Source organism: Pelobates fuscus, chromosome 5, assembly GCF_036172605.1.
Source record: "Pelobates fuscus isolate aPelFus1 chromosome 5, aPelFus1.pri, whole genome shotgun sequence".
NCBI classification, from domain to species: Eukaryota; Metazoa; Chordata; class Amphibia; order Anura; family Pelobatidae; genus Pelobates; species Pelobates fuscus.
Window position 1 is genome coordinate 352,480,895 of NC_086321.1, and position 72,089 is coordinate 352,552,983.

Below are 72,089 nucleotides of genomic sequence, written 5' to 3' on the forward strand. Positions count from 1 at the left end.
CTGACAGCACAGACAGCCCCCCTCTGCAAAAAAGGACCCCAAAGGCAATGTGATCGCTCTGAAAGAGCGATCACATGGCTGCAATAGGCGTCCATAGTGCTGCTAGCAGGGGAACTGCCTGAACTTACAGGCAGTCTCCCTGCTGGTGAAAAAAAGTAATACAAAAGTTGTAAAATAAAGAAATAAAGTTACATTTAAAAAAAAAAAAAAAAATATGTATAATATGATATATAATAAAATCCAAATAGGTTATGGTGGGTAAAAATTGTGATTGAAAACCCCTTCCACCTGAAGTATGTGGATAGTTAATACAATGCTAAACAAACATCTGCACACCAGTCAAGCCATAAGACTTGCTTTTCCCACAGAAATCCCAAATCTGCAGTGATGTTACAACCTCAAAGGATTCTGGGTGGGCATATGCAAATTAGTTTAACAAAGAATCACATTTTTGCCTCATTCCATTTTAAACATGGATTCCTTTTAATTTGTGTTTGCAGTATACAACTGCTTGGAACACAATTTAGGAAAAGATGCAAAACCAGTGAACCACTCATGGACAGCTGTTTCGTTGTTAATGCAACTCTTCAGCATGAGGTTTGTTACTGGTTTGCTTATTGAGGCTTGGTAGTGCTTGGGAAGAGCAAGTCTTATGGATTGACTGTTGTGCAGATTTTTGTTTAGCATTGTCTTAACTATCCGGATACATAATATGTATATATATATATTATATCTACTGTATATATAATATGTATATACCGTATATACTCGAGTATAAGCCGAGTTTTTCAGCACATTTTTTGTGCTGAAAAACCCCAACTCGGCTTATACTCGAGTCAATAGTCTGTATTATGGCAATTTGCATTGCCATAATACAGACTGGGGCTGCAGAGATGTTACTTACCTCTCCTGCAGCTCCTGTCAGCTCCCTTCTCCTCTGCGCCGTCCGTTCAGCACCTCGGTCAGCTCCCAGTGTAAATCTCGCGGGAGCCGCGGCTCTCGCGAGACTTACAGTGTGAGCTCACAGAAGAGCTGACCGGACGGCGCGGAGGAGGAGAGAGCTGACAGGAGCTGCAGTACAGGTAAGTAACATCTCTGCAGCCCCCACAGCCCCCACTGAACTACCAGGGAAGGAGAGCCCCCTCCCTGGCCAGCTAGCAAGCAGGGAGGGGGGACGAAAATAATTATAAATAATAATACAATATACATAATAAAGTAATATTAAAAATAATAAAATAAAAAATAATAATAAAAATATTAATAAAACAAAAACATTATTAAAATAATTAAAAAACAAATTATAATAAAAATGCCCACCCCCCACCAAGGCTCTGCAACACACACACACTGCATCACACACACTCACACTGCACTCATACACACACAATGCATTCACACACACACACTGCATTCACACACACACACACTGCATTCATACACACACACACTGCACTCATACACACACTGCACTCATACACACACTGCACTTATACACTGCACTCATACACACACTGCATTCATACACACTGCATTCATACACACACTGCACTCATACACACACTGCACTCATACACACACTGCACTCATACACACACTGCATTCATACACACACTGCACTCATACACACACACTGCATTCATACACACACACTGCACTCATACACACATACTGCATTCAGTATATACACACACACTGTAAATAAATGTTCAATATAATTTTTTTAGGATCTAATTTTATTTAGAAATTTACCAGTAGCTGCTGCATTTCCCACCCTAGTCTTATACTCGAGTCAATAAGTTTTCCCAGTTTTTTGGGGTAAAATTAGGGGCCTTGGCTTATATTCGGGTCGGCTTATACTCGAGTATATACGGTATATATATATCTTATGTAGAATGTCATAGTAAGTGTATTTTTTTATTAATATATACATATATATATATATATAATAAAAAATAAATAAGAATTTAAAAAAATGTAAAAATAAGAATTTAAAAAATATATATATTTAATTTTATTCTAACTGTATTTTGATATAAATATATATATATATATATATTTATATCAAAATACACTTAGAAGGAAATTATATATATATCTATCTATCTATGTATATATAAATAAATATAAATAATACAAAATATGTATTTGTCCATATACATAATTACATAACTAATTTCCTAAATATACACGTAGACTTCAAATATATAAATATGTATATATACAGTTGCAAGAAAAAGTATGTAAACCCTTTGGAATGATATGGATTTCTGCACAAATTGGTCATAAAATGTGATCTGATCATCATCTAAGTCACAACAATAGACAATCACAGTCTGCTTAAACTAATAACACACAAATAATGAAATGTTGCCATGTTTTTATTGAACACACCATGTAAACATTCACAGTGCAGGTGGAAAAAGTATGTGAACCCCTAGACTAATGACATCTCCAAGAGCTAATTGGAGTGAGATGTCAGCCAACTGGAGTCCAATCAATGAGATGTGATTGGAGGTGTTGGTTACAGCTGCCCTGCCCTATAAAAAACACACACCAGTTCTGGGTTTGCTTTTCACAAGAAGCATTGCCTGATGTGAATGATGCCTCGCACAAAAGAGCTCTCAGAAGACCTACGATTAAGAATTGTTGACTTATATAAAGCTGGAAAGGGTTATAAAAGTATCTCCAAAAGCCTTGCTGTTTATCAGTCAATGGTAAGACAAATTGTCTATAAATGGAGAAAGTTCAGCACTGCTGCTACTCTCCCTAGGACATGAGACTGAACAATGCAGAAGAGCTGAAGGCAGCTATTGAAGCATCCTGGTCTTCCATAACACCTAAGCAGTGCCACAGGCTGATAGCTTCCATGCCACGCCGCATTGAGGCAGTAATTGCTGCAAAAGGGGCCCAACCAATTACTGAGTCCATATGCATGCTTATACTTTTCAGAGGTCCGATATTGTTCTATGTAGACTCCTTGTTTTATTGATTGCATGTAATATTCTAATTTACTGAGATTGGTGATTTGGGGTTTTCACGAGCTGTAAGCCATAATCATCGCACTTATGACAAATCACGGCTTGAACTATCTTGCTTTGCATGTAATGCGTCTATCTCATAAATCAGTTTCCCCTTTTACGTTGCATTACTGAAATAAATGAACTTTTGCACAATATTCTAATTTTTCGAGTATCACCTGTATATAGCGCAAACATAATTTGAAGTGTATTATAGTCCTAAAATGGGGTTATCAAAGACTAAATATGGTTGTATAAGAGAATAAATAACTTGCAACTAAATTAATATAAACAAAAATTACAGGTACATTGAACTGTGCTTAAACTTAAACTGTACTTATAATTTGGATGAAAGTTGGTTCTAAAAACACAAGAGGAAGTTAAATGTGTCAGGAGGAAGAAGAGGTATGACACGTGTATCTGGTTATACTTGTAAAACCAAAAGGAAGTTTGTGGGAAAGCTGTTGAGTTTAAAGGTGTTCATGTGAAATATATTATGGAATCTTTAATAATAGTTCATCTTTAACATGTAGACGTTTTCCCAGGCTTATAGTTGGATATGTGTAATGTCTTGTCCGAGTGTCATTGAAAATGGGGTGACTCACAGAGCATCGGATCAGCAGCAGCAATTAATTTGGTCTGCTCCATGCCCTCCATCACCAACATTCACTTGGACTCCATCGAACCACCAGGAAACTTTTGTCCCCATCTTGCCCAGAAGGAAAGGGGAAGGGGAAGGGGGCAAATTCTAAATACAGTTGCAAGAAAAAGTATGTGAACCCTTTGGAATGTATGGATTTCTGCACAAATTGGTCATAAAATGTGATCTGATCATCATCTAAGTCACAACAATAGACAATCACAGTCTGCTTAAACTAATAACACACAAAGAATGAAATGTTGCCATGTTTTTATTGAACACACCATGTAAACATTCACAGTGCAGGTGGAAAAAGTATGTGAACCCCTAGACTAATGACATCTCCAAGAGCAAATTGGAGTGAGATGTCAGCCAACTGGAGTCCAATCAATGAGATCAGATTGGAGGTGTTGGTTACAGCTGCCCTGCCCTATAAAAAACACACACCAGTTCTGGGTTTGCTTTTGACAAGGAGCATTTCCTGATGTGAATGATGCCTCGCACAAAAGAGCTCTCAGAAGACCTACGATTAAGAATTGTTGACTTGCATAAAGCTGGAAAGGGTTAAAAAAGTATCTCCAAAAGCCTTGCTGTTCATCAGTCCACTGTAAGACAAATTGTCTATAAATGGAGAAAGTTCAGCACTGCTGCTACTCTCCCTAGGAGTGGCCGTCCTGTAAAGATGACTGCAAGAGCACAGCGCAGACTGCTCAATGAGGTGAAGAAGAATCCTAGAGTGTCAGCTAAAGACTTACAAAAGTCACTGGCAAATGCTAACATCCCTGTTAGCGAATCTACAATACGTAAAACACTAAACAAGAATGGATTTCATGGGAGGATACCACAGAGGAAGCCACTGCTGTCCAAACAAAACATTGCTGCACATTTACAGTTTGCACAAGAGCACCTGGATGTTCCACAGCAGTGCTGGCAAAATATTCTGTGGATAGATGAAACCAAAGTTAAGTTGTTTGGAAGAAACACACAACACTATGTGTGGCGAAAAAGAGGCACAGCACACCAAAATCAAAACCGCATCCCAACTGTAAAGTATGGTGGTGGGGGCATCATGGTTTAGGGCTGTTTTGCTGCGTCAGGGCCTGGACGGATTGCTATCATTGAAGGAAAAATGAATTCCCAAGTTTATCAAGACATTTTGCAGGAGAACTTAAGGCCATCTGTCTACCAGCTGAAGCTGAACAGAAGATGGGTGTTGCAACAGGACAATGACCCAAAGCATAGAAGTAAATCAACAACAGAATGGCTTAAACAGAAGAAAATACGCCTTCTGAAGTGGCCCAGTCAGAGTCCTGACCTCAACCTGATTGAGATGCTGTGGCATGACCTCAAGAAAGTGATTCACACCAGACATCCCAAGAATATTGCTGAACTGAAACAGTTCTGTAAAGAGGAATGGTCAAGAATTACTCCTGACCGTTGTGCACGTCTGATCTGCAACTATAGGAAACGTTTGGTTGAAGTTATTGCTGCCAAAGGAGGTTCAACCAGTTATTAAATCCAAGGGTTCACATACTTTTTCCACCTGCACTGTGAATGTTTACATGGTGTGTTCAATAAAAACACGGCAACATTTCATTCTTTGTGTGTTATTAGTTTAAGCAGACTGTGATTGTCTATTGTTGTGACTTAGATGATGATCAGATCACATTTTATGACCAATTTGTGCAGAAATCCATATCATTCCAAAGGGTTCACATACTTTTTCTTGCAACTGTATATTTAAATGTTACATGCATATTTATGTAATATTTTACATAATTAAGTAATTTTATTGATTGCAATTTGAGGGACCTGCCTGACATCCCAGGCCAAAAGTCCAGAGAATTTAATTTGCTAGCACTGTATTTAACCCTGTAACTTTCCATAACATCCTAAAACCTGTACATGGGGGGTACTGTTTTACTCGGTAGACTTCGCTGAACACAAAAATTTGTGTTTCAAAACAGTAAAACAAATTACAGAGCTGATATTCTCAGTGAAAGTGAAGTTTTTTGCATTTTTCACACACAAACGGCACTTTCACTGATGATATTATTGTTGTAGTACGTTTTACTGTTTTGAAACTCTAATATTTGTGTTTAGCGAAGTCTCCCGAGTATGTGTATAACAACATTCGTTATGTTGCCTTTGAGAGCGTATGGTAGCCCAGGAATGAGAATTACCCCCATGATTGCATACCATTTGCAAAAGAAGACAACCCAAGCTATTGCAAATGGGTTATGTTCAGTCTTTTGTAGTAGCCACTTAGTCACAAACACTGGCCAAAGTTAGCGTTCATATTTGTTTTTGCATTTTTAACACACAAACAAATATAAATGCGAACTTTGGCCAGTGTTTGCGACTAGGTGGCTACTAAAAATAATTAATATATAATACAGAACGCACACTATAACAACATAGAGACGTACAATAAGACTTAAGTAGAAAAAAATCACAATATTAGACAAAAAACAAGAGTAAACAAAGTAACAGAAATAGAGGCAAACTAAATACAATAGTACTATACCAAAAACTCTTACATGCCCCAAGATAGAAACACAAGTCACCAACTCCCCCAACGTTTCAGCCCCAACTGGTTGCCTTTCTCAAGGGTACCTGTATCCTTGTTCCCATGGGTGATGGTGAGAGAGGGGTGATGGTGAGAGGGAGGGTGATTGTGTGAGGGAGGAGGGTGATGTGAAAGGGAGGGGGTGATGGTATGAGGGGGGTTATGTGAGAGAGAGGGAGCGATGGTGACTGGGAGCGGGTGATGGTGAGAGGGAGGGGGGGTGATGTGAGAGGGGGTGTGATGGGGGGGACTTAATACCTTTTTAAATTCCCTGGTGGTCCGGTGGCCATTATATCCGGTCTGCAGCTCCGCAGAGCTGCAGACCATGTATCTCGTGAGACCTGTCAGAGCGTTGCTGTGGTAACTCGCGGCAATGCTCTGATTGGCCAGTTCACGCGAGACACATGGTCTGCAGCTCTGCACATTGCGTAGCTGCAGACCAGTGTCTGTGATGGCTGGCTGGGCAGACTGGAGGTGCCTCGCACCCGGCGGCATACTGAGCAAGCCGCCAGGCCCCCTACTGATGTCGGATCCTCGGTTAGTGACCGAGGACGCAACACAGTCTGTCCTAAAGCAGTTTAGGCGGCCGTGAGGCCCCAGCCAGAGCGAGGCTTTAGGCGGCTGCCTAAACCATCTAACTAGAGAGCCGCCTCTGTTGGTTGTTTTTGTTTACTTATTGTTTGGTGTACAGAGGGCACACTGTTTTAAGTGTGGGTATTTACGTTGCATTGATAGTAGTTATATATATTTATTTTGTGTTTATCTCTATAAATGCTGATTAAAAAACCTCTTCAGGCAGAAAATTCTACATCCTTATTCTTTCTGTAAAAAAAAAACATTTCCTTTGCCTTGGACTAAATCTCCTTTCTTCCAGTCTAAATGCGTGCCCTTGAGTCCTTTGTATAGTCCTGTTCTTGAATTGTTCTATAGGACAGGAACATTTACTTTAAAGTAACATTCTTAACACATAAAGCGCTTCAGTGTATACTCTTTTATTTCCATTTAATAATAGCAATTAGCACTTTTACAAATTAACCCTTGTAACACCTCCCCAGCTGCCCTTCAGACATCAGGTTCTGTTACTTCCTGGTAGTTAAGTTCACTGGAGCCAAACTGGGGAAGCAGGTAACTGCCCAGAGCACCTGCCTTGCAAACCTACCAGTCTAGTCATTGAGAAGTTTGGGATTTGACAGTCACAGAACGGCTGGTCAGGGGAAAAAGGGGAGTGCTTGCAGTAGCTGCAGATACCAGGTCTGCAGATATTGCAAACTACTATTTCAAGCTGAGAGTTCTGCATGTTCTTTTTCCTGTAGCTTCCAAAACAATTTTTAAAGATTAGATTTTCTTGGGTCATAATAAAAAGGACTTGCCATTTCTCAATTATTTATTTAGATTGAATTGTTGTGAAAAAAGCAGCCAATATAGTATTACAATTTACCCTTATGCCTTTTCCACTGAGTGGTTTGTGAGTGCAATATAAGAAATTAAGAAATATAAGCAATTCCTTTTGGCCCATATTGCCTAAGCAGTGCTATACTATGTCGTTTTAGTTCGATCCTCTATAAATTGGCTGCATATATTGCATATAGTATTCTGTGCATCAGGAGTGAGGATCTCTGTAAGAAGCCAGCCTTTAATTGTGCTAAGTATCAAATTTAACATTCGTTTGGGTGTTAGGTGTGTTGAGGTGTGTATAATGTATATACTTTAATTTTTCCCCATTTCTAAAGCGATTACTCACTAAGGAAACAAAAGATGGTGGGAGATTTTGTTTATGGAGAATTTTTTTTTTTTTTAAAGTCTTCTGCTACGTGATTTAAGGATAGATAAAACACCAGCTTTTGGGTGGGATAATTAGAATTCTCTGCAAATGTGGGACAATATTTTGCATAATTGTTCCCAGGAATGAATGCAATTAATAGGGAATTTTGAATCTGTTTGGGCCCACACGCACGGAACTTATGTTCTGCAATTAATTAAAAATGTAATAAAATTGAAGACGTCTTTAGCAATTAGGCAACACAAAAAGAAAGTTACCATTCGCAATAATGTCTGTATTCTTTTTCTAGATTTGACAAATGGCAGATCTGCTATTTTCCATTTGTGATCATATGTCTCGTTGTTTCCTATTCAAGGGTGCTATATGTAGTTGACATTACATGCACTGTTTTGTGATGCTAGCCACATGGCACCATCAGGAGGGTATCATTTTCTGTCACTTAATTTGCATGTGTTGCAACATTGTATGTATGGTCATTTGACTTTCCAAAATAAAGAATGAAAAAAAAAAAGGTGGATTTTAAGAGAGAGGAGAGAGCACAATTAGAAGAGGAGAATAAAAACGTGGAAATGGATACAGATGTAATCAAGGATTTAGAATGTTATAAAGCAGGCTTCCCCAAACTCCGGCCCTCCGGATGTTGCTGAACTACAACTCCCATGATTCTATGAATGAAATAGATAGGCTGAGAATCATGGGAGTTGTAGTCCAGCAACATCTGGAGGGCCGGAGTTTGGGGAAGCCTGTTATAAAGCAATAAAACCTTTTTTTTTTTTTTTTTTTTTTTTAAATATCAGAAAATTGGATGATGAAATTGCAAGTACAAAAAAATAAGAATTACAAAAGAGATAAGAAGGATAATGAGATGAATACATTCTCTACAACTAATAAAATTAAAAAGATCTACCGTAATATGAAGAAACCATATCAAACGCATAGAAAAACATGGAAATCCCCAAAAAGGCTTACTAATGGAAGACATTTTGAAGTCAATAATAACAATGAATAAATGGAGGGACCTTTCTCAGGAATCAATAACAGTAGATCTCAAAGTAGGGATACGATTAAAGAGAGGTATATTTCTTTCACATTGAATAAATGTTCTCAGGTAAATAGAAATATAACTACATCCAGAAAAGGCTCTCTCTTTAAGAAAAGTTCTACTCCAGTTGGAGACAAAATAAATGCCAAGGTCACTCAAGGACATTACAAAAGAAGGTAAATATCAGAGGAACATTTTTTTAGGTAGGGGGCCAAACCAAAGATATCCAAAATTTACCAGATTCTTTCCTCCAAAGAATATTTCCTGGGAACACTTAAATTGTTATACCCATTTACAAACAGACTCCAGCCAAAAGGGTGGAGGATCGAGGTACTCTCGAGAAATACATGGAAAGTATCAAATCATAAAAACGCATGATGAGAGCGGAGTAGGGATTTTCAATATATCGCGTATCCCATTAGCTCAAGGAGAAATAGATATACTTCATAAAGGAGTAGAATTTGCCCCAACATGTTTGGTTAATGACTTTGATGTGTTTGTGGATTTAAATAAATTTGTGAGAAAATTAACTAAAAGATAATTTCTAAAAGCAGGAGAGTCGCGTGAATAATTAATTTGATAACAACCCATCCAAAGGGAAATTTCGAACCTTTAAAATAAAATGTAAATATTACCCTTTCCAAGATAAAGATCCTTTTGTAGAAACGTATTCGGCCATGATAACTAAAGAATTAGAGAATAAAAATAACGGTAGAATGAATTCAAATGTAACCAAGGAAGAAGAAAATAAAAATAGTATTACAAGATTAAAAAATAGAGAAGACATTGTAATAATAAAAGATAAATTAAGGGGGGAGGCATTGTTATTATGTTCACAGAATATTATAAACAGGAAGCAAATAATATATTAAAGGATAGAAAAACCTACTGTACATTGGAGAAGAACCACAAGAGGAATAGTTGAGACCTTTATTAGGGCAAGCAGTTGAAAAAAATACAGTCACTTTGAATAATTTAACATTTTTGTATAATGAATTTACTATTTTACCAATCTTTTACTTTCTACTGAAAGTATACAAGAATGCCACTGGCTGATCACTGTTGTAAAAAAGAACCTCCAAAATCCAATAAAGGGGACCTTACACAGGTCCCCCACGCTCAAATGGTGGGGCACCTATTAAAATACCAAGGAGGACATAGTTTCCCCGTACAGCCCCCAGCTGTGCCCTTCAAGTGGGGGCTATTAAACTAAACGGATGACCTAGTGTCCCCCCTGCCCCTCCCATTAGCGGCAGGTGGGAGCCATAAGTTATAATGGGGAAACATATTGCCCTCCCCACAGCCATCACCCTTTAACGGCGGATGGGATCTAATTGGAACCCCCCCAAGTGACTAGGAAAAATTAAATTCCCTAGCCCTTAGTCACCCCTCCATAACAAGGGGTCCCTTTGTCACCCCCTCCCCCCTGCCCCCCAATAAACATATATCCTACCTACCCTCCTCACCCTAATAATAGTGAGGGGGGCAATAAACTACCTGGAAAATAAGAAAAATACTTACCATCAGATGTCTTTTTTTTTTTTTTTTTACCTTCTTTCTTCAGCTCCAAAAAAGGGCAAAAAAAAATCCATAAAGTTGAGTTGAACTATTAAAATAAAAAAGAGGCCAGATCACAAAACAACAACAACCAAAGGAAGGTCAGTATTGTCGGAAACCTTTCTTTGACCACAGGAAATGGAGCTGTTAAGTCCCAACTTTGTCTTATGTTTTAAATAATACTAGATTAGATAGTAAGAAAAAAAGAACAGATTCTGAGAGAGAAAGAGAATAGGAAGCGATTGGGAAAAAGTAAGTTCGGCGTGATAGTGCCGCTTTAATCATTGTTATAAGTTCTGTCCTTGTACCTGCCAATCAGCATTGTTAAACCAACCAGGGAAGAAGAGGAACGAAACAATGTTTCTATTTCTTTTCTTCTTTTGCACTGTTTGCCGTGACTCTGCTTTGTCTGAATTGGTTAATGGCGTAATTTGCAAAATAATATAAATTGAAACAAAAACTGAGCATTTCATGAAAAAGTTCAACAGGAACCTATAGTTTCCCTGTTATCGCTGTCAGCACAGCCCAACCCCCTTTGCATTGTAAAATGAAAGTAAACATTACTCATCTCGTTTTCAGCACCGGTATTCCTCCAGCTCCGCCTCCAGCTCCGCCTTTGGTGATGTCAGCAAGAATACTGACATCACCCGCAATCTCGTCCAATCTAATGAGAAGCATTGAATAGACCATGCACTGTTAACGCAGTGCTCCTCCAATCAAAAGTTGCTGTCAGTTTAAAAAAAGGCAATGGTTTTTCATTAAATGGTTAAAAGTACAGGACTTTTGCATCCAGACCACTTCATTGAGATAAAGTGGTCTGGTGACCTTTTTTCACCTTCAATACAAGTTATAGATAATTATCAATGTTTTATTCAAATGTTTATATAACAGAGAGGTGTCAGCATTATAGTCACCTGAACAACTTTAGCTTAATGAAACAGTTTTGCTGTATAGAACATGCCCCTGCAGCCTCACTGCTCAATCCTCTGTCATTTAGGAGTTAAATCCCTTTGTTTATGAACACTAGTCACACCTCCCTGCATGTGAATTGCACAGCCTTCCATAAACACTTCCTGTAAAGAGAGCCCTATTTAGGCTTTCTTTATTGCAAGTTCTGTTTAATTAAGATTTTCTTATCCCCTGCTATGTTAATAGCTTGCTAGACCCTGCAAGAGCCTCCTGTATGTGATTAAAGTTCAATTTAGAGATTGAGATACAATTATTTAAGGTAAATTACATCTGTTTGAAAGTGAAACCATTTTTTTTTCATGCAGGCTCTGTCAATCATAGCCAGGGGAGGTGTGGCTAGGGCTGCATAAACAGAAACAAAGTGATCTAACTCCTAAATGACAGTGAATTGAGCAGTGAAATTGCAGGGGAATGATCTATACACTAAAACTGCTTTATTTAGCTAAAGTAATTTAGGTGACTATAGTGTTCCTTTAATCATACTTTTTTTTTTTTTAAACTACCCCAATAACTATTTTATAGATACTGTAGATTTATTCTATGAACTCAACGCAGGCTACATTGTAGCAGTTAATACAATTTGACATTGTTTGAATTTACAAAGTAAGAGGATGCTCTTCTGTATTATCAATGTATATCTATAATTGGCCGTACTCGTTGGCTTCTGCCACTGTGCAAAGATAAACTAATTTCTTGGCAAACATTTTGTGATCGGATTATTTACTAAGTTACAAGTTGCTACCAGTCAATGATTCATCGTACGTTGCAAAAAAATGTTCGGTACATGATATGGCACGTTGACATTATGTCCTCATTTAGGAACAGCTGTCATTCACACTAAAGAATGACCAGTCTCCGGCACATTCTTTATTCTGCTTGTGACTTCAGAAACCAAGTGTTACTTGATTAGAATGACACATTAAAGTGAGAGTGAATTCAAACACTAAATATGGACACTAAATTCAAGCTAAGTTTCAAATTTAAGACCAAAACAGTCAATCTAAAGACAGCTGCCATGACGAATTTCTCTAATTTACCCTACATTTTGAAATTCATTTTGAATTCTTAGTAATTCTCACTTTTGTATGTTAGAATAAACTGGTATGATAAGCAGTAGTGATGTTGCGAACATGAAATTTTACATTCGCAAACGGCGAACACGAACTTCCGCAAATGTTCGCGAATGGGCGAACCCGGCGAACCGCCATAGACTTCAATAGCAGGCGAATTTTAAAACCCACAGGGACTCTTTCTGGCCACAATAGTGATGGGCCCCCACCCACCTAAGTGGTGGGTGGGGGCCCTAAACCAGAATAAGGGGGGGGGACCTAATGTCCTCCCCCCTGGCCCCCACCCCTGAGCGGTGGGTGGGGGCCCTAAACACAAATTGGGGGGGGGAACCTAATGTCCTCCCCCCTGGCCCCCACCCCTGAGCGGCGGATGGGGGCCCTAAATACCAATAGGGGGGACCTATTGTCCTCCCCCCGGCCCCCACCCCTGAGCGGCGGGTGGGGGCCCTAAATACCAGTGGGGGGGGACCTATTGTCCTCCCCCCTGGCCCCCACCCCTAAGCGGAGGGTGGGGGCCCTAAATACCAATAGGGGGGGGACCTAATGTCCTCCCCCCCGGCCCCCACCCCTGAGCGGCGGGTGGGGGCCCTAAATACCAATAGGGGGGGGACCTATTGTCCTCCCCCCATGGCCCCCATCCCTAAGCGGAGGGTGGGGGCCCTAAATACCAATAGGGGGGGGACCTATTGTCCTCCCCCCGGCCCCCACCCCAGAGCGGCGGGTGGGGGCCCTAAATACCAATAGGGGGGGACCTATTGTCCTCCCCCCTGGCCCCCACCCGCCTCTCAGGGGTGGGGGCCCTAAATACCAATAGGGGGGGGGACCTATTGTCCTCCCCCCCTGCCCCCACCCCTGAGCGACGGGTGGAGGCCCTAAAAAAAATGTACCCCCCCAGGCGACTAGGGGTCCCCAAACCCCTAGTCACCCCCTCCCCCCCCCCAAAAAAAATGATCCCCCTACCTACCCCCCTCACCCTAAAAATAATGAGGGGGGGACATTTAACTAAGAACCTGTAAAAAAAATATAACTTACCATTCAATGTTTTCTTTCTTCTAAAATCTTCTTTTTACAGCCCCAAACAAGGCCAAATAAATATTCATAATAACCGACGCAATAAAAAAAAATTAAAAAAACGAGCGCAAAAAAATCTTAACCCGGCGGGACATCACTAATAAGCAGTCCAGCTACAGCCACAAAAGCTATAATAGTCAAATATTCAGATTCAACTTTATTATTACTGCACAGACAATGAAACACAGTTGGCCTCTGATCAGAAATACAGTAGAGATTAATAAAATATACTGTAGATAAAACTGTACTCTCAGTGTTAGCTTTAGCAGTCCTTACCTAATGCCATAATACATCTGATACCTAAGAAATATAATCCCTCCCTCATCAATACAATACTTTACCAGCCTAATACGTAAAGACATTACACAATATTATACAATCCAACTCTATAGCGTAAAGTTCCCAGTCCAAACTAAAAATATCTATCCAATATAAACCAACCATACCTTGTGCAGATAAAGTGTATCAAACTACAAATACAATGAAGACAATCTAGTGCAAATAAAATGCGCAATCTCAGCAGTATACCTTTATCACGTGAAAATAAGCCCATAACACAATTCAGCTAATCGCATCCATCAAACTCACAGAATGCAAACGGCAAACACATGGACCAATAACATAAAGTGCTAGTTGTGAGCACATAGGCCATGTACATAAAGTGCCAAATATGAGCACATACCATGTGTGTAAAGCAGGGCCGGCCTGGCCTACTGGGATACCGGGAAATTTCCCGGTGGGCCGCAGCACCTGGGGCCGGGCAGACAGCTGGTGTGGTCGCAATTAGGCTGGTGGCGGCCGGAGGGAGACCTGTGCTGTCTCTGCTCTGCTCCCCCACCCTCGTGAGCTACTCAATGAGATCGGGGCCAGAAAATGACGTAATATTCCTTCCCCAGTCTCATTAAGCTGTGCGCTGGGGAGCAGAGCAGAAACAGCACAGCTCCCTATTTGCGCAGCTAGCCGCCCGCCCTGCACAACCACGCAGCATGCCGCCCGCTTGCACAATGCCCTGGCCGGTCGCCCACTGGACCCCACAGGTAGCAATAATGTGTGAGTCCTTCAGTCAATGTGAGTGTATGGGTCTGCCATGGTGTGTGTGTCTGTCGTGGTGTGTCTATGTGTGTGTGTCTGTCATGGTGTGTGTGTGTGTGTGTCATGGTGTGTGTGTGTCTGTCATGGTGTGTGTGAGTGTGTGTCATGGTATGTGTGTGTGTCATGGTGTGTCTGTCATGGTATATATGTGTGTCATGGTATATGTGTGAGTCATGGTGTGTGTGTGTGTGTCATGGTGTCTGTGTTTAGATTCCCAGACCCCTTCCATTGGCAAGGGAATAGTGTTTTTACTCACCTTCCCCAGCCCCCCCCCCCCCCCCCCCACACTGTGCTGGTCTCCCCTCGACTGGCCCTGACTCTATGGCTGAGATCATCAAGCTTGATATTATATATTATATTATTATGGGTAAGGATATTATAATATTGTAAAGCGCTACGGAATCTGTTGGCGCGATATAAATGGCAATAATCATAATAATAATAATTTAAATAATGCATCATGGGGCCTTGGGACTACATTTTAGCCATTTTTGTATTTATAAAAACCTGGATTTTAGAAACACCCTCACAATCTATACTTTGTAGAAAACTCACTCTACAACTAAGCGCACCTCGCCCAGGATTGCATGGGCTAATAACTGTGTAACATTAATCTCGGGCTTATAGCCCAATATTTTCTGCAGGTAGCACATGCTTGTACTCCGCTTGTACCCTAACAGTCACAGACCTGCACATGTTTAAAATTTGACTGAGTAATAACTATACTGTTCCACTTGACATGTTAATTTTTTTTTACACATGATACAAAAATGAAAAAAGAGACAAATGACTCGGCATTGTATCTAACTCATGTGTCACTGCCATAGCCCTGCGTGCTATTCTTCACTTTGCTTTTTCCTCTCTGTAAAGCACTTCACCTTGCCTCAATAAAAGAAAGAATTAAAATAAAAACCCTGGATTTTGGTTATAGTGCCATCTTCTGGAAATTTGTGCACTCCACGTATGCCCCTTGGAATCTAGTTCCTAAAATATATACAGTATCTCACAAAAATGAGTACACCCCTCACATTTTTGTAAATATTTTATTATATTATTATTGAGGACCACCTCAATCAGGAAACTGAAGAAACCGGGCAAGTTAGTTCCCAATTTTTAGGTTCAAGGCGCCCTAAATATTTCAATATTTTACCAAGGCACCCCAAGTCAAAATTTCTAGGTTGAATATCCGAACAGCGCTGCGACATTTACTGGCGCTGTAGTGTAATGTACAGTGTTGGCGTCTGAAGGGGTGCTTGTATATAGATTTAGTGTTTTAATACAGGGGTGTGTGTGTATGTAATTTTTGCATTTAATTGCAGGGGTGTGTGTGAATGTAATTTTCACTTTTAAATGTACTTTTGTGAGAAGTATTTTCTTTTGTGTGAAGTGATTTGTTCATATATCTGTTTTGAGTTTAAATGAAGGGGTTGGTTTGTATGTAATATTTGTGTTAGATTGCAGCAGTGTGTTTGTATGTTGTGCTGGTGTTTGACTGCTTGGATGCATGCACACAGCGGCGTACATACCGACATAAAAACACACACCCTGACACATTGATGCACACCCTGACACACAGATGCACATCCTGACAAACAGATGTATGCGCGCACACAGACACACACACTGACACAGATACACACAGAAGCACACTGACATATATACACACATACAGATGCACACCCTGACACACACACACACTAACATACAATCTAACAAACACATACAAGTGATATTTTTTTATATCTCCAGCCACCCTCCTGTTAGCTTATCTTGTGTGTCCAGGAGGGTGGCTTGGAGTCCTGGTCCTGTTGGCTGGTGGGAGGGAGAGGTATGGAGCAGTTTTTTGTGCTCCTCTCTCCTCTCATGTTGCGGCTGCCTCCTCTCCCTCCAGTGCTGTCTCCCTGCACAAAGCTGGGAGAAAGTGACAGGCTGTTACACTACAGGGGCCCGGTCGCGGTCTTAAAGGGTGGTGGTACCTGACCAGGCCTCTGTTCAGCAGAAATGTTTCCTGGGACTATAATCATAGCACCGGGGAAACATTTTGCGGCGACCCTGTCTGCCCGTTAGTTTGGGAACCGCTGAGTTAACCTATTCAATGTCCGGAAGTGACTGCAATAATTCGGATCCCATGAATGTATTGCTGCCAACAATATAAACAAAATTGTGTTTCTACTTTTATGCTGAAATTTCAAGGGACGTTTGTAATGAATTAAGAAAACATATACTATATAAACCTAAATTTCACAAGCGCTGTAAATAGCCGTTCTGTTGCTGCGACTAGAATGATTTATCCTCAAAAGTGAGATTAAAGGTCCATAATATTCATCGTAGCTCGAAGGCAGGTTCCTGACTGCAACTAAACTCAGAATACAGATCTGTCTGTGTACAGAAGTCTGTATAACTATAGCTGCGTATACCTTACACTAATTCGCATCGCAGCAAAGTTTGAACAGGGTCATGCTCTACTGAATTTACGTTATTCTTTTGAAAGCCTTTAATTGCTTCTAATATTTCTTGTATAATATAAATGAAGACATGTGAAATTAAACATAAACAAAACTGGCAAAATAATGTATACACAGAATCCATGTTCTTTCTTAAGGTTATGTGATCGATGTTTGATGCGCCAAATAAAGTTTTGTGTTTTTTTTTAATTAAAATTATTAAAATTATTTCAGATTTTTTTTTTTAAACCAAACCCAGTAGCGAAAGAGTTAATTGTATTTTCACTTCTTTACTAGCTAATTGCCCTCTGCAACAAATGTTCTTAAAATATTATGCACATTAGTGAGTTATCTGTCCTGTCCAGCCTAACCAGCTGTTTCATTATATTTATAGAGCTCTACCTCTAAATTAGCAGAATCAATAACACTCATCTTGACATTCAGTTAACGTTACATAGTGTACCTTGTGTCTATTCTTAAATCTGCTCGCCCTGTTTTACCTTGGCACTCTTACCTTCCATCTCCACCTTGTGCCTTATTAGACCTAAAGGCTAACCGAGCATCATGACAGTTGTAGCTTATAAAAAACTAAAAAACTAAAAATGAATAAAAATGGTCTGTTCTTGACCGAGCATCACGACAGTTGTAACTCATAAAATAATGGGGTGCCAAGCAAGGTAATTAGGGATATAAAGTAATTCTTAAATACTGTACAACTGAGGAAAGAAGAAAGAGAACTATATAGTGTATAACAATTTAATATTAACGTATGATACCGCACTCTAAAGGTAATGCAACATTTTTTTTAATATTTATTACACAGTTTATGGATATTAGCCTGTTACTTTACAGTCTATATTTCAATACAAGTATAATTGTATCCACACAAACACACAAATTCTAAATCAATACAAATGTCCACAAATAGATACAACAATGTAATACTGCTGGTGATATCTAGAGAACAGTAGAATAAAATATCCATAATTAATATGCTTCCTCTGGTATATAATAGGTCAATTAGATATTCCTGCTGTTATAGAGATGAACACTGCATCTATGGTATCAAAAACTCTCTGCAAATAAAGGTCAAAAAAGAAAAAAAGAAAAGAAACAATGAAAACAATGAAAAAGTGGTAATAGAAATACAGTCCCAGTGTGTACACACGCAAAAAAACTCAAAAAGCAAAACAATTTTTATCCATGGTTAGGTCTCACCCTATGTAGTTGGGAAAGTCCTCTCATTGATGTAGTTTTCATGGTGGTTTAGTCAAGCAGATGTCAAAGTGTTTATGCAGGTTAGGGCTGTAGTGAAGAGCCTCTGGATTGTGTGTCAGGATTACACACTGATACAAAAAGGACACAGATACACACACATACTTAAAGATACACACATACTGACACACACGCATACATGCTAACAGACACACATACCGAAACAGACACACACACACAGGCATACATACTGACACGCACATACGGAAACAGACACACAGATATACATAGCGACACACAGACACATACTAATACACATACAGACAAACACACGCATAAGGACATACATTCACACACACACACACACATACTGACAGACACACATACATACTGACAGACATACATGCATACATACGGACATACTAACATACATACATACTGAAATACTTACACATACATAAAGATACATACATACATACATACATACACATACATAGTGACATACATACATAGTGACATACATACATATATACTGACATACATGATACATACACATACATACATACTGAAATCCACACACACATAGCAAATTTTTCTTACCCTTTCATTGCAGGAGGGTGACTCTCCCGTCCTCGTGGCCTGTCTCTCTCTCCTCCCGGGTGGAGTAAGCTGGGAGGAAGTGATCGGCCATCACTTCCTCCCAGCAGTACTTGCGGCTGAATTTTTTTTAAAGGGGCCCGGCCACACTATTACACGGCTGCAGCGCTGACCGGGACCCTGATGATATAGAGCCCATCTGGCTCTTAATTATTATTATTATATTTATATAACACCAACAAATTCTGTAGCGCTTTACAATGGGTGGACTAACAAACATGTAATTGTAACCAGACAAGTTTGACGCACAGGAACAGAGGGGTTGAGGGTCCTGCTCAATGAGCGTACATGCTAGAGGGAGTAGAGTAAAGTGACACAAAAGGTAAGGGAAGTATTAGGAAAGTAGATTGGTAGAATAGTATTCAATGAAGACTTAGTGTGGGGTTTTGGAGCCATTAACAGTTTAATTAATACGCTTTTGTGAAAAAAGTGAGTTTTTAATGATTTTTTGAAGGAGTGGAGACTAGGTGAGCATCTAACGGAAAAGGGAAGCGAGTTCCACAGGAACATTGCAGTCCTAGAGAAGTCTTGAAGGTGAGCATCAGAGGTGGGAGTACGAACAGAGGATAGACGCAGGTCTTCGGCAGAGCGTATGGGCCTAGATGGGATATACCAGTGTATTAGGGAGGATAGATAGGTGGGAGCAGCATTATGTAGAGATTAATGCTTGGGCCACCTGGTGGGCCCTATCAGCGTGCGGGCCCGGTGCAGCTGCACCGGCGGCAGTTCCGCCGCTAGATCAGGGCCGGCCCCCAGGGCCGCCGGGCTCGTGACAACCGTCATGGTTGTCACCCCCTGATAACGGCCCTGGGTCCAAGGATGTTTGCTCAGGAGAAAACAGAGAAAGAAGCAGCAGCTCCTAGTATAATATGTTATACACAATATATAGACTTTGTAACATATTCATGCTCACCTTGCAGTCAGCGGCCGTGCATCTGCATGACTGACACTTGCGGCATGTTAATGGACACCGGCCGCTGCAGATCCATGGCTAATTATACCCCCACATCCGCTCGCATGATTAACAACGTCGGCGTGCGTGTGATGTCACTCATGCGCCGCGCGCTCACATTTTGGGGTCAAAGAGCAATCTCGGCCAATCAGAAAGGTAACGCATGTATAAAAACCTAAAATTACCTTTCCTCATTGCCCTGTCGTGGTTTCCCTAGTGGTTGTCTGAGAGCGCGTTCCTGATTCAAGTTTCTTCTGTTTTTTAACTTTGGCTTTGATTTTTACTTCCCTGGTATCCCTGACCTCTGGCTTTCCTTTATTGTTGTGTCCCTTTCTGTGTCCCTTGACCTCGGCTAGTATCCTGACTATTCTTTGGTATGTTAGTCCGGCCATTGTAAGGCCCGGTAATACGTTACCTATTACTCATCTGTGTGACACAATACTACATGCTGGATCATAAAGTAATCCTGACAGACTTATATTCTATAAGTTAACTCCTCACCTTGACCAGAGCCCAAGGAACCTGACTTTGGGTATAATAGCTTATGTTCCTATTGTGTATGACATATTACACTGGGAGCACCCCATCAAACTTACATGTACAGCCACTCCGAAGTCAATGTCGCCAAGTAGTTACAGGCCCTGTAGTAACCCACCTCAGGTGGCGCAGACCGCACCGGCAAACGGTGGAAAATGACAGGCACACGCTTAAGCTGGGCATTTTTAACACCAGGACAACGGTCACCCAGATGGGTTGAAGCACAGATTGGAATGTTGAATGCTGAACGACACCTGACCTACCATCAGGAGTATTTGGCCTCCCACCTGGGCCTGCAGATCAGCAATACCAGATGGGAATGACTTCTCCGGGCAAACATTTCAAACATGGCGACGGTTCTTCCACTCGCTGACTAAGCTACTGAGAGGTTAAGACATCTCCTCCAAATGGGGACCCCAGTGGCTGGTGGTGGAACGGAACGGCAAGACCTATACCATCTCATCTATGGCTGATGCTCAAACTTTTCTGCAAACGATGTGACTCTCTGGAGACTCACTGCCACTAAAGAAGCACCACCACTGGAATGCTGGCACTAGTATGCCTTTTGTGCTGGCACCCAGCACGCCTGTGACGGAGAGACTCCTTCCATGATGTAGTTCAGCAGCACTCCTTTATATTTACACTCAGAAATGTTAAGCTGGCTCTGTACGCTTCTGGCCTGCCTTAGTTCTACAAACTCACCCCCTCTATCTATCTCTCCTGTTTTGACATAAGACATGAACCCTCATACGAACATCATGCTAACCATAACTTATTCTATTGAGTTTTACTATCTTTACACCCTCAATTTCACTAACAGTCCATTGCTACTTCTGTCTTTTATATCAGAAATGTTACGCAGCCATTTGCTCTAACAAAAAATGAAAGTGTGGTAATTTTGGCTATTTGTGCCTTTCTGTGTTGACAAAAAAATGATTACACTAGGAGCAACTGCTTCTTTCTCTTCTTCTTTCTGGTTGTTTTTCATCCCTAAGATTTCTTTATTTTGCATGTTTTCAGAGGTGGGCGAGAGAGATACCCACTAGAGCAGCGATTGGCAACCTTTGGCACTCCAGATGTTTTGGACTACATCGCCCATAATGCCCTTACAGCCATTATGCTAGCAAAGCACCATGGGAGTTGTAGTCCACAACATCTTGATTGACAAAGGTTGTATACCCCTGCACTAGAGTGTAGTAGTGGCAGTTATAAATATACTGTTTACAGACTTTGTTAAACGCCTATTTTACGTACTTTTTGGATAAAATCAGGGTTAATTCATGAAATGAAATGTCAAAGTGAATTTATAATTTATGGTTAAGTAGATGAACTGATTGCATATATAGCTTGGAGAATTTTTCCAGGTTGGCTATTTTGACATTATATTTGACCTTGAATTCTCACTTGTGTGAATAAGGCTGTACATGTTTAGGTGTTACAAATGATAAGGGGTTACTTAGAAAAAAATACCTGGGGGGGTGAGAACATGCATTTTTGTAGAAGTGACACTATGCTGGGGGAATTAAATGAACTTAACTCTTAAATGGATAATAACAGTTAATACATTTCATTATGTATGGGAATTGGCGTAAACACATATTCATTACATTAATCCCCTTTTACGACAAGTAGGTTAGTCAATTCTATTATATCACGATCGCCCGTTCACATCAAATGTCATGAAGTATTTAAGGGTCTAGATATTTTAAAGCTCTCGCACTAATCATGAAAATGGTCATGGATCTCTCTTTCAACACTAAAAACCTACAATCCCACAGAGCCGAACCTGGGTGGGTGCAGACCGCCCAAGGTGCTCTGTAGATAGGCGGGGTGTGCAGTGCTAGGCTCCACCCCCTCATGTAGGTCCCAACCCCTCACCACCAGCATCGTGCTGCAGAGAGGCTGGGGCCTAACAAATGGGGCAGGACCTATCCAAGGGGGTGGAGGCTAGCACCGCACACTCCGCCTACCCGGATAGCACCTAGGTGGTCTGCACCCACACACTATCGGCTCAGTGTCAGTGGATTGTAGCTTTTTAGATGATTAGTGTGGGAGCTTAAAAGGACCACTAAGGTCACCAAGATCAATTCCTCCGTGAATACATTCAAGATACATACATTTTGCAAGTTTACAGCTGTTCATTTAACATCACAAAACAACACATTGAATCCCATGTAAATATTTTTTGGGTTTATTTAATTTTTTTTGTATTTGCATCATATTTTAATATATATTTTATAATCAAAATGATTTTTGTAAAAACAACTTACTTTAACTTGAATTCCCAAGATACAATAGTTTTCGAGGTGCAGTTAGTACAAGCATGTTTAAGATCATTTGATTGCTGCAGATTCAACCATTGGGCAATGGCTTAAAATAAATTAAACAAGGTGAAACAGAGGTCCTTAGGATGCCCCAATAACCAGAAACTTCCATGTGAGGGTTAGCTTATGGTTATTCCTGTTTTCCATCCATCCAATTAAAAATAATTCTAAGATCTTGTAGACCACCAATCAACCAATGAGCATCTTTAAATGTCCACCAGTTCCTAACTAAAAACTATGTTGTCAAAGTGCATTATTACGGTTTTAGTCAGTCCCAAAGGCTCATACTTAAGAGTTTTACTGAACTGTTTCTTTTTTTTTTTTTTAAACTGTCTCGCAGCCAGTGGCAATTTATGCACATTTCTAATATTTCCCATGCAAAAAACAGGGAAACAGAAGTCTTTGAATCTGCCATATAATAATCAAACTTGAATTTAATTATATCTTGGAAAAATGTCCGAATTCCTACACCTTGTATGGAATTTGGATACATTCTATCAACATATTAGCAGACACCAGACTGTTCTAAATCATAACTGTACGTTTAGACCCAATCCATACCTCTCAATAGCTGATCACGGTCGTAATTTTGGAGTTCAGTCCTTGTGTTGTAGGTTTATTCCCTGTGTCCCCAAAAACGGCAGCATTGACGCATCAATCGATGCTATGCAGAATATTCTTAGTGCATTGACCCCATAGCAGCTTCAGGAGCACTCTGCACAGAAAGACTGTCAGCTATTTAGCTATTTGCATGTCTCTCTTCACCTACTCTTCTCGAATGACAAACTTGTTTGGTTATAATTAATTGTTTATCTTGTTTGCCTATGCTACAGTGCTGCTCAGAGCTGATCCTGGCTGAGTGCAGACCGCCCAGGTGCTCTGTAGATAGGCATTGTGTGCAGAATTAGGCTCCACCCCTCAGGTAAGCCCCACCCTTCTGCCGGTGGTGCCGCTTGTGATGAGTTAGGCCTAATGATGGGGTGGGGCCTACCTGAGGTGGAGGACCCCAGCACTGCATACTCTACCTATCAACAGAGCACCTGGGTGGCCTGCACCCACCCAGAAATGGCTCTGGTGTTGCTGAATGCATTCTCGCTATATAAACAATTGTAATTGGGTTATACGTATGGAAGATTGATATGCCCATCTCTGTATGGCACACAAACTTTCAGAGCAGGCACACCCCTCAACTCGTCTCTATCACGGACTGTCCGTCAGTCATACCTTCCACTTTCGTTGCATTTGGCCCAAGACAGACTTTAACTAATGTCCGAATTTTAGGTTAAATTAAATTTTAGGATTTTCTGTGAATTTTGTAACTGAGAAGCAACTGTGGACCTGAAAAAAAAAACTCATCAAAACTTTGCCGAACATCTTCTTCCTATTCCAAATAGAAATGATGTAACTTTCTTAATGTGAAACAATATAACTTGTGTGTCACGGCAACATTTCAATACGGTTATCAATTTATAAATGTAAATCTATTAAAAACCACACTACACATTAGTGTGTATTCTTTAAACAATTCATACCAGAGTAGCATAACTAGGAAGTATCAGACGTAGTTTTCGCTACAAGTGTGAACGCAGGTGGCCATGGTGTGGATTAGAAAGATTATCACATCATGTAAATTGGACAGCTTTTACAGTTATAAATAGATCAGATTTTAGTTACTGGTAGGAATTCAGGTGGGATACTTACTAATCCCGGGCTGGCATCTTAAAACTCATATTGTAATCGCAGGATTCATAACTGGCATGTAAGCAATTTAGCTTCCAGTTTCTTTGGTTGTTTTGCAGCAATTTAGGTCTTTTCGTGTTAACCACGAGTAATTTACCAAAGTAAAAATTCTAAGCGAATTTCAAATTTAAGGCAAAAAGGGCTAAATCGGAAAATTGCTCTAAGCCACTAGGTTTTCAGTTTAGCTACTTTGGCATAAAATGTAAAATTCACTTTGAATTCTCACGTTAGTACATAACCACGTTAGCCATTAGTTTGTAAACTGCAGCAATGCTAAGATGTTTTATGTTTTACCATAAACAGAATGTTTGTCCTATATCAACTTGTATCAGTTATTGATAGAGTAGTCACAATTGTGTTTCAATTATCCTCATATTATCCCCGAAGCAAAATATACACATTTTAATTTTCAAAAATGTCCAGTCTCCTCTTCTGTGCAACATCAAAACTCGTAACGTAGTTTAAGCTTCTTTTAAAGGTTCCCCGACAGGACAACTTGTCAAAGACGAGCTCAAAGGACAAATACTAAAACTGTTAGAGGCAGAGTTATTCTATTGTGCAGATTTTGTCAATTGAGAAACAAGTATTGTTGGAGCAACGGCTATCTGTTACCACATTCTGCAGGAAACAATAACTACTACAATGATATCATCTAGGGAGAGGGATCACAAGTCATTGTTGCCCATGTACCATGTGCTTCCCGGGATGTCGGCACACCTAGAAATTTGTGTTTAACCAGAATTTGAGTCCGCGGCTCTGCCTATGTAGGCGTAGTGTGCACATCTACTCATTCCATGACCATCTTTGCTCTAAACTGGAAATCCTGGCCAATAGGGGTAGGGATGGAAATGCACATGAACCTCACAAAATCTATGTATTGAACTGCTTAGACTGCTCTTCTTGATCTTGCGAAAAGATTTTCCTATACCAAGGAAAGGAGATTAAAAGCTCCCAGAAATGGGCGAAGGGTCTAAAGTACGTACAGGGCCTACTTGATAACAGAACCCACATTTATAAAAATTACAAGCACAATTCTGTAGGCATGTTGGGATTCCGGCTGCTTTATATCAGTAATATGTGCAGAAGGAAAGTGCTACTTGCAGTTAGATCTCAAATAAAATTTAGTGTGTCTGCTTAATACTATGAAACAATAGTATCTTATATGAGCTGGCCCAGATTTCTAAATCTATTGTGGCTCAAAATTTCAATCCTTAAAGTTACTTGCCACTGTAAACCTTGATGGTCTGTGGCACACTCACCAGAGGAGAATATCTAATTGGCAAGGATGAATTTTCACTTGTCAATGGCTAGTGGGCCAATGGAAATTTTGAGCCATATATTAAAGATTGTCACCAGGTTGCAGCTTGTGTCTGCTCTTATTAATTCAGTTGCCATCCTTGGTTGAATCCATATACTTCATCACTGCTGTTGGACTTGTACTACAGGATATTAAAGAACACGGAGTAGGCGAACATAGTCACTGACACTTAACACGCATGTCGATATTCAAGGATATGGTAGCAAGACTTGGATGAAGTTGGATTAATCTCAACCTTTAAAAAACAAACTTTTTTGGTGTTTTCTTGAGACAATCAAAACATATTCACACTAGAAGTATTAGTGTAGTTTCTACGTAAATTGTCCGTATATCAAAAGTTTGCTTATATAACCCCTGCAATGTTGACCCTTGGTTTTGAAATTAAATATTAAGTTTGAAGTTCTGATGAAGGTGTCTTCTTACAACAAAGGGGATTGAGACATCATTATGGAATCCTCAAGTGCGGATATTCATTTGCCTTGCACATTCTCAGTTTGTGGTATGCTAAAAAAAAAAAAGTATGCACAGAAATTAATGTACAGATGTAAATCAACACAGTTCTACATATTAAGCTTTATCGAACAAGAAAGTGTAACGAAAATATACCCCAACTCAGGATTCAACTCGACAAAAGACAACACAGAGGAGAGATACGTCTACCGGACCTTAGAATGGCCGGACTCGACGTATATGAGAGGAGACAGAGTCAGGAACGATTCGAGGTCAAGGGCACAGAGAGACAGCGTAAACTAGGACTAGCCGGGGTCTGGTACACAGTAAACAGCAAGCCGGCAAACAGAACAGATAAGGATAAAGAGATAACGTAGTCAGAAACAAAGCCAAGGTCAATACGAAGGAACACAACAAGCGCTAAAGGGAACTGAACCAGAAACCACGATAGGGCAGGGAGTAAAGGGAGAGGTAAGTTGAAATACCTTCAACTTATTCTTGATTGGCCCCTGTCATATCCACGCCCCCAATATGTGAGAGTATGGGGAGTGTGGGGTGACAGGGGCCAATGGGAGACCGTTTTGATTTTCGGCTCCCACTTCCCCTTTAACCCCTTAAGGACACATGACATGTGTGACATGTCATGATTCCCTTTTATTCCAGAAGTTTGGTCCTTAAGGGGTTAAGGGCGTGCTCGTGACGCGCGGCGCGCTCTCAAAGCTAGACGGGACATGTGACCGCATTCCGCAGTCAGCGCCCGCCGTCATCGGCGCTCTGAGCGCGCCGGGAACAGAGGACCTCGGCCGGCCTACGCTACAGAAAGACAATGAATTCCCCTGGACTGCGAGACTGGTGCATGCCTCCTTTGGCTCTCTGTCGCTACATATGCACATAACTGACATGAACCAGTCTGGAACTCTGTATGTGCTACATTTCATAACCAAACACTACACATACTGACCCCCAGGCACCATAATCACTTCAAAATGGTGAAGTGTCCATGGTGCAAGGAGTAACCCTTTAGGTCAATTCTTCTTCTTATGGTTATTGGTAAGCTGCCTGTTGGCATTTCTGTCACAGCAGATTTTTAAGCATGCTTTCAGAATGTTACACATCCAAACTGTAAGTGCAATAATACCAAAGATCTATACGATTGTAGATTGCAGCTTCCAGATAATCTCTATTTCTCTATACTTAGAGCTCTTCCTCCTTTCTCCCTTTTATTTTGAGTCCTAGAATGCAGCGATAAAGTTTGACCTACAAAAGCTGCGACATAAACTGGGAGAAAGAAGGGGTAGTAGCCATTTACATTCATGTGGCACGGGACGTAATGGGACAAGATAGAACCCTGTGAGATACAACAGTTTAATGTGCGAGTTGTGTCTTATGGGCATTCATTTGCAATGCAAAACTAAAGTTAGAAGCCTTATGAACACTGGGAAAAGTGAATATTCACTCAATAACCCCCAATAGTCTAGCCTAGCATAACAGAGTAATTTGTAAGTAATTTTCATTGCGTTACCTTCCTGTATCCGTGGGTTCTTGGTTGTTTTCTGATCTGAGGGAGAGAATTCATACAAATTAGAAAACCATACAATTAGGATATAAGAAGAATACCAAAATAACAAAAGTGACATATTAAAACTATCCCCAATTTACTGGACATCACGGTCATAGCAAAAATATCAATGGTAATATCTGAAACATCAAGATCAGCTGTCCTCAGTACTCTTAAAGATTTTAGCCAATAAACCGCTCTAACACTTTTTATTTTATGTAATACTTCTAAGCTACTTCTGTATTTGTTTTAATTATGTAGCATGAATTAAAGAATTGAAGGTTGGATATGATCCTAGTCCAGTACACAATTTCCATAGGATGAATTTATTTTCATGACAATCATCCTTTGAAGCTTAAATTAATACCCCTTGCACCAACACAACTTTTAAGCATGACTGTTTTTTTAATATTTTTACTATAACTCTTAATTTGTCTTTAAGCAGTAACCAACAGTACAGTCTTCTAAGGGAAGGAATAGTGGCTATATTATTCCCAAAGAATCGATGCGTTCAGCTGTTGACATCACAAAAATGGCTAATACAAATATGGCATGCAGGATGAGTCACTATGAAGATGAGATTAAGTGGACGTCACAACTCTCACGTAACCTCTGCCTCATGGGAGGACTACTATGGTTCCAATGCTCACAAAATCGTTAAACTCTTTCTGACATATGACATTTGGATGGAGCCACAAAGGCCTCCTTTTATTTCCTGCCATACTCGTCCCTTACAGCACGGTTAAAAATTTCATATTCCGACTTCCATGGAGGAAATCTTGATTTTTGTAAGGTATTTGTAGTACAAATACCACATATATTGGTGCATTTATCCATAACTTATGTATCTACAGAAAGCATGCAATTCCATACTACGCACACGCATTCACATATAACGACAGACATGCAACGACACTCACATTCACAAACTATACACAACTTTCACCAACACAGAAATGCACAGACACAATTCCACGTTACACACACAAAGACACAGAAGATTCAAACTGTTCTGGAAGTGACAAAACGAACAGATCTTTCTATTCCCCACTCATCAATGTGGCTCTACCCTGCTGTGCAAGTACTAAAGGCATATTACGAGAAGCACCACAAGATCTCTCCTGTTCTGAGTTAACAGAAGATCAACATAAACAGTAATCACTATCCTTGCAAAGGCCGTAAGAGGTGGGGCAGATGGGCGCTTAACTCTACATATTAATGTAAATTGTTGTTGGATATATTACGGCAAGTTGGGTTATGCCTGCATTTTAAATCATGTTCCTACACACAGTGATCTATTAAGAACCCTACAATGCTCTATGATTACGGTTCTTGTCTTGTCAAGACTTTTGGCGACAAGGCATTAGTCCATGCACAGCTGCGGAAAATGTCACAATAGATACTACTCCTCCCATTATGGAATAATGTGCTACTTTGTAAACAACGAAATCAGCTGTTAAACCTGCTACTTCCTGGGAAGAACATGGAAAACATCCTGGTATGTGGACAGATTTCTAAAAATGAAAATTAGGATTAGAAGAAGAAAGATATTTTACCTCTCTCTCCTTGCTTTCATTCTCTCTTCATCAAACCTGCAGGACAGCATTTGGTTACTATTTTCCATTTTCATATTTTCACAAAACGTTTCTATCATTTGGCTTTACTAAAACCAGTATATACAAATAACTATGCAATACTTAAGAACAACCCGCATAGTTTCCCCTTTAATTGCACATATCTGTGCGTTAGACTAAACACCGACATTCTATTGATAAGTTTAGCGAGCCTTTTCTTACAGTAACAACTTTATGGAAAATCTGAGATATGTTATTTTAAACGGTAAATAGGAATTATGACAGTAGCCCTCGTACAAGAAAAAAATGTATTTCACTCCAATTTAAAGTAACTTTTTATATATCGTAGGAAAGGGGCTCCAGAGATCGTTCACGCCTTGCGTGAAATTTTGATTAGAGAATGACCCTGGTCATCTTAGAGAAAATGTGAATCCTTCGTATCCTGAGTACATGAGTCAATCCACTTTGCGAGAATGTGTAACTTTGGTAGTTTCCAAAAATGTCTAGGTTCCTTGCAGGCTTTTGTGCTTTCAGCCTGGAGATCCAGATTATCAGCTAAAAAGTAAGTTCCAGATTAATGTACACTAAACAAAATTATAAACGCAACACTTTTGTTTTTGCCCCCATTTTCCATGAGCTGAACTCAAAGATCTAAGACTTTTTCTATGTACACAAAAGGCCTATTTCTCTGAAATATTGTTCACAAACCTGTCTAAATCTGTGTTAGTGAGCACTTCTCCATAATCCATCCACCTCACAGGTGTGGCATATCAAGATGCTGATTAGACAGCATGATTATCCTTTTATTGTGGCCAGCCTAAGGTACACCTGTGCAATAATCATGCTGGGCTCTTAAGGTGTTATTATGCAGACTTCGTTGGGATATTAAGACATTAGATGACGTTTCAGCCAGGCTAAAACGTTATTTCTTGTTTTAATATCTGAATAAAGTCTACACGATTCCACCTTGAATGCCCAGTCTCATTTTTATCCATACTAATATATGTTCTTCAAGGAATATGTCCAAATTGCTTGCTTCAACACAAAAACCCTGGGGAAAAGAGTGAAAACCCTCAAGAAGAACCTTCTCTCAGTCATTCTATTAAAATATATAAAAAAAAAATGACTACTGTTACAGAAGATGGACACTGTCTTAAAAGTGATCGGGACTTTAAATATCCTCTTGGGAACTGAGGAAGAAAATTGTCTTCCAATTTCTTTCCATTTTTGATGAAAAGTAATAGGACGTTCCCAGCATCCTAGCCTATCACATGAAATATCACTGGAAAGCCCAGGATGTCCTCCGTACAATACAGCAGGGAACGATAGAGTAGCTCAAACGAATAAAAGGAGATGCATGTGAACGAAGTGTCCAGTACAGAGGACACAAGTTAATGGGCTGGGTCTCAGGAGGATATGTGTTCCATTCGTGTTCCATTCGCATTCCATTCAAAGTAGCTTAGACAAAATCTCCAATTTTTAAAGAGTGTCCAACTCCTTATCAATTAATTAGCGATACACCATTATATATTTCCCTGAACGGACAGTACAGACTTGCTTTAACATTATAGCTGTGTGAGTGTATATCTGTTAGAAGGAAGTGGAAAGGGGGGCCACGGCTAAAAAAAAGATAGATATTTAAACAGCACTAACTTACTGCAAGACACCTTCAGGGATATGTACATTCTCCATGGGAATTATCTTTTCCAAATCCTCCAGAGTATGCACGTACTGAATTTTATTGATAAATTTCACACTGCAAAAGAAAAAGTCAGCGTTTTCAATTTCACATAAGGTTACTGCATGCTGTAAATACTTGTTTGACGTAGTCTGGGTCTCCTCCTAGCTTTCTTTGCTTGCAAAATACCAGATTGAAGATGTGTTTTTTTTCCCCCCAATTCTTTATTTTTGATTCAATACACGGACAACTAATAAGATACTAATAGATATGATATCAATAGATAAAGATATGTTATTGTATGCCTATTTTATCACATACAATAGGCTTACAAAAACATATTGGTTCTCAAGTGTACAGATCTTGTAATAAGCATAACATCCGGTGGAATAAGTTTTAGAATTTAGCGTGGACAGAATAGTATCTCTTATAGTAATCTCTTAAGGTTACACACAAGATGAAGCAGTATACTGAGTTTAAACAAATGATTTACTATAAACCGTACTAAAATAAAATAAAAAACAATATAGGCTTATGCCCCGCTGCCACAGTAAAGAGTGTTTACAAATGCTACTGATACCCTGATGTGAGGAGGGGAGGTTGGACTTAAAACCAATCAGTCTGAGAGCAATTATGTTAAATTGATTACCTATTTAATGTTACACATTTTCTATTGCCATGCCTATTAGAATTTGACCAGAACTAGTGCGAAAACAAAAAAAAAATTATAAAAACCCCCCAAAAAATACATTAGTTCTAATTTTAGAAATAATATGGTTAGGATTTCAAATTTGTTTTCGCTACGGCTCTTAAGGTAGGTTACTGTTAGAAGTGCAATGGCCACAGGGCTGGGTTAAAGGTGGATATACTTACCTGCATGATCAAGCGTACAACACAGCGGTCAATGGCTGAAACTGAGGCATCCTTTAATACCGCAGATGTTGTCCTTTTTACTACCACTTTCTACCGAAGTTTAGTGTAATATAAAAATAAATAAAATTTTATTGAGTTTATCAATTGTAACTTTTTTTGACACAAAGTAACAATATAAATGTAGGAAGAAGAAAAAACAATGATGATCCAGGACTGTCCTATTCTAATATTGGGTTTTTTTGGTTTTTTTATAGCATGTTTATAGATTTTGCACTGTTGCTTTCTTGCAGTGTGTGTGCCAATAATGCAAAATCCACAATGTTTGCTTAGCAGTATCCTGAGTGCAGCAAGGCCCAAAAAGAATAGGATGTTTGCATTTATTTTAATGTTACAGGGTCAATTATGAGACCGGTCTATTATGACTTTATTGGGTCTATAACTGCAGATACAGTTTTGAAGTCAGCAGCTATTGGCATGGCTTTACTTAAATGGCTATCTGCATTAGAACATTGACATCTGTAAGAACCTGTTTGTGTCTCACCCTGATCTACAATAGTGCATGGAGATCAGGAAGTTTTATTAGAGTAATAAATTACTTGCTGTGTCTGGGTAGCAGTTACCAAATCTCCCTGCTGATGCAAGCAGAATCTCTCGGTGTGTACATTACACAGTGCTAACCTGGCAACCGAGCAGTAACCTCGAGACATTGTAACCTGACCATCACACATCTCAAGATCCACATGGTGGAACGGACTGGGAACCGAATCACACTTTGTTTAAACTTTTATTCATTATTATACATTTTCTACATTTCAGTGGAGATAAAGGTGAGACTGCCAACTTGGAGTAGCTCACTGATCCCTTGTAAACATTACATTACCGTAATTAAACTTGATTTAAGATTTGATGTTATAATTGACTGTTAAGGTGAATATAAAAACTATCATATCTCTATTAACAAAACAGGGAGGAGGAGGATAAATGGTTACATTTATGCCATGTTACCCATTTCCCATTTATTACTTTATGGTATTGTTGATACACATTTTTCATTATAGTCACAAGCAGTGTACTGTCCTTTGGCACTGACTTTAACAATATTTTGTTGCCAGCTATAGCCACCGTGCACCCTTTTATAACTATTTTGGTAAGCGGTAATTAGGTGGTCCTCACTGGTCTGTGTCAGTTGCATGCAAGCACACTCATAGCTTTTGTTAGCATCTTAACCCCTTAAAGGGACTCTATAGTCACCAGAACAACTACAGCTTAAAGTAGTTGTTCTGGTGAGTATAATCATTGCCTTCAGGCATTTTCATGCAAACACTGTCTGTTCAGAGAACAGGCAGTGTTTACATTGCCCCTAAGGATACCTCCAAGTGGCCACTCCTCAGATGGCCACTGGAGGTGCTTCTTGGGGCAGTGCTGCACAGTAGGCAGCACTGCCGTTTAGTGTCTCCACGCACTGCATGGGGACGCTGAATTTTCCTCATAGAGATGCATTGATTCAATGGATCTCTATGAGGAGGTGCTGATTGGCCAAAATGGCATTTGGCCCCACCCCCTTGCCGATTTTATCCAATCCAATGCTTTCCCCATGGGAAAGCATTGGATTAGCAAAAATCGTCAATTATGCTGATGTCACCAAAGGGGCAGAGCTAGCACAGGAGGACCCACACGGTGCTGGAAATAAGGTGAGTTTTAATTCCTTTTGAGGAGGCTGAGGGGGGGGGGGCAAGTCACATAAATGGTGGGTTTTGCACTATAGGGTCAGGAATACATGTTTGTGTTCCTGACCCTATAGTGTTCATTTAAGGACACGTGACCAGGGTGATTAGAACCACCATGTTTTCCTAAGCCCATATCATATATACATATTGATATCAGCACATGAAAAGGGCTGCCCTGCAGTATGTAGAATTCAGAAGGAGGTGTATACGATTAAGCATTTAGCTCATGAAGAATCCTGCAGAATATGTATTATACATACTGCAGGGCAACTGTTTTCATGCATTTTCATGAACATCATAAATAAATGTGTCCTGGTAAACATAGTGCATCTGTTCACTCTGCACATGACGGAAATTTCCCATCATGCTGGCCTTTTACTTCTAAAGCTGTGTCCTTAACTGGGTAACTGGAACCAGCTCATTTCCCAGTATCAGCTCAGTTCCAATACTGTTCCTGTGGCCTTTGTTGGTTCTCATTAGCACATTAATCTATTTGAGAGTTCTCTTGTTGATGACATGTTATTGAGTTAAGCAAGTTTATTGTTGCTACAGATCTCTGGTATCCCTCGACAAGAGGAGTTTTTCGACTTTTTTCGATTTTAAAATACTTTTTCTCGTGGTCTTGGCTAGTTTTACAGATGACCATGACTATTTATAGGAAATCAGTTTTCTTAAAATTTTAGCCCAGTCTTGCTTAAGGACTGGAAATAGATCTTTCTACCATGAGATCTATATTTTCTATCCTTGTAATTTCTTGCAAAAGAAATTCCTCAGTGATTCCTTGCAATACTGTAAATACAGAACGTAAGACATATTGGCTTCATAGATTATCTCACGCGGAAATTTTAGGTGTCTATTTTGCGTTCGTTCCTAAATCATGTCTTCCAATACAATTTTTGTATGAACTGTTAAAGTGATTTAATTTTATTAAAAAAAAATCTTCATTTTGTAATATTTTTCTAATTTGTTTTTATATATTGACTTATTTTATTTTTTTATATTTTAATATGTTGAAAAAAATAAAGTTAGAATGTTCATCCAAAAATATGATATTATTTAGAATGCTTATCCAACAAGGACAAAGATGGCCTGGAACACTTTAAACATTACCCTTAATCTGGCGTGGGTTTGGTGACATCATACAGATTTTAGGCCGCAGTTGGTTCTCTGGTGTCCTGCATTTTGACACACAAGAGAATTGTTTCCAACCAGCACAGTGAGAAAAGATGCATAAGATGTACTCGAACTATGCCAATTGCAGTGATGGCATTAAACACATGCACATTCTTTGCCCTGAGTTTGGATGGGCATACAGGTCGCCTGGTGAGCACTGACGCCAGGCGGACAAACCCCTGCTTTGGCCATTGCTGCCTCCTTTACCGGCAGGACTACCCATCTGGGTCATCAACAGTGACACAAGTACCTTCACTGGCACTCCCCCATAAGCCCTCTCTTCAGTCCGAACTTCACACTCCCAACTTAGCATAAGTTATATTAGAGGTGGAATGAGTACTTTTGGCTGACATTATTTTCTGACAGTATAACCTCATATTGCGTCTTGCTAATTTAACATAGCAACGTAAAGTGACTAGATTATTACAATGGAACAGACTATCACTAGTCTTTATATGACAATAAAATCAAAGTTATTACCTAAAAAGTACCCGCTACCAGAACTATGCTTTTATGTTTTAATAACACGCAATGGGTAACAGGTTTGCTTTTTAAAATCCCATTACCAGATCCTCAGTGGTTATTTGTTTAGGATCTCACAATTTTGCAAACTTGTGGAAAATCTGGCCAGTAGGTTACCTGATAAATGGTCTGGAGATTGCCAGGACTGTCCGAATAAACCAGGACGGGTGCACGATGATCAATGATTTAAGGTTTTTCCTTAGTCTGCAGACAAATAAATAAAAAAAAATGTAAAAAACACACACAAAAAAACAAAAAAACAAAATAAGTTTAGTGGATAATGATTTCTTTTAATGGGTTTAAACTATTCATAAAGTAACACATCCTTGATTTTTTTTTTTGCAATATTTACATTGCTGGAATGCTACAATAATTGACATACCAGAGAATTTAGAAAACTTCAGAAATGTAAACAGTAATATAACAAAATTGAAAGCAAAACTCCCAAATATTATGCATTGGGCCATCTCTCATCCCAGCCAGCCCCCTATCCTCTCTCCTGATCAATCCCTCCTCAGATAATAGGGAGTATTTACATGCCTTTGGAAAGCATGTAATACACATTTATAAGCTTACTATAAACTTGGTCAGATTGCATTGTTGGGCACGCCTCTCAGCTGCAGGAGATTCTTCAGCAATGATGCCCCCTACCTATACTTACTTCTCAGTTTCAGACCAGCCCACTAATGACAGAAAGAGGGCACCTGTGTGCAGCAGCAGGAGAGAGAAACCGACACCGGAGCCTGATCTGCCTGATCACACTGAGCAGACTCCCTTTGGTTAGATCAGTACTCCCCCCCCCCCCCCCCAAACCCCCTGTAGTGGGTGTGAAAAGCATACATAAGAAAAAGCAGGTAAGTGTGAAAATCAAAAATCACATTTATCTGCTTATTTCAGCCTGCTTTTAAAGGGATGCCTGTCCTTTTAAACTTTTGATACATTTCAATGGCAATCTGAATAACGTCTCTCTATAAAATCAAATATTATAGCGTATGTGAACTTCCTGTTCATTTCTCACGGTATCTAGAATGTGATAGCCATACCTCACTTGTGAGGTTTATTTTAAAGTGAAAAGGTATATGTCTGGGTTTACTATATCTCGGTGGAAGGATTTGCCAACCATCATCATCATCGGACTTTGAAGGCTGGATCTGTCTGATAAACAATTATGTTTTCCATTTTTACTGAAGTAATGGATTGTGCTTCAAGTTGATTTTTGGCTTCTGTTGACTCAACAGTAGATACAGGGGTGTGCAAGAGGTTAAACTCTACCTACCCCAACAGATTATTAGTTTAAAACAAATTAATACTATTTAAAGGACATTGTCATGTGTATGCTTATATAATTTTTTTTCTCTTTAAAGGAACACTATAGTCACCAAAACAACTCTAGTTTAATTAAGCAGTTCTGGTGTAGAGATCGTGCCTCTGAAGTATTAGTGCTCACTTATCTGTCATTTAGGAGTTAAATCACTTTTGTTTCTGTTAATGCAGCCCTAGCCACAGCTCTCCTGGCTGTGACTGACACAGCCTGCATGAGAAAATGGCTTAATTCTAAATTAAACAGACTGTGCAATAAAGGAAGTATAAACATTAGATCTCACTTTACAGGAAGTGTTTAGGAAGACGGTGCATGTTACCTTAGGGAGGTGTGACTAGGGCTGTATAATGTGATTTAACTCCAAAATTGCAGAGCATTGAGCAGTGAGATTACACGGACGTGATCTAAACACCAAAACTGCTTTATTACTACTACTGTAGTTTTCGTGACTACTATTACCCTTTAATGATTGCCTGCTATGTAATTTAATTTTCTCTGTATTGGAATGCTGCCAAATATTTTTGTTGGAAGTGAAAAAAGTGGTTACAAGACCATCTTCCCGTTACACACCTCCTATCTATCATTTGATAGCATCTCTTCAGCCACCCTAACCCAGGCATTCGTCTCCGCGGTGTTGCTCCATTCAGATAAACAATCATGTAATCTTCAGCCACCAGTAGCTCCAGACTGCTGATCACATACCTGCCAAAAACAAACAGTAAAGAGCACAATAAATTCTAATAAATGTCTCTCCAGCTGTGTATATAAAACTCCAATGCTTTCAATATACAGATATACAATACAGCAGGGTCAAAAACGACGTGACAAGTAACCATAAATCATCCCTCTCAACATTTCAAATGGACAAAGAGGGACAATTGTAATTTAAAGACACATTACTGGGAGTATTATTTCTGTGGAGCTCTGTTATACACTCAGACACATTACTGGGAATATTATTACTGTGGAGCTCTGTTATACACTCAGACACATTACTGGGAGTATTATTGCTGTGGAGCTCTGTTATACACTCAGACACTCCAACAATATGGAGCTCCTAGAAAAGAGGGTCACCAGGATAGAAAAGTGGGACAGAGGGATTTGAGACCAAAATAGGGACTGTCCTACCTAAATAGGGACACTTGGGAGGTATGATACATTACCATTGTTTTTTTTTTCCCTTATGATATTTTATTTAACAATACATTTGAACTGATCGTTACAAACATTGCATTCCAGCTTATTTCCTTTACTAGCCAAAGCTCTTATGTGTCCCTCAAATGGCTTTGAAATCCGTGACCTTTTTTTTTACTTGTTTCTGCTTACAAGCAGATTCTGAGTTCCTAATATAAAAACTGGTAAAAAAAAAATATATTGTTTAAAATGTTCATGGTTCATTAGCAGTATTATCAATAATCTAAAGCATCAATAACCTGTTATTTAAAATGTAGAGAACAACGACAACAACAAGTTAGTAGATAAAAAGTTAATTAGAGCTGGGCAGCATCACTAAATTGTAGAGCGACTTTAGATATATCTGAATATAGAACAAATAAATAATAGTGAGCGCAGCAAAATAATCTAAATTATTTCATAGCCAACCCAGCAGGAACAGAATTATAAAAAGTATCCAAACTAAAAATATTCCCAGGTACTAAATAATGAGACAAATATCAGTAGTAAATCACCTAGGAAATATGAATACACAGTTTATATAATGTAGCAAGTGGAGTAACTCAATAGAATCACCGATACACTAAATACATAGGTGATCTAAATATCAAAATACTGGTGAAACACAGTCTCGGAACAGCCGGGTATGAATGATATGTACTCACAAGACCCTCCGTTGGGGGTCCCCCACAGGTAAACTCTGGAGTAAAGTTTTATCCTGCTGCTGTGGTCTACTAATCCTCGGCGGTGGAGGTAAGAAAGAGATAGGAGGGCAGGGAGCTCAACCCTCAGCTCCCGAGTCCGAACTGCCAGGGAATATGCCACAGCTAAACCTCCTGAATAGGAGGGGGGCTGGTAGCACAAACAATGAACAATGTTCGTATTGAACATCGCCGGGTTGGGGGAGCACACCAGTCTGCACGCAGATCTGCACACCAATAAGCTCTCCACTCTTCAACCATCGCAGCCGGAAACTTCAAAAAAGGCCGTGGTAAATTTAAAGGACAGTTCCTGCTTCACGACAGACCTAACGTTGTTTTGAAGCGTGGAGAGATTACTGGTGCGCAGATCGGCGTGCAGACTGGTGTGCTCCCCCAGCCCGGTGATGTTCGATATATGAACAGGGTTAATTGTTTGTGCTACTAGCCCCCCCCTATACAGGAGGTTTAGCTGTGGCATATTCCCTGGCAGTTCGAACTCGGGAGCTGAGGGTTGAGCTCCCTGCCCTGCTATCTCTTTCTTACCTCTACCACCGTCATCACAGGACTTGTGGACCGCAGTGATCGGTGATCCTATTGAGTTACTCCACTTGCTACATTATATAAACTGTGTATTCATTTTTTATCATAGGTGATTTACTACTGATATTTGTCTCATTATTTAGTACCTGGGAATATTTTTTGTTTGGATGCTTTTTATTTAAAATGTAGAGTGTAACATTATGATAAATGTCATGTGACATGTTAATATAGCCCCCACCACTCCATCTCTATAAATGCATAGATGTACTTCTCACTTACAGGAAGAGATTCTCCATGATATAGTTGTAATCAGGACAGTTACTATCTGGTAGACAACAAGCGGCAAATACAATGATGGCATTCAGACCTTCTCCGTAGTATCCTGTGCAAGACATAAAATGACAATTTGCAACAATTACTGGCACTGCAATTAAAAAGCAAATAATATATCAACAATTCTTATTTTTATTAGTGGACTAAATGTGCATTTAAAAAAAAAATATATATATATTTCTTTAGCATTAGATTTTTATTTTTGTGACCATGTATTTGCGCTGTATCTATGTACTACCGCAGTATTTACTGATTTACAAAGAAAATTATCACAAAAATGTTGCAATTTATTTTTATGTTCATCACTCTTCAAAATCTAAAGTCCTTCAGACCGCTTTATCTCAATTAAGTGGTCTGGGTGCAGACAGTGCTCCTGTAATTTTAACGCTGCAATGGAAAATACTCTGCAGTTTGGCAATGAAGGGTTAAATACACCTCTAGTGGCATTTCCTCCTTCAGATTGGAGAAGATTGCGGACGTGGTATGTTGACATCTTCGAAGGTGGAGCTAGCAGCTGTAGCTGAGAAGACTCGGTGCAGAAAACAAGCTAAGTAATCTCTTTTAAGCTTTCATTTTTAATATCATAGGGGGTAGAACAGAAAGGAACCTATAGTAAAAAATTATTGCTATGTTTCTGTTAATAGCCTTCTAGAGCCTCCTGTACGTGTATAAAGTTCAATTAGCATAGCAGGAAAATAAAACTTCTAAAGTAAGATCTGAAACCGTTCTGGGAAGCCTACATAGCAAAGAATTGAGCATTGAGACTTGTGGGGATATTTATGGGATAATAATAGTAAACAGTTGAGAATTGCCCACTATTTCAATTCTCAGATCCCAAAGATCGTTATCATGTAAGTGAAATGTATTCCATATAAATAAAAATCACAATTTGTTATAAAAATAGATACAATTTATTGTGACAAATTAAATAATAATAATATGTAACATGCGTGATAATAATCAATTAATATTTAGTATAACATGGTATGCAATACAATGGCAATACACATTCCAATGGTTAACATAGCAATTGTCAAGACAAGATTTATGATGGGCTTCACAGAGACAAAGAAAAACTTTCTTTCACGGAGCTTGCGCAAGGCCATAAAAACTTTAGCTAACAGTTAGAATAACCCTTTCAATGCTGGTTAGATCTTTCTGGACATATAAGATCTATTCTCATGTAATTTTAAATAACATAACATTTAAACCAGCTCATTATTCCTTTCCTGGAACCATCCAATAAGAGTAATCTACCATGTTCTATAAGCAGAATTTTAACTTGCCTAAACAGATATCTTATCTTATTTTAGAGCAAATCAATACACCTGGATAAATATCACGATATGCTAACATGTGATGTAATCACACTAATATATAATTATTCTTTTCCGACCTGCAGAATGGGATGCTATAACTATATATTCTTTAGTTAACTAAGATTTCTAAATATCGAAATCTGACCGTGATTTATCCAGTCATATATCATGCTATTAGAAAATGTTAATTAATTTAGATTAATTAAATGAAACCAGTATAATTACCAGTTGAGTAGACATTCTCATCAGATGAGTAGGTAGTCTCAGGAACTGAATGGATGTGTGATTGGTGTGTAAGAAATTCTGAGTGGTCTGGAGTGGATATCTGTCATGGATTTCGCTGCATGGCCGAATCTGAAACCCAAACTCCAACTCACTTCAACTCTGACTCTTTGACTTAGCCTGCTTCCGACTCTTTGACTTTTTTTTCTCTCTTCCCTTTGTCTTAACTTTTTAAAGGGAAATATTCTCTGTTCGTCACTAGGTGATAGACCAATAGAAAACTGGAGGTGTGGTTACCTTCCAGATAGCAATTTAAGTATTTGGTCTATAGAGGGCAGTCTCGTCCCACTAAACTTTCCTATCCAGGAAACAGTTAACTTTTCCTGGTGGCTATTCTGACGTTATTTAGCTTATCTTTATGGTTATCTATAACTTAAGTTTTCTGTCAGTTCAAAGAGTTTGCCTCAGTCTTAGTGTCTGCAATTTCTGTCATAATATCTAAAATGACAGTTTAAACTAAAATTGACCCCTAACTTACAATGGGATCTTGTAATATTTAGAAAGTAAAATTAAATTATTTAATCTTCTCTGTCACAAATGTCTGGGTTTAGAATTATTTCTATTCCATTAGCATCTAGACAGAGAATCCATCCCCCGTTCTCATTTCTTATCACTTGGTTTGTATATACAATGCATTCTTTAGCTCCGGCTAGGTTAGTCACAGAAAGGATAGAAATTTGTGTCTTTGTTAGCTTGAAATCCCAAATGGAGTCTGCTCTGTTCTGAGTGATTCAGGCAATATACACTTTTAATTTCTATCATAGCACAAAATGTCTGCCGATATAAATATCCTGACAGACTGCAGGGCCATGATCTATACACGAAAAACCACTCCATTAAGCTCCAGTTCTATTAGTGCTATAGTGTCCCTTTAAGCTGCTGCCAAAGGTAAATTAAAAATTTATAAGGTGTGCCTTGGAAGTTTATCGATCACTTCCAAGGACTTGGTCCTAAAAAGGTTGATAATCACTGCCCTATTCACCTCCATGTGTCACCACCTTCATATAAGGTTTTATCATCTGTAGGTCGATACGATGCTCCTGCTCTCCTATAATAACCGTTCTCCACATGCGTCCATTGGTGGGTCCGCCCTCATCGGCTCCTCCATCACCGAATAGGTCAGCGCTCTCTCCGGGCATATTCTTGGCATTCGCAACAGGTGTATCATCTAGAAAATCCCGAGGAAAATGGTAATTGCAATAAAAGAGGAGAGCTCCATACATTTATGTATATATTTTTAAATTATATTTTAGTCCGTACATTTATTTCATAATATTATATAGTAAAGAATTCATTAAAAAATCTAAAAAAATGTAAAAACTGCTCTGATTTTCTATAGACAATTTTTAAAATCTAGATATAATGTTTTCAAGAATAGCTGTGTTTTGATTTGACACAAGCACATATTTTTCAAAGGTTTTTAATAGTTGTCATACTTTTTTAAAGTAAAATAAATTATTGAACGTTCTATGAAGCAACTCACGTGAATCGCACTTATATATGAATTTATGTCTGTATAACGAAGAGCTATTTTTACGTTCAGCAGAACGCAGAGACTTGTCAGCAGTGCCACCTGGCTGTTAGATCGCCCTGGCCACTGCTAAATTCTACCAAACGATCTGCTTCAACTCTTTAAGACTAAATGTTTTCAGTATTAATGGAGAGCAAATAAATAAATTAACCCATTAAGCATGCACCGAAACAGTAAAATTAGCGCACTGCCGACTGTTAAACTACTGAAATGACAATCAAACGCGCTCCTTGTCAAAAAAGGCTAGAAGCCAACAAAATACAAAGAATTGCACTGATGCAAATGGTATTAGTCAATGGAACAAACCATTAATCACCACCAAACTATCTGCTTAAACATCTTGGTGGCCTATGGAATATTCAGATACAATATTTAAGCTCTGCTACTTCATAGTTCTTGAAATGGTTCCTGAGAAAGGTCCAGGCTGCAGATGCAGCTCATGGACAGAGTGCTCATACAAGTGACTGGCACTGTGACACTCACGCCCTGCCTGCCCCAGGTTGCTATGGAAATTCCCAAGATTCTAGTGCTAGCTAGCGAGTATAGGATCGGAGGAGTTAGTGTGCCAGCATCATGGAGGAAGTTTGCCTTGCTTTGGGTTGCGTCCCCAAGCAGGGCAAATCAAAGAAGATCGGAGGCAGAACGGAAGCAGAGGATGGCCCGGAGGTGGGCGATGAAATGGAGGAATAAATATCTATGCTTAACAATGAATACACAATGTATCCAATTTACATTGGAGCAATTTCTATTCAATTGTAATTGTATTTACTGCAGTTTCTGGGAAACTGCATTAATTGACTTGAAGTGTTAAGACTGCCTCTAGTGGCTGTCAATCGGATGGACTGCACTATGTTACAGGGGTCACAATGTAAGGTGAAGGCAAAAAAATATTTATTGGAGATTGAAAAGGACACAAAAATAAACAAATTCCGGCCTAGAAGCTTTAGTCATGTATGATACATGACTAAGGCCTCTAGGCCGAAACACATCTTTTTTTTTGTCCTTTTTGATTCCCAATAAATATTTTTTTTGCCTTCACCCTACATTGTGATGCCTGTGGAACTGTATTTCTTGTTGTTCCTCCGTTCCACAGAGCTCCCACGTAAACTTGCTTGTGTGCACCACTCCTTTATGCACTATGTCAATGTGCATTTTAAGGAAAGGGGAAGAGTCAAATCTGTTTATTACAATGCTGCACGTAAACCATATAAAGTCATTATCACATTCTCTCCATATTTATTAATTAGTGATACTTGAGAATGATACATGGCTATTTACTACTCTGTATAGAGAGTTTTTACAAAGCCAAGACCTCGACATTTAAGGTTAGAATGAATGTAAAGGTCATCTGATTGACAGACAATAGAAGGATTCACATTTTTTTTAGTTCCACCACTGTGATGTATGAAAAATTCTAGAGGTCTTCACAACAATTGAGACTTTGTCAAGAAAGATAAACACTCACCTTCCCATTCCAACTCATTTCCGTTTCCCACAAACTCCAAAGAATCTGTTTCATCGGGAGTCTCAATGTCATCTACATTTATATCTAGATCATCTGGTGTGTCCAGGAAATCGTCAGAAAACACGGAGCCCTCACTTTGGTCAAGGGAAATATTGATCTCTGGAGCCACAAGAGTCTTTCGTTTGCGATGGGATCCATTTATGTTTAGCGTACTCGGAGGAGCTGAGCAAAATATACATACATGAATATGAGGCTGTCATCACCATGTGTGATCTCAAGATGCGGTGGTGGTACTTACAAGAGGTGATGTCATCTTCTGTAGGGCTGCCAAGTGTGTCCATTCCTGTATCTTCAGGAAGAGGCCTGTTTAGCAGCAGAGTCATTTATAGTTACAAAGAAATGCAAATATAAAATATTAATTAGTATTTGATATTTGTTGTAGTTAGAAAGACTGTGTTTCATTTAAAACATTTGTGTCACAAGAAAAAAAATCTTGAAATAGTCAATTGAGCATATACAACTTTATATTTATTGTGTTAACCTTTCTAATACTATGAATGTTTTAAGACAATTTTTATAGTAAATCTCATGCTGTTTTAGAAGCTTGTGATGCAATAGCTCTTTAGCGCAATAATGTAAATCAGTAAGTGAAGTATTAACTTTTTCCTCTGCCATAAACCTGATCAATAGGATGTGCACCTCCCACCAAATGCACACATTTTCACGCAAGATTAAATTACATTGAAATGTTTCCCAATCTATTACAACCAGTTAATAACCCCCTATCACTATGCTCTGACAGTTAAAGGGACTCTCCAGTGCCAGGAAAACATATTCGTTTTCCTGGCACTGCAGAATCCTACAGTGCCCCTCTCCCTCCCACCCCCCATCCATGTTGCTGAAGGGGTTAAAATCCCTTCAGCGACTTACCTGAATCCAGCGCCGATGTCTGATAGACAGCCACTAGAGGAGGACTTAACACTGCAAGGTAATTATTGCAGATTATAAAAACTGCAATAATTACACTTGCAGGGCTAAGGGTGATGGGAGTTGGCACCCAGCCCACTCCAATGGGCAGAAGTGGTCTGGGTGCCTGGAGTGTTCCTTTAATATCATGAAACTGAGCCCACAGACTGCTAATATATACAAACAAACAAACACACACATAAACATTCAGACCATTTTACAAGCATCTTTACAATTTGAATTGTTTAGTTCAAGCCTAACCAAATACATTAACCCCTTAAGGACCAAACTTCTGGAATAAAAGGGAATCATGACATGTCACACATGTCATGTGTCCTTAAGGGGTTAAAGAAACACTCCACTGCCCCCCAATAAATAAATAAAAAAAATCTATTTTTTTGTAGATATACTACCAATGAATACAGGCATGTATTCAATTATGCAATTTTAATTTGGGTATAGCTAAAAACAGCCTGTAGAAGTTGCAGATATCTTGTCTGCAGCCTTTGCAAGTCCTCCCCTTCTTCCTCAGCTCAGACTTTCTGTGGCTGTCCAATCACAGACTTCCCAATGCAGCTTAATGTGAAGTATTTGCAATGCAGGTGCTCTAGCAATTGCTGACTCTTGAGTTTAGCTCCACTGAGCTAACCAAACCAGGAAGTAACAGGACCTGTTGCCCGATTGACAGCCAGGGTTGGTGTATCAAGATTCCTTTATAAATTCCCATTTCTTTTGAAATCGGACACACTCTTAAAACATTAAGCACTTATGCAAGCTAAAGTGCTTTAGGGGTTTAAAATGTTCCTTTAATAAATGTTACATAATAAGCAGAAAATGGTTCTAAATTACAGCCCCTATGAGAGGTAGAAAAGAGTGCATTTCTTGAAAATACAGTATTATTTAAATATATCCAAATGATCTTGGTCAATTCAAATAACAAAGTTCCCGATTCAACAATTAAAGTGTCAGCTCCTGAGTTGGAACAAGGTCATAATAATTCAGCCATATAATTATGCCTAAAGATTCCCTATTAATCTTTTAACGGATTATAACAAATTTGTAGCTGACCTGTTTTGAAGCATGATACTATTTTCAGAAGCCTTTGCACTCTATAATAATGGGCTTAAAATTAGACTTGATATGCCAACAGAAATGCTGAGTTTATTTTAACGTTTTCTGTTTCCGCTAGCAAAAAAAGACAAAGGTGGCATTTTTATAATTAAATCCCTCAAAACAGACCCAGACCTTCTAAAATCTCACTGTGATGACAAACTGATGTGTTTTTTCCCACAATGCATTTGAATCTTTTTTTGGCAAATAGCCTCTAAACAAACAGATGCGTCTGTATCTCCTCGCCACAGCATCATTACAGACATGACGAGAGATGCACACAGCCACACACACAGGAGATCTGTCAGCTCCTCCTTCCTAATTCACAGCACAGTCCTGGTCACAAATCACAAAGAGCTATATTTATACATTACTGAAACAGAAAGCACAGTCCGCAGTGCATTCATTAGCACGCCATTCTTGTCAACAGATCTACTATAGAAATTATTCATTCATACGCATTTTTTTTTGTCTCACCCACTGCAGAAGAGAAACTGTTCCACAAAATGCATAAGAGCTGTATTTCGATGTCTTCTTATTATTATTTGTATTTTATATCTAAATGTCATATAATATTAAGATCAACGTGTTATATTATAAATTCGAAAGTGATGCATCTCTCATGGACTCTTTCTGGAGAAGTCTGATTGAAACATAAGTTGCTTGTGGACAGAACACGCAGGCATACGCCATATATAATAAAAATATTCCCCTTTGCACGGGTTGGAGGGCAGAGAGTCCTATTATCTTGGCTCTTTGCATTCCGTTGTTTATGACTAAATCATTAAGCAAATTCTGCAGTTAAAAGCTCTCATCCGCTGGCGAATAGACCAAGAGGACCTTCCTCTGCCAAATTCAGAAGAAGGACCAAAATTGGCACAGCAATTTCACTGTAAAAGTTATGCTTCGTGCCATTTGTGGAAGCAATAATGAAAACGATAACTTGCAATAATGTAAACATCTTCTAAACAGCACCTAATCTTGGGATATAATAAAACAAACTCCTCCTTAACCCATTAAAGACACAACTTCTTGAATAAAAGGGAATCATGACGGAATATTTCCGTCATCTGTCCTTAAGGGGTTAACATGCATTCTAGATTATCCTATGCACACAAGTACACACAACTGCACCTTCACAGACACACACTCACAGACACACTCATTGACATGCATACATGTAAGACATGCAACTTCTCCAAAACTGATATGCTGGGAGAGGAGCTGGAGCTGGGAGACTGCATTGCTCTATCTCTGTCTCTTCAGATTCTCTTGATTTATATAAATATTGGTAAAGCGTGTAATTTAATGGTGGCAGTGATGGAGTGTGCAATAAAGCAGCACTGTCGCCTCCCCCTGCAAAATGAGGATTTCTTAAAGATAAAATCTTTTACAGCAGTAATGCCACCGGCTCCTGACGCTGAAGTACCAATTGCTGAAGAGGACTGGCCTGGAAGAAGATGGTTGCACCCACAAAGGACAGATTCAGCTCATTTGAACTCACCTTTGCCTATTGCAATTTTGCCTATTGCAATTTTACAGCTGGGGATCTTTGCAAATTATGCAAAGTTTCCAGACGAAGACGGTGACAGAGTCACTTTATAAATGCTGCCTGGGAATGCAAGTCTAACTAATCTCAGGTTGGCTGGATCATGCATGTTAAGACATTGCCCTGAGATTAAAGGCTGCATGTATAATGTCACCTTCCTTGATTTTTGAAAACATACATATATATCTCTCTAAACCTGCCCTAATATCAACTTATGTTTAAGCATCGCTGCCCTTTTAATGCTTAATGGTGATTGCATTCATTGGTTTTCTAAATTGTAAAAGCCTGACTGCAGACTATAACTTAATATGTAGTGAACACTTTAACAGCATTATAATAGCAACACTGACAACAGTAAGTCATTTATACAACACCTTTATTCTTAGCTTTTTATGTTTATAATTCTAAACATTCAAGAAACATCCCAAAAAATGCCACTGACAGAGATATAAGCCACAACCAACATTATTAAAGGATCACTATAGGGTCAGGAACACAAACATGTGTTCCTGACCCTATAGTGTTTAACCCACCATTTGGTGGCTTGCCCACCTTAGCCCCCTTATAAAAGTTTAAGACTTACCTTATTTCCAGCCCTGCGTGGATGCGCCGGCGCTTGCTCTGCCCCTTTGTGACTTAATCAAAATGGCCGATTTTGAGCCAAGCCAATGCTTTCCCGTAGGAAAAGCATTGGATTGGCTAAAATCATCCCAGGGGCGGAGCCAAATGCCGTTTTGGCCAATCAGGAACTCCTCATAGAGATGCATTGAATTAATGCATCTCTATGAGGAAACTTCAACGTCTCCATGCACAGCGTGGGGAGGCTGAGCGGCAGGGCTGCTTACTGTGCAGCACTGAGCCAAGAAGCACCTCCAGTGGCCATCTGAGGAGTGGCCACTTGGAGGTGTCCCTAGGGGCAATGTAAACACTGCTTTTTCTCTGAAAAGGCAGCGTTTACATTAAAATGCTTTAAGGGAGCTATTATACTAACCAGAACAACTACATTAATTTTGGGGTGTTGTACCGCTGTGCTGCTTTAGTTTCCTGGTGCCCATCATCTGGAGACACCAAGAAACTGTTCCTGGGCAGTACAGTGTGAGCGTGCACTAGAACCATGCATGGAGTGCTTTAGCAGCGCTTCCTACATGGTATGTTGGTTGGGGTCTTGTCAAGCTGCCTGTGAAGTGGCGGTCTCGCCCCCTTTTGGACAAAACCACAGACAAGAACTTCTAAAGTAAGTTAACATTTGATTGAAACCATTTTTTTTTATGCAGGCTTTGTAAGTCACAGCCAGGGGATGTGTGGCTAGGGCTGCATGGGCAGACACAAAAGTGATTAACTCCTTTAAATGGCAGAGAATTGAGAACTGAAACGTCAATTGCATGCTCTATATACCCAAATGCTTCATTAAGCTACTGTTGTTTTAGTGACTATAGAGTCCCTTTAATGTAACCTCTGCTTGCTTCACAATGAAGGCAATCACTACTGTGCAGTCAAAGTCACTAATGAGTTTAATATAAACGGTTAGAATCCAAATCAGTTCACAAGTGCATTCCAACATTCCAACATGTGGACTCTATTATCCCCTGAACATTGAATTGCAGTAAATTGACAATCAAACTACTACAAAATAAAACAGACAATCTGTATAGAAGAAAGACAGAATATTTCCAATTTTTTAACCTAAATGTAGCGATTTTTAATTCACTACAGTTTGGTGCTCAGGTACTTAATAAACACCTTAGCACAAACCTACTGATATGAAATTCCTACTCAATTCTAGGCAATAACAATAATGTCAAAATATATTATTTTTGGCAAGAATTCTCTGTTCTATGTTATGTATAATAAGCTTACATGAACTGAGTGGTGATTTTATTTTTTGTACCCTACCTCCCCCTTTTCTTTCTGTACCCCCATTATATATATATATATTTGTTTATTTTTTTTAATTAAAACTTCTCAATAAACATTAGATTTTTTTTTTTATTATTTTATGTCTTATATATCTTGAACAGCATACAATGATTGTATTGTTGAAATAGCTTCCACTGTTTGGTATATCCCCTTTGCTCTATCCGTATGAGATGAACCCACATCCCTTCTCTGCAGATGGAGGCTCACAGCTGCACGTTTGTGAATCCAAACTATGAATGAACAGGGGACCATCTCATAGACTCTTTTCCTTACTTAGACACAGGCTTATTCTGTGACAGAGAGCACAACAGTTTCACTGCAGCTGTGGAGCCGAGCCTGTGAAAAATGTAATTTTTTTTACAGTAATGCAATTCCACTAGAGCAATGCAACTCAAAGTCTCGAGTCTTGTATTTGTTAAACATGATTTTAATGAGGGTTACTTTTGCACAAATGTCTATCAGATCAGACGTGTAAAAATACACATATTTGGGTCTGAAAACAACAGGGCTTTGCACTAAAGTAAGAATTGCCAGGGAATTAAAGTGCGTTCAAAGTGAATTTCAAATTTAAGGTCAAAATTGCCAAACTGCAAGAATTGTTCAAGTCACCCATGTTTCCAGATCATCTGCTTTGGCGTTAAATTTAAAATATACTTTGAATGTACTTTGAATTCCCAACAATTCTTGCTTTAGTAGGTATCCCTGATAACCTGAAAAGGAAAATAGCACTAAAAGAGTAGGGGGAATGGAAGGAATGGATTTAGGAAGAAAAGAGGAGAATAAGCCAGTAGTTAGAGATTAAAGCATGCCTCCCAACTGTCCCGTCTTCAGAGGGACAGTCCTGATTTTGGAGTGTTGTACCGCTGTCCCGCTTTAGTTTCCTGGTGCCATGCATCTGGAGACACCAGGAAACTGTTCCGGGCAGTACAGTGTGAGCGGGCACTAGAACCATGCATGGAGTGCTTTAGCAGCACTTCCTGCATGGTATGTTGGCTGGGGTCCGGCCAATCTGCCTGTTAAGTGATGGTCTCGCTCCCTTTTGGACAAAAGCGTTCGGGGGCCATGCACATTAGGGCATCACTAGTGACAAGACTTGCGCCCCTAGCTCCATGCCACCTAAGGACTCCGCCCACCCATCCTGACCTCCAGAGGACGAATGTTGGGAGGTATGTTATATGGCAAAAAGAAAATTGTCAGAATACAAAATTTCTCATACCACTGATACAGCACACAACCATATTTAATATACTTTCCAGGAGTATGTACAAGTTATATGCTGCCTAAGGTAATTAAACAAGTCAGATCTAATGGCATACCATCCACGTGTAAGGTATTTTAAGACGTCTGCTCAGCACTTTTCCAGTACCATTGCCAGCATGTAGAAATTACTAGACTAGTGCATAAATTAATTTGAGATGGTTCAATCAAATCAAATATTTTTAAGTCAACAACCGAACAAAACAATCCAACTGGGGTTTACCTATGGAGTCTTATTCATTAAATAAGACTCCACCGGTAAATTCAGGACAGTTCAATTCATTCTGATGTGGGTCAAGAGGACTTGCTGACAAATCGTCACCAAATGTTTTTTGCACAAGTCTAGAGATAACCTGATTTAAGGGAAATGGCCAAGGGTATGTGCCCAGGGTGGCAAACATTTGTGCACCAGCGCCTCGACTTAATAAATGACTCAATACTGCTAGAAAACTTCCCAAGTGATTTATCATTAAAGTCTATGGGAATTTTTGTAGGTACGTTGTTTGGAAATCTTTCTAACAGTATTAAGACATTTTGAAAGTGTATTAAATGGAGGCCTCAGCTAGTATTGCAAAAATAATTATTTTGTTTCATTTTGATTTACCTTTTGATATTTGTAGTTATGCTGCTCGGCTGAGTATACTGTATTAAATGAGAGCATACCTAGGGAAGTCTTCATCTTGCCATTCCTCCTTCACCTCCACATCCACATTCTCCATGCGGAGAGTGGCTTCAGTAGTTCCCATTGTCCTATGTAGGTGGTGGTCGGAAGATTTCAAATTTGGAAGATGAGATTTCCTGGGAAAGAACACATTGATACCTTAACATTCTATGACAGTTTATGGGACTCGTGGCTAGTCCTTTTATAAATCAAACCAGCAATGTATTCTGTATACAGCTCTTCATATTGGCTGTGGCATACACAAGTTCAGAGATCATTATGTGAATACAAATGACTTTATTGTATGGCACATATCCCATCTTCCATCCTACAACACAATCCATGTTCACTCTCCCACCATCCTTGTTCCTTGGTGTCTCTCATCTGAGGACAACTAAGAATTCTCCTCAGTAAGCGAAGTTTGAAAGCATAATTAAATGTGCTTGTGCTGGACTAAGTGTACTCCGGACATTGAGTCCATGAGCAAAGTGTAGGTGTGAATGTCAGTACACACAGAGTGCCTGGTGTGCATTCATGCAAGGTTGATAATGAGTGTTTTCCTAGATTTGTCTTCCAAATCCACATTGTGGCTACCCTTTTTTGCCCTAATACAGCTTGAACAATAATATGGCTTAAAGGGCAGACTGAGCACAATGACAATTTATGGTTTATGACCAAAAAATGGGCACCTATATGAGCTTGTTGGACATCTTATTCTGAAACCATGGCCATTAACATGGAGTTGCCTCCACTGCTCCCACAAAATCTTGGATCGTATGTGTGTGTATTTGTGCCCATTCAACCAAAAAAGCATTTGTGAGGTCCAGGCACTGATGTTGGATGAGAAGGTCTGTCTCACAATCAGGATTGCAATTCATCCCAAAGGTGTTCAGTGGAACTGAGGTCAGGCCCACTCACGTTTCTTCACACCAAACTTGTCAAGTCTCCCTAAACTTCCACAGGCTAGTCAGACACCCAGCACATGTGACTTTGGCAGCCCGGAACTAATTTCCAAATGTCAATTCTGTGCAAAATATGTCCATTGTCAGTGTGCATGCTGGCAGAGTCTGCAAGGGGAACTCTTTTTCTCCTCTTCATCCCTCCTTCACAGAGTGGAGCCCTCCACACCTCCTCAAACCCTCAATAGTGCTTGTTTTGTTTTTATGTTAATTACATTTCCCACCTTTCCTCCCTTCAAATCTCCCTCCGCACTCACTTCCTACCTCCCCTTGCCGGCTCAGATTGCATGTTTTGAACCTGAAAAACAGACCTTGCTAAGGTTGGATGGAGGTGTGGGCGGAAGCGCTTGGAGTTTTGCCGGTACTGGATTCAAGATAAGTAAATAAACTTATTTTTCCAGGTTTATTGCAGAATGTAGGGGCTGACCTAATTAATAGTTCCAATAGGGTTTTACAAAGAGACACGCACCCCCCAAGCCCTTTAAGCTTTGACTGTATAATTCTGTTTCTGGCATGTGTTCAAATGAATTATGATTAAAGAGATTAACCCAAATACAAATTTACGGAAAATCAATAAAAAAAAAACAGCAAAATGACATTGAAGGCTATATAAAAGTATGTATTTCTAATCTTCGTCTTTCTTGGAAGGTCATTCCCTCAAATCCAAAGTAATGAATTCAGTTACAAAAGTGAACTTAACAAAACTATTTAATTCAGCTATCCACTAACCTAACCCCTTACACCAACAACATCACTTTCTTTAAATTTCCAAATATTTTTTTTAAATATGAGACGCATAGTTAAGACTTTGTATTGGCTGTTGTCCAGGGATACCTAAAATCTAATTTGATTTACATGTATATTTGTCTAATTATTCATTTATTTAATCATCCTTTAAGAAATATTGGGGAAACAGAAAGTATTAAAATTATATGAATTTATTTATTTTACGATATTACTGATGGGGTGTGAAATTTTAGCATTGACGCAGAAATATTTTGTAGCATATGATTACAATTATTTATATAGATACACTAGATGCTACAAATACAATGGTCAATGGTCATATACCTTGAGTTTTTGGAATCTTAAAGGACAATTACGGCACCTTAACCACTACATCTGAATGTAGTGGTTCTGATGCACAGGTACAGCCTGTCCCTTTACTTGGACAATATAACATATTAATCTGGGAATATTTGCAATGTTTATATTTGTCCAAGAACATGCCTCCAGTTGCTTCAAACAGGAAATATTGTACTTCTATGGACAGGAGCACCACTGATGGGCTAAGAGCATCAGCTGATGTTCTAAGCCAGGTGCAAGGCCACCTTAAGCACTCCAGATGTTGTGGACCACATTTGCCCTGAAGCTTTGCCAGCATTATGGCTGAAGAGCATTAAGGGGAGATGTAGTCTTCAGCATCTGTAGTGTCAAAAGTAACCTTGCTTAAGCCAGTCAGTAGCTCGCCATCAATAAACATGGTTTGAGAAAAATATGTACTTTTCTCAAGCTGTTTTGTGGATGGGGAGCTACTGATTGGCTTAGCATCAGAGTTCAAATATGAAAGTTCCATGATGAAAGTGCTTCAGTAGGATGATTCAGGTCCAGGGATATTGATTGGAAGAGATAGCTGCTAATCATGAATTAATATCACAATTCACCAATGGTGGAGGCACAATACCACTCCCATATTATTTTTTAAAAACAACTTGTGCAAAGATGGAGTGAGCCATGTGCTCCATTGGCTTAGTAGATACTAAAATGTCAGGTTTGTACTCCCAGGGTGGTTTTATTACATGGTTTGAAACTAACCACTTTTGAAACTAACAAAAACGTGAGTAACAATAGCTTAATTTTCTCTATAATGGTGGATGATAAGGGCCTAGTACTGTGGTCTTGGTGGTCTTGGCCTATATACTGTAGGGGTGTAGATTTAGTGAGATTGTGTTTAATTTTCTATCTTCCAGCTCACATAGAGAGCCCAATCCATGGCTGTGAACATCCATGGTCACCAGACATGACATTCAGTGGACACAGTTCCAATCACAAAAATGTGACCAGCTAAGTACGTAAACTGCTGTAAGCTGTGAGAACCCTGATGATTTATAAGGCTATGTGTATGAAAATATGCTTTGTTTAGATCTATGGCCATCCAGTTGCCAGACTGACTACTGACACTAGTGAAGCAACACGCTCAATATACATAAACAAACAATGGAAATAAGACAAAGAACTATAAGGAATCATATTGGAATGGCAAACACAAGAACCATTGACCAGATTTGATCCTCTAGACTTCTGTATCAATTCTTTAGGAACTGATTGTAGCAAAAACATGTAACTACTGAGATCTGAATGCCAGGGTGGTACTTAGTACCTGGCTTAACTGATTCAGCAGAGATGCCAGAGACACCCGAGGGACTATGGTTCCAGTCGTCCTCTACTCATTAAAAAGAGGGAGAGTGCTGAGAATTTCCCCTCTCGTTTCTATATGTAAGGCAAAAGGTGGGAAAAAAAGACATGCAGGCAACACAAGAGAGACATTGATTAAGTTAGAAATAGTCTGTGATGGAGAGGTGCCATAACTCAAAGGCCAAGAGAGAAACCCAGAGAGATTAGATGGAAAAATATAACAGAAAAGACAAAGAGGAAGACAGAGGAATGCAGAAAATGACCAAGACATATTATGGAACACAGGCTGTGAAAATATAATCTCCTTGTCTCAGTCTCTGTTCCTTCATATTGTTGTCTCGCACTCTCTGTGGGTCTTTTTTTCCACTTAATCTCTCTCAGTATTCGCTAAAATCCTAGCACTGCAATGTATGTAAGTGTGACTGGAGGGAATAGGATGAATTGGGAAAAATGTAGCAACGCTCAGGAAAAACAACTCATTAAAGATTCATGCGCTGCCCTTTCTGGGGACTTGGTATGTGGTGTACCTAGAATTGGGTGCAGAAGAACCAAAGCAGGGCAGAGGGACATAAACTTTCAAATCAGGACTGCCCCGCTAAACGAGGTCTAGGTAGGAGGTATGTGTCTCGCAGGCTTATTCACCAAAGTGCGAATAATCAGGCATTCACAGTGAATTTCACATTCTAGCCGTAAATATCTAAAAGGGGAAAACAAAATCCACTTTAGCTATGAATAGAAGTCAGCTATTTTTTCTAGAATTTGAAATTCACTTTGAAGTCACACTTAGTCATACTTTATTCAGTTTACCTCTGCTTTTTTCTGCTTCTGTCTCTTGTTGATCTCAGCCAATCTAGTTAATATCTTCCTCAAATCCCCCTGTCTCTCTTTTCTATCCTACTGTCTCCATATTGTTAGTGTGTCTGAGTGTATAACTGAGCTCCACAGCAATAATACTCACAGTAAATGTGCCTTTAAACTACAATAAATGTTTTTAGAATGAATCAGTGTTAAAAAGGTACATTGTTCTTATTCTAAATTACATTTAAGTTGCAGACTTTGTTATTAATAAGTCACCTAATATGTCTCAGAAGAGCCCCGACCCTTGCGACACTCCCAGTCACACCTCTAAAATTAAAGCGTCCCTTTTTGTCCATTTAAAATATTGGGAGGTTTGCGAAGTTTTCCTATAGTAAATCATAGGAAGGCTATTGCGCATGCACAGCAGAATGTGGCACAGCGTCAATCAGCATCTCCTCATAGACATAAATTTAATCCATGCTTCTCTATAGGGTGCGCTCAGCGTCTCCATGCAGAGCTTGGAGCAGCTGAGCGTAGGCCCCGATGGAAGTAGGAAGTCCCTCTAGTGTGAGCGACAACCACCAGAGGTGTTACTATGCAGCAATGTAAACACTGCAAAGGTAGTGTTTACATTGCTGATCTTGCTGGGAAATGGTACAGAACTACTACTATAACGGAACACTACAGTCACCCAGACCACTTAATCTCAATGATGAACTCAGCCAATGAGGCAGGACCAGTCACAGACAGAGCAACATGGCGTGGGAAACAAGGTAACTCTTCCTGGAGGGGGGTATGGTCACCTAAATAGTGACCAGGGCACCTAAATAGTGACCAGGGCACTGTAGCTAGGAATACACACCTGTATTCCTAACACTATTATGTTCCATTAAGTTGTAAGGATTCTGGAGACAATATTGCCCCTTTTAAATCTGAAATTCCGTTTGAATTTTTATTTTAAGAAATAATCTCCTCTGTGTTTTGTTCCATCTTCCCTCTATGCTTCTATCGATATATCTTTAGGTTTGTTCAACATTGTATATGTGGTATTGAATATGGTTCTAAAAAAACAATTCAAGACTCTTTCAGAGAGACAAGATTGAAAAAGAATGAGTCAGACCTAAAGAAAACTGTGACAAGCTATGACAAAATAAAAACAGTGAGAAACCAACAGAGTTAAGAAGTGTGAGAGAGAGCTCCAAGCAGAATACTGAAAGGACATATGGAACTAGACAGACAGACATACAGACTGACAGACTGACAGACGGACGGACAGACAGACAGATAGATAAATAGGCAGACAGACAGACAGATAGATAGATAGATAGATAGATAGATAGATGCATAGACGGACGGATTTACGGACGGACGGACAGACGGATGGACAGACAGACAGACGGATGGTAGGGCAGACAGAAGAATAGATGAATAGACAGACAGACAGTTAGGCATAGTGCCATATAGCACATATATATAGTATGACGATTAGAACAAAGAGAGTGAATTTCCCTCTGAGTAAAATGTTTAGATTTATAACCTTAATGGATATAAAAGAAAACAAAATGCCCCCATTTAATAGAGGCAAGCCTGTAAATATGGAAACACAAGGTAGGTCCCAGTTATAAACTAATAAAATGTGTTTTCTTCCATTAACCGCTGTCATACAGAGACAGGAAATGTATATTTTATAAGAGTGTTTTATTCTATGTATTTAAAATGTAAACTCATTTCTATTTTACAAGAATTATTGTTCGTTTATTGACACAGTGCCAAAGTTTCTGCAGTATGGGTAAACAAACCGTGGGTGACAACATTCAATTTTGGGCTGACAGGAATGAGGTGTCAAGGTCCAGGTATATCTGTTTAATGTAATGTGTGTGGGAGTACAAATATATACAATATATTCACAGTACACACACAGGAGAACATTTAGCATGCCATGAATTAAAACAAATGGCTTACATAGAGTTTGGTGTCTGTATTCTGCAATTACATCTTTTTTTAACATTTTAACCTGTTATTATTTTCACATTTCACATTTATGACTAATTATATAGATATGCAGAGAAATCAGTAGTAAAACAACCCCCAATCATTAGACAAATCATATTAAGGCAAATTGATAAAACATTTTTAAAAACATCACAGGAAGAAATAGCTAAAATATGATATTTTTAAAAATGGAAAATAAATGCCATTTTAAGTAGTGCCTACTTTTACATAACCCAAGGCCCGGGGTATGTCACATTACATATATATATATAATTACCATTTATTTATTGACAGGATCACTGTTAGCAATGTACCTACCTACTCCACACAGATTTTAGCAGGCTGGATTGGCAAAAATAAAAACCTCACGTTGAGATCATGCAGGTAAGTCTTGCAGCTCTGTCCAAATCAGACAGGTGAGCCTCTCCATCAGCATTTCATTTAAACCATAGGAAGCCCCAGACAGCCAGCACACAATGACAAGCCACCAGAGATGCAATGACCCCTCATCCCTTGGTCTGATTGATCAACCTCAAAACAGAAAAAAAAAAAAAATCAGTCTTCCTCCGAGCATTGGTACCCAGTGCTATTAGATGAGTGCTGCTACAATGTTACCAGCTGATGCATCATCTATTGTGAATGTGCAATGGAGGATACAGGAAGACGTAGAGAGGAAGGAGGGAGGGAGGGAGAGAGAGAGATTCTACACCAGGGTTCCATCCGTCCCTTCTCAGTTCTAGCTCATCGCTGATTGGTCGAGACCTGGCAGCATCCTGGCACGCTGGACAGCTCCAGAGAAGCAGCCTTTTAAACAGCACATTGCTGGGTTAACCCCTTGCCTGCTGGAGCTGGTCGAATAGCATGTGTGTCATGCATAATAATAATAATAATAATAATAATAAATAATAATAATTATAATAGGTGGATAATATGAAAATGAGAATTTAGAGTTTATTTCAGTTAATTCAATTATGGTCCAGGGCCAGGGATAGGCAACCTTCGGCACTCCAGATGTTGTGGACTACATCCCCCATAATGCTCTTACACCCATAATGCTGGCAAAGCATCATGGGAGGTGTAGTCCAAAACACCTGCAGTGCCAAAGGTTGCCTATGCCTGGTCCAGGCAGTGAGCTAGTTTGCAGAGACCCCCCACCATTATTATTCTAAATACCGACAATGTGTAGTATCAGTGACACATTGATTTTATAGTATCAGTTAAGGTATTCATTCATTGGGCCCATTTCAGTGGATGTAAATAACCTACAAATATGTTTATGGTATGTGCCCATGATATACAAACACACTTACACTTGACTAGAGAGAATATTTTTTTTTGCCACGTAGCCAATAATATTTCTTCTTAACTCAGGTTACATTAGAAGACGGGTTTATTCACTAAAAACCAAACTGTGGTGAATTAAAAATGAAATGTCAAAATGTTGGTTGAAATAGTGAAATAATTCTCATTTTTTTCTTCTGTTTTTCTGAATGTTGCCAATTGTGCTTAAACTTAAACTGTACTTATAATTTGGATGAAAGTTGGTTCTAAAACACAAGAGGAAGTTAAATGTGTCAGGAGGAAGAAGAGGTATGACACGTGTATCTGGTTAAACTTGTAAAACCAAAAGGAAGTTTGTGGGAAAGCTGTTGAGTTTAAAGGTGTTCATGTGAAATATATTATGGAATCACTAATAATAGTTCATCTTTAACATGTAGACGTTTTCCCAGGCTTATAGTTGGATATGTGTAATGTCTTGTCCTAGTGTCATTGAAAATGGGGTGAGTCACAGAGCATCGGATCAGCAGCAGCAATTCATTTGGTCTGCTCCATGCCCTCCATCACCAACATTCACCTGGACTCCATCGAACCACCAGGAAACTTATTTTTGTCCCCTTCTTGCCCAGAAGGCAAGGGGAAGGGGAAGGGTCAAATTCTATATACAGGTGCAAGAAAAAGTATGTGAACCCTTTGGAATGTATGGATTTCTGCACAAATTGGTCATAAAATGAGATGTCAGCCAACTGGAGTCCAATCAATGAGATGACATTGGAGGAGTTGGTTACAGTTCCCCTGCCCTATAAAAAACACACACCAGTTCTGGGTTTGCTTTTCACAAGAAGCATTTCCTGATGTGAATGATGCCTCGCACAAAAGAGCTCTCAGAAGACCTACGATTAAGAATTGTTGACTTGCATAAAGCTGGAAAGGGTTAAAAAAGTATCTCCAAAAGCCTTGCTGTTCATCAGTCCACGGTAAGACAAATTGTCTATAAATGGAGAAAGTTCAGCACTGCTGCTACTCTCCCTAGGAGTGGCCGTCCTGTAAAGATGACTGCAAGAGCACAGCGCAGACTGCTCAATGAGGTGAAGAAGAATCCTAGAGTGTCAGCTAAAGACTTACAAAAGTCACTGGCAAATGCTAACATCCCTGTTAGCGAATCTACAATACGTAAAACACTAAACAAGAATGGATTTCATGGGAGGATACCACAGAGGAAGCCACTGCTGTCCAAACAAAACATTGCTGCACGTTTACAGTTTGCACAAGAGCACCTGGATGTTCCACAGCAGTACTGGCAAAATATTCTGTGGACAGATGAAACCAAAGTTGAGTTGTTTGGAAGAAACACACAACACTATGTGTGGCGGAAAAGAGGCACATCACACCAACATCAAAACCTCATCCCAACTGTGAAGTATGGTGGTGGGGGCATCATTGGGGCTGCTTTGCTGCATCAGGGCCTGGACGGATTGCTGTCATCGAAGGAAAAATGAATTCCCAAGTTTATCAAGACATTTTGCAGGAGAACTGAAGGTTATCTGTCTACCAGCTGAAGCTGAACAGAAGATGGGTGTTGCAACAGGACAATGACCCAAAGCATAGAAGTAAATCAACAACAGAATGGCTTAAACAGAAGAAAATACACCTTCTGAAGTGGCCCAGTCCTGACCTCAACCCTATTGAGATGCTGTGGCATGACCTCAAGAAAGCGATTCACACCAGACATCCCAAGAATATTGCTGAACTGAAACATTTCTGTAAAGAGGAATGGTCAAGAATTACTCCTGACCGTTGTGCACGTCTGATCTGCAACTACAGGAAACGTTTGGTTGAAGTTATTGCTGCCAAAGGAGGTTCAACCAGTTATTAAATCCAAGGGTTCACATACTTTTTCCACCTGCACTGTGAATGTTTACATGGTGTGTGTGGCAAACCTCGCCACTTACAGAATGTACTTGTATATATCTTGCTATTACTGCATTGCTATTCCTATCTGTGGCCAAACCAGCCACTTAAAGTATAACCCCCCCTGAATGTAATATGATGGAAAGTGTATCCCTGTGTACTGCTTGGTATCTCCTAAGGCAGGAGATGGCTATCTGTAACCCATCCCCCTCCTGCCTGGGAAGTGTATTGTGTGGAATGCAGACCCCCCTGCGGAGGTCTGTGCTTAAAGTAAGTTGTATCAATAAAGAGTGTGACTCAGCCTGGTGAGATGCCAGTGTTTAAACCTCCAAGCTATGTGTCGTCTAGTTCTTGGGAGAAAAGGATTGTAACTACGCTACCTGCCGTTTACCTACATTTTACCTGCTTCATCCTGTATACCGTGGATAATACTACTACTCCGCTACAGTGTGTTCAATAAAAACATGGCAACATTTCATTATTTGTGTGTTATTAGTTTAAGCAGACTGTGATTGTCTATTGTTGTGACTTAGATGATGATCAGATCACATTTTATGACCAATTGTTCTGGCATTAGAAAAAGGCCCTGAATTTGTTCTGCGCAGCGCAAGCAAATTTAATAACATGCTTGCGCTGTGTTTGCTTTTAAATTGTCTCTGGTTTCTCCACAAGTGGGATACCAGAGGACAAAAGGGCCAGTAAAGTGCATGGTGCATATGTTTGGAGCCTGCTTGTGGGATTGCGTGTGTGTAGAGTGTGGTGTGGTATTGTGTAAATAGGTCAATTTCATTTGTGTTTGTGGTGTAATATGTGTGGCTAGAGGCTGTAGAGAGTGTGTGTGTGTAGGGGGCATAGTGTTATAGGGGATGTAGCGAGTGTGTGCTTACGGGCTGTAGTGTGTGTGTGTATAGGTGACGTAGTGTGTGTAGAGGTTGTAGAGAGTGTGTGTGTGTGTGTAGAGGATTAAGAGTGCATATAGGGTAAGGGATCTAGCGTTTATCTGGAGCGTAATGTATGTAGTGGTACAGTGTGAGGGGTGCTGTAGTGTGTGTGTGTATATATATATATACATATATATATATATATTTGGACGTATTGTATGTGTGAGAGGTGCAGTGTGTGTGTGTGTATGTAAGAGGGGTGCTGTGTGTGAGGGTGTTTTTTTCTACAGTCACATTCTAGGTTTCTAATTGTCTTTGTTAACTCACTGAGGGTTATTTTATATATTATATATATATATATACATATGTGTGTGTGTGTGTGTGTGTGTGTGTGCTGTATATGTGTGGGAGTGTGCTGTGTGTGTGAGCGAGGATGCTGTCTGTCTGAGGGTGCTGTGTGTGAGTGAGGGTGCTGTGTGTGTCTGAAGGTGCTGTTTGCTGTGTGTGTCTGGGGGTGCGCTATGTGTGTCTGGGTGCGCTGTGTGTGTCTGGGTGCTGTGTGTTTCTGGGGGTGCGATGTGTCTGGGGGTGCGCTGTGTGTGTCTGGGAGTGCTGTGTGTGTCTGGGTGCTGTGTGTGTGTCTGGGAGTGCTGTTTGTGTCTGGGAGTGCTGTGTGTGTCTGGGAGTGCTGTGTGTGTCTGGGAGTGCTGTGTGTGTGTCTAGGAGTGCTGTGTGTGTGTCTGGGGGTGCTGTGTGTGTGTCTGGGAGTGCTGTGTGTGTGTCTGGGGGTGCTGTGTGTATCTGGGGGTGCATTGTGTGTGTCTGGGAGTGCTGTGTGTGTGTCTGGGAGTGCTGTGTGTGTCTGGGGTGCTGTGTGTGTCTGGGGGTGCTGTGTGTGTCTGGGGGTGCTGTGTTTGTGTCTGGGAGTGCTGTGTGTGTGTCTGGGGGTGCTGTGTGTGTCTGGGGGGCTGTGTGTGTGAGTGTATTTTGTATTTAAATTTAGATATATATTTGGACGTATTGTATGTGTGAGAGGTGCAGTGTGTGTGTGTGTATGTAAGAGGGGTGCTGTGTGTGAGGGTGTTTTTTTCTACAGTCACATTCTAGGTTTCTAATTGTCTTTGTTAACTCACTGAGGGTTATTTTATATATTATATATATATATATATACATATGTGTGTGTGTGTGTGTGTGTTTGTGCTGTATATGTGTGGGAGTGTGCTGTGTGTGTGAGCGAGGATGCTGTCTGTCTGAGGGTGCTGTGTGTGAGTGAGGGTGCTGTGTGTGTCTGAAGGTGCTGTTTGCTGTGTGTGTCTGGGGGTGCGCTATGTGTGTCTGGGTGCGCTGTGTGTGTCTGGGTGCTGTGTGTTTCTGGGGGTGCGATGTGTCTGGGGGTGCGCTGTGTGTGTCTGGGAGTGCTGTGTGTGTCTGAGTGCTGTTTGTGTCTGAGTGCTGTGTGTGTCTGGGTGCTGTGTGTGTGTCTGGGAGTGCTGTTTGTGTCTGGGAGTGCTGTGTGTGTCTGGGAGTGCTGTGTGTGTCTGGGAGTGCTGTGTGTGTGTCTAGGAGTGCTGTGTGTGTGTCTGGGGGTGCTGTGTGTGTGTGTCTGGGAGTGCTGTGTGTGTGTCTGGGGGTGCTGTGTGTATCTGGGGGTGCAGTGTGTGTGTCTGGGAGTGCTGTGTGTGTGTCTGGGAATGCTGTGTGTATCTAGGGGTGCTGTGTGTGTGTGTGGGTGCTGTGTGTGTCTGGGGGTGCTGTGTTTGTGTCTGGGAGTGCTGTGTGTGTGTCTGGGGGTGCTGTGTGTGTCTGGGGGGCTGTGTGTGTGAGTGTATTTTGTATTTAAATTTAGATATATATTTTTTATTAATAATAAAAAGTTATATCCCCCCCCCTTCTTACCTTTAGGGGGTGGGAAGCCGGGTTTTTCCATGGGGGGGTCCCTGGTGGTCCTAGTGGAGGTGGGGCAGATTGCTAAATATCCCCCCTCCCTTCTTACATCATGCCTGGGAGGGGGGATCTTTTCTGCATCTTCCTTCCCTGGTGGTTCTAGTGGTGAGAGTGAACTCTAGCCCCTGCAGGCTAGAGTTCACTCTCGCGAGATCTGAGCGTTGCCGCGGTAACCGCGGCAACGCTCAGACCTCGCGAGAGGACCCGGCGGAGCTGCTGGCTAGAGCTCCGCCGGTGTTCTCTACTGCCTCCTTCCCTCCCACTCCTGCCGGCGGCCGCATCTCAGTGTGTCTGGGCCGGTGAGGGAGATCTTTGATCTCCCCACCGGCCCATGGAGACGCACAGCAGGGCCGGCGCTCGGGAAGCGCTGGCCCTGCAGGGGCTGGCAGGGGAGATCCTGTGATCTCCCCTGCCGGCCTCGGCCCCACGGCCATCGCGGCCCACCGGGCATTTGCCCGGTATGCCCGATGGCCAGTCCGGACCTGTTCCAAAGGGTTCACATACTTTTTCTTGCAACTGTAAATAAAAGTTGTTACAATGTTTGCAGATTGGGTTTAACACATAATATCACTCCCCACACACACTCAGCCCCCATACATACTCACCATGCCACCCACTGTACCTTGTCACACTCACTCCCCCAATTCTGTCATTCTCACCCACTATCGCTGTCACACTCCTCTACACTCACCCTATCACATTTACCCCACTAACTCTGTTGCACTAACTCACCCTGACAACCCACCCTCTCTCTCCCTGTCACACTCATGGCGCCCTCCACACCAGCGTGTCACACCAGCCCTCCTACAAAGCCTATCCCAGTCACCTCTTGGAGATAGTCATTGTCATACAGTCACCTCACAAACATGAAACAAACTCACCATAAATACAACACACAAACACTACAAGCAGATTGTCCCCTTCTCACAACATAACACAAGCACATACCCCACACACCTAGGCTCCCAGACACAGCCATACACATGCTCACTGACATAGAGACACACGTTCACATGCAAGAAAACTCAGACACAGATACACAATGCCAGAGACAAAGACATGTTCTGTTAATTTTCTGCTGTTTTATTTAATAATTATACTTATATTGCACTTACAGGTTTATTACCTTTGAGTAAAAAAAAATATATATTTTCATCCAGATTTCTAATCTCTTTGTTTTGGGGATATGACGACTCTCTTTTGGTCAACCTGAAATGCATTGATTTGTGTAATTTGAATATTCAAATTAGGAAATTAGGCTAGTAATCCACTCCAAATTTTAGATATGACAGAGATGAGCAGAAGAGGATCCAATGCAGGTTTTCCTCACAATCGGCAAGTCTACACCTGCAGTAATTAATTGGCAATCATTAATTAGTATTATAACTGCCATATATAAAGTGCTAGCATGTTCTGTTTTGCTGTACAATTGGGGGAAAAGAAAATATATGTAACACAGACAAATACAGATGTTAAAGAGGGCCTGTTGTGAGCTGACCACCAGCAGCTATTAAAGCTTGTTCATACAAAGTACTTTGCTAGATAGCTCACAAGCTTACAATCTAAAAGTTAAAATGTGGAGTTGAGACACGAGGTAGCAGGGGGTATTTGAAGGTGATGGGCAGAGAGAATTAAAGGATAATAGTAACCGCTTGGAAAGTGGGCCAAATGCCCAGCTGCAGTTAGCTCTGATTTTTATTGATTAGTAAACATTGTGGAGGAAGATTTTACTGTTTTACGGTTTATTTTTATTGCTGCCAGTAATTTGCAAAATAAAGAAGCCTAGTGCTTTAAACCTAAACCAGCAGGTGACTTGTTTTGTTCATGCTGATCAAGGGGCAAATTGTCACGGAGAAGGGTATATTGTTACCCATGAGTACCCTCATTTTGCATTCTGTTACTGGAGAAGTTAAGTCCCTGAGGACGAAACGCGTCAGATGCCTAGTGGTGACTCAGTATTATTACATCTGCTGTTTTAAACTCATATGTAAATTAAAGGGACATTATAGTCACCCAGACCACTTCAGCTCAATGAAGTGTTCTGGGTGCCAGGTCGCTCAGATTTTAACCCTTCAGATGTAAACATGCAGTTTCAGAGAAACTGATATGTTTACATAGCAGGGTTAATCCAGCCTCTAGTGGCTGTCTTCCTGACAGCCGCTAGAGGCGCTTCTGCAACGCTAAATGCGAAAATCGCATCCAGCGTGCAGAACGTCCACAGGAAAGCATTGAGAAACTAGGGAGCTGACGACGGCGGGGCAGAGAGGTCACCAGCGCCGATTAAGGTAAGTTGCTGAAGGGGTTTAAAGTTGCGGGAGGGGGAACCTGAGGGTGGGGGGACCCTTAGGATTGTATAGTGTCAGGAAAATGGGTTCGTTTTCCTGACACTATAGTGATCCTTTAATAAATTGTTTTATACCATATTGCTTATCTGTAATACAATTTCAATTTATTTTCTTGAGTGGATGACTACCTATCACTGCTGGTCATTTGGAGAAGAGGCTGTCTAATCCCTGAATGGGATCATTTATACAAAGCAAGGTTACAACTTGAAAATTGTGATTGAGCAGTTGGGAGACACATCTTGGGCACTTTGTTAACACAGTTATACGCTATGTTGCTTTGCATTATGTTTTTTTAACATAACATTCCCCTACCTGTATACATATAAGAAGTTACCTCATTATTTTCGCGGGTTCCGCTCTATCATGCTGTCATCTAAACAGAATACACAGATATTGATTGATCATAGCTTTCATCTACCCATAGCCAAAAAAACACCTAAAAAATTACCAAGCAACGTCCCAAATACATTTGTGTGGGGACTCTAAGGAACCCTTATGGGGGCTGAGGAACCCTTATGGGGGCTGAGGAACCCTTATGGGGGCTGCCAGGGGCTCTCCCTCCGGGTGCTTTGAGAGATGTTAGGTGACTTTTTATTGATTTATCCACATTGCTTTTTATAGATTTATACTATCTCGTGGAGACAGTCTTTTTGGCAGGTTACTCAATCTCTTATAGAACAAAAAAAATCTCATAAATGCAGTTCCCACAGACTCCTAATAGAAAACAGTGGCAAGACCTATCCTATAAGTCACCTCTCTGAGGTACCTATCTTACCTAAGATACTGGAGCTACCGTCAAGGTCATAGAAAGGTTATAATTACGTAGGTGCCAATAAATTATTGAGATTCATAGCTCTTGTGAAGGTGACTTTTGGGGTTATTGACAACTTATATCTCAACCATGGATCTTCTAATGGTATGAACCAGGACAAATTCCCATATCACTAGGAGGATATTTCTGAACACTTTTGAGAATTATGTGTTGGGGCTCAGAAAAAAAACCATGCACGCTTCAAGACTAAACTCATGTTTATGGAATATTTTTATAGAACTTTTCTTAGGTTTAGTAAATATGATGCTCCTGGGTTGGTAACTATAGAAAGCTCATTAGCATACTGAGCATCCTTAGTATAAGATAGCACAAAAGGTCTCCAAATATTATCAATAAATATTTTGCATTTCTCAATAAGGGATTATTTACAGGAGACTGTCCTAAAGATTACACAAATCAGCCCCTTACATGGACATATACATCCAGACACAGACACACACATGCTCACAAACACAGAGACGCACATTCACACTCAAGGATACTCACTGTCAGACACACACTATCAAGCGTTTATACAGTTGGACAATGCCAAACTCACTTAGGCACACTCAATCAGAAGAACACACAGCCAGATGCACCCTGTCAGACACACATTGTGACTGTATGTCTCTATTTGTCAATGTGTGTGTCTTTGTGCATTAGTGTGTTTGTGTGTGCTTGCATGTGCGTGTATAGCCGTGTAATGGAGTGCATGTAAGATTTTGGACTTTGCTTTCATCATAAGGCAGGTTGAGATAAGCCATTCATATATTTATACAGAACATTATATTGTAAGAGATAAGAACACATACATCCCAACATTTCAAAGAGAGACCCTTTGGCGGCATCATGTGGCTAAAATCTGTATTACACTTGTAATTTGAGTTCTGTCATTCATTAATAGGACTATGTCTATATAGGTTATTCCCTATATATGGGAATGCAGTTGTTCCATTTACACATATTCCTATTTGTATCAAAAAGATTTAGGGACAGAGTCAAATCCATGTGTCTCGTCTGACGCCCCACCAGCTTGAAAAGCCAGCAGCCGCCATTGGTTTTGACCTGTTTGTTTAGCTACTGCTTTATCATATTAACTCATGTTGATTTACAGCTAATTAAGGCCTAGATTTAGGGTGTATTACAGCAGTATGACGCTTCTGCTGAATTGTATCAAATGTTTTCCTTTCATGTGTCATTTTGGTCATGTTTTCAAGACACCAATAGGTAATTCTTATATCCCATTGTACAGCGCTTCGGAATCTGATGGCGCTATATAAATAATAATAATAATATCAGGAAGTTCATGAAAAAAGCTTCCAGCAGTAACTCCCATGTATTTCCCATGCTTAAAAAAAAACCCTAATCTGAGGGGAATTTATAAAATAATGCCCATGACTAGAGACTCAACTGCTGCTCTCATTACAGCTTAGTAGTAGGTGCTACTAGCCGATCTATTTTATCCATACAGCCTTTATTACAGAGATGTCAGCCTGTATGTAATACATGCTAGTTAAGTGACATGACAAGAGATATCCACAATAAAATAATTTTACAAAACCATAGATTGAATCCAGTGGCGGAACTAATGTAGAAAGGGCTCAGGTGCAAAAAAATGTTTTGGGGCCCCTCTGCAATGTCTCAAGTGCTATGATGATGGCAAGGAGCTCCCTGTTACCCATTTCGTAGTTCCTATCAGTCTTAGACATTTGCTTGGAATAAAATCCACAACGGTCTAATGGTTTGCCTTGGGACAGAACTGCTCCCACTCCCGTGTCTGAGGCATCTACCTCCAGAACAAAAGGCAAGGAAGGGTTTTGGGTGCTTAACAATAGGAGCGGAAGCAAATGCATTTTTTAGAAAACACAAGGCAGCATGCACTTCTGGAGTCCAGGTATGTGTATTAACATTCTTTTTAGTTAATATGGTGATGGGCGCAATAATAGAAGAAAAACCCCTGATAAAACATTGTAATAATTACCGGGAATTTGCAAAGCCAATAAATTGCTGGATGGCGTTCAAACTTTTTTGTAAGGGCCCGTCCAAACCTTCAGAAAGATTTTTGGGATCCATACAAAATTCAGTAGCAGAAACTGGATAGCCCAGGAATTGCACCTCTGTTTGATCAAACAGACACTTCTTGAGTTTGCAGTAAAGGCCGCTGACAAGAAGTGTCTGTAAAACCTGTCTGACATGAATATGATGAGTACGCAGATCAGGTGAATATATTAAAATGTCGTCTAGGTACACTATTACAAATGTGTATATGAATTCCCTCAAAACATCATTAATAAAATCCTGAAATACGGCTGGGGCCAAAAGGCATCACAGTATACTTATAGTGACCACTCCTAGTGTTTAAGGCAGTCTTCCATTCATGAACTTCTTTAGTCCGCACTAAAAACAGTAGCTTGATTTAGTCTATCAAACAAATCCGTTATCAATGGAATGGGATTTTTGATAGTGATTTTGTTAAGACCCCTGTAATTGATACATGGTCTTAAAGGGACACTATAGTCACCTGAACAACTTTAGCTTAATGAAGCAGTTTTGGTGTATAGAACATGCCCCTGCAGCATCACTGCTCAATCCTCTGCCATTGAGGAGTTAAATCCCTTTGTTTATGAACCCTAGTCACACCTCCCTGCATGTGACTTGCACAGCCTTCCATAAACACTTCCTGTAAAGAGAGCCCTATTTAGGCTTTCTTTATTGCAAGTTCTGTTTAATTAAGATTTTCTTATCCCCTGCTATGTTAACAGCTTGCTAGACCCTGCAATAGCCTCCTGTATGTGATTAAAGTTCAATTTAGAGATTGAGATACAATTATTTAAGGTAAATTACATCTGTTTGAAAGTGAAACTAGTTTTTTTTTTCCATGCAGGCTCTGTCAATCATAGCCAGGGGAGGTGTGGCTAGGGCTGCATAAACAGAAACAAAGTGATTTAACTCCTAAATGACAGTGAATTGAGCAGTGAAATTGCAGGGGAATTATCTATACACTAAAACTGCTTTATTTAGCTAAAGTAATTTAGGTGACTATAGTGTTCCTTTAAATTATCCTCTTCCTTAGACACAAAAAAGAAGCCTGCCCCGGCTTGAGAAGAGGACCTTCTGATAAAGCCTTTCTGTAGCGATTCCTTGATGTACTCCTCCATTACAAGGTTTTCTTGAGGAGACAATGGACACACTCTCCCCTTGGAGGGTATAGTAGCAAATCTATTGTACACTCGTACGGTCTATGGTGTGATAACTTATTTGCTTCTCTCTTGTCAAATACCGCTCTCAAGGACATGTACTGAGGAGGTTTAACAGTAGACAAAGGAGGAGCTGTAGGCACATTAATAGAATTCAAAGGAGTAACGTTGGTGATACAAGAGTTATGGCATTTGGTACTCCATTATTCTATCTGACCCGATTCCTAATAAATAGTAGGGTTGTGCATAAGCAACCACTGATATCCCAGTACAATCTGTGAAGTAGGAGAAGAAATGATCTGGAACTGAGCCTTTTCAGTATGTAATAACCCTGTAGACATGAGTAAGGGTACCGTCTTGTGAGTTATCTCTGGAGAACATCATGGTCTACTATCTATGGCCTCAATGGCCAAGGGTGTTTCTTTCTCCGTAAGGGTATCTTGTGTTTCTTCACAAAGGTGGAATTGATGAAGTTCTCAGGCGCCCCTGAGTCGACCAAGGCTAGAACATCCCCTATAACAGCTGACTTGTTCAAACGCAGGGAAAAGAGGGAGAACCTATCTATTAAGAGGCAAGGGGGGGGGACTCTGATGTCACACGCATGTTCCGTCCCCTAAGTGTTCTTAGGTGTGGGAGTTTTCCAGATGTACATGAGGCCTTTTTTTTACCAGAGTAAAGACAGAGTCTCTTTTTCCTCTTATACAATTTCTCTGCTTCAGAAAGCTTGGTAACCCCGAACTGCATAGGTTCAGCCTCTGGCACAGTGGGGATCTCAGGATTGGCAACTTTAGGCATAACGGAGACAGTAAAGCATCTGTTGCTGCTCTTGGTATACTGCCTATCTCGAATTCTGTTATCTATATCATTGAGGTAGTCGATAAGAACCTCCAATGCTACAGGGAGTTCTCTGGCAGCCATCTCTTCCAATATAGCATTAGGTAACCCTTCAATGAAAGCTGTAACAAGCCCGTTATTGCTCCAGTCTACCTGAGAAACCAAAGTACAGAACTGGATCCCATAGTTAGCAACTGACCTGGATCCCTATTTGATCCTCATCAATGGTTTGGCTGCATTTTATGCCCTACTGGTAGTGTCAAAGCTTTAAGGAAACCGTGAAAATCGTGAACCAGATAAGTGGTTCTGGACAAAAGTGTCTGAGGTGCCTGGGCCATCTGATCAATACAGTGATCTTGCTCTTCAAACTTTGCCTCTTAAGAAGCCATTTGGTGTCCTTAACTTGCAGGATCCATGGCCCTATTATAATGTCACTGTGCAATACCCCAACATGCAGAGTTTAGGACAACAAGGTACAAGATAGGGAAATAACATATAACCGGGCATTAGAATGGCCAGATTTAACATTGGACAGAGAAAAAGTGTAGTCAGTAATGAGCCGACCAATGGGAGCATGAAACTACCTGAGGCTCCCATTTCCCCTTTAAAAGCTTGCTCGCACCTCGAGCAATGCTCTCATGTACATGCAGCGGGCTGCGCGACCATTTGTTACGGTTGGCGCATGTGACCCGCTTCAGAACATGCAGTGATTTAGCCGCGCACTGCTCGTGTGGATGCAGGAGTGGCTCGAGCATAGGACCCTGGCCGGCTCATGGTTCTGGTAAGTACCTCATATTAAGAGTCCATCGGGCCTAGTGCTGACAATTAGGATGGACCTAATTATAGAATTGTATCGACAGAAAACACTAAGCGTCATGTATCTGGTGGAGATGGTGCTAGAGGGAAACTCACAGGATATAGCTTTAAGAAAACACATAACCTTTGATGATATCTCGCTTTCATATTTCATGTGAATCCATACCTCCTAACAGCAGTGTCCGGTAAAGCAGGATTTCGGTGGGTGGGATAAAAGGGTGGGCCACTGACGCA

At 40.0% G+C, this 72,089-nt stretch overlaps 1 protein-coding gene across 1 annotated transcript; it reads right to left on the bottom strand.

The window, feature by feature from the left end:
* Window positions 1–22,836: 22,836 nt before the first annotated feature.
* On the bottom strand, window positions 22,837–58,493 carry ATCAY (ATCAY kinesin light chain interacting caytaxin). Its single transcript, XM_063455944.1, has 12 exons — window positions 58,157–58,493; window positions 51,677–51,811; window positions 44,513–44,577; window positions 44,215–44,436; window positions 42,201–42,386; window positions 39,564–39,666; window positions 37,441–37,572; window positions 35,667–35,753; window positions 31,234–31,332; window positions 29,559–29,594; window positions 27,967–28,002; window positions 22,837–26,498 (listed from the first exon to the last, which is right to left on the bottom strand). Exons 2-12 carry the CDS (start codon window positions 51,757–51,759, stop codon window positions 26,465–26,467), a joined length of 1,083 nt encoding a protein of 360 aa, XP_063312014.1. The 5' UTR covers window positions 51,760–51,811; window positions 58,157–58,493; the 3' UTR covers window positions 22,837–26,464.
* Window positions 58,494–72,089: the final 13,596 nt, after the last annotated feature.

Excerpts from the sequence above, each read along its gene's own strand:
- ATCAY (XM_063455944.1), bottom strand. The coding sequence starts at position 51,759 with ATGGGAACTACTGAAGCCACTCTCCGCATGGAGAATGTGGATGTGGAG. Across the intron at positions 37,573-39,563 it reads ATCATGGAGAATCTCTTCCT|GTATGTGATCAGCAGTCTGG; the intron begins GTAAGTGAGAAG and ends TGTTTTTGGCAG. Across the intron at positions 31,333-35,666 it reads ATCTCCAGACCATTTATCAG|TGTGAAATTTATCAATAAAA; the intron begins GTAACCTACTGG and ends TTTCTTTTGCAG.